General features: G+C 39.8%; 1 protein-coding gene and 1 non-coding gene across 3 annotated transcripts; one reads left to right on the forward strand and one right to left on the reverse strand.

Annotated features, from left to right (window-relative positions):
* Positions 1-2,519: 2,519 nt before the first annotated feature.
* Positions 2,520-55,984, reverse strand: LOC126458279 (phospholipid phosphatase 5). 2 transcript variants are annotated; one of them, XM_050095214.1, is made up of 7 exons: positions 55,787-55,984; positions 31,299-31,404; positions 31,071-31,218; positions 30,805-30,933; positions 21,946-22,116; positions 7,020-7,242; positions 2,520-2,969 (listed from the first exon to the last, which is right to left on the reverse strand). In XM_050095214.1, the coding sequence occupies exons 1-6, from the start codon at positions 55,861-55,863 to the stop codon at positions 7,058-7,060; spliced, it is 816 nt and encodes a 271-aa protein (XP_049951171.1). In that variant the 5' UTR covers positions 55,864-55,984; the 3' UTR covers positions 2,520-2,969; positions 7,020-7,057. The 2 variants fall into 2 exon arrangements, with proteins under 2 accessions (XP_049951171.1, XP_049951180.1); XM_050095223.1 differs by having other exon boundaries at positions 55,816-55,965.
* Trnat-ugu (transfer RNA threonine (anticodon UGU)) lies at positions 27,010-27,083 on the forward strand. The gene has a single exon. It is a non-coding gene; the product is annotated as a tRNA-Thr (tRNA).
* Positions 55,985-72,089: the final 16,105 nt, after the last annotated feature.

Below are 72,089 nucleotides of genomic sequence, written 5' to 3' on the forward strand. Positions count from 1 at the left end.
AGTGTTGAAGAACTCTGCTAACAATTCAACATTCTAACAAGGCTGCTAGAAACTGATTGCACCTGGCAGAATGTGGAAATGATATGATTCTTTAGTTTCTCCTGCTGTAATAGTAGAAGCAAATGATGGAAAAGGAGAGTAAAATTATCTGCTGAAATACATCGAAAAGTATTCTTATTCTCTAAAATAAACATTTATATTATTTAAATTATTATAAATATTTCTGTAATATCATATACATCATTTACACCACACAAAATCACAAATGGAAATTAATACAGAACTCAATACAAAAGTAAACAAAAAGCTACACAAATTGATATCATAGGTGCATTACCTCTCATTTACCTGACAGTCAGACTTATACAAAACATGGCATAGAGATTCATGGACTCTTATCAAGATATGTAACAATCAGTTACTAAGCTTCTTATTCAACAGATCACTGTACAGTATAACACTGCAGAACTCAAACTGTGTGACGCTCTACACATGCCTGTACACAATTCCAGTTTGTACAAGCTTAGTAGATCTATCGTGTATCAACAATTACAGTTTTACCCAAACAATTGATGTTACATTTCAGCTCTAAGTGGTTTTAACTTCCTCTTCCTGTCTTCAGCACATGTTTTTGTTGCATCCTTTGTGTATCAGGCACCTGAAGAAAGGGGCCTTGGTTGCCAAAACTGATCACTGTATAAATCTCTATCTATTACAATCTTCACTTTTGTGACTAAATCAGGTCTAAACTAAATGTTCCAGATTTTTATCCTTTGATATGTGGCCCTGTTTAAAAATTCAATATCAACTTCATTTAACAGCAAGCAATTCAGACTTTTTAAACCAAAGATTGTCTTTTTAGAGACTACACCATGAAACATACCACGTGAAGACATGTCAACAATATATTTTATTCACCGTATTGCTCATAATGAGCTATGGTTGCTTGGTGGATGAAGTATAGCTTAAGCTAGCTTTTCAATCTGATCTCTGTCAAAAACTGTATAGCATCCCTTCCAGCACAACCAAGAAAAAGTTTATAGGTTCATATGCTTCTAATTGCCCTTAGGTATGCAGTACAGTTTCAGACATTCTCAAGTTTCATCCTTCATACAAATGTTTAATTAGAACACAAGCAAAACAGAAATTTTCACAACTGTGAAAAAAAGACTGAAAGAAGGTAAAATACAGAATATGCAGATTATTGCTAAATAATATCTCAAAAAGACAATTTTCATCTCTGCGAGGGCATAATCTCTTACAACGTTTGTATCCTTCCTTACATGTAGTGAAATATGAAAACTAGTTCCTCCGTATCTTTGCCTCCCATTTTATCATGTATCTGACAGAATATTTCACTAATATACAGAATATTTCACTAATATACGAGTAAAATGATGGTCATCATGTCGTAAATATTATTTTTTTTTCGTATTCTTTGCACTATTTGAACAGAGAAACACTTCTGTAATGAAAGGCATATTTCATTTTTCTGTCCCTCCCTCTACAAATTTCATTACTGCAGGACTAGGGTGCCAAGATAAAGAATGCTGCAGAAAGACTGACATATCCACAGATTCAAGGTTGTTAATGGATGACATATTTTACTTCTGGTTAAGTGTTTGCTGTGTTCATCATACCTGAAATATTAGCAAGGGAGCATCTGCAGAGTTTGAAATGGAAGAAGAGAGGCTGTGGGAGATTGAAGTAATGAGACAATCTGCAATGCATCCCTGGGTGGAGCCACTGAAAGAGGACTGCCCACAAAATATGTATGTAGATGATGAACCTGTTTCAAGATTCCAACTGAGATACAGTCCTAACAAACCAAAAATCTTGGATTACATTTCACCAAAGTGCAAGATTATATGACAACACTAATAACAGCAAAAAGAAAATTTCATTGAGAAAACAGAACAATTACCCTCTGAAAAAGATATTGTCTGCAGTTTCACAATCATCATTACTCGTGACAAGTGTTTGTCATTTCTAAACAATCCAGCTATGTAACTGGAAATTTTATCTCCTTGTAAAGAAGTTAATACAGTTGAAAGCTGAGTAGAAAGACGATCGCTTTTCCCATGTTACTTCATCCTATATTCACAAGAGATCATATAATATGAAGGATTCAGCAATGTTTCATTTTAAACAGTGCTCCTTTACTTGTGTGTTTTAAGGTTAGAAACATTCTGAAAATTACCTCACAACATAATTCAAATCTAGCCACGACTGGACAGGAATCAACAGTGACAGTGAAAACTGTCCTTCTTTTGGAGGATTCAGAGAAGTTAATGAAACTCGAATCAAGACACGTAAGACAGGTATTTAATATAATTATAAAAACAACTTTTGGTCAACCAGCTAAACTGCATTTTATATCTGAAACCCTAACTGTTGCATTTTCTGTTGTGTGCTGCCTCAATGATGGTGCAATCTTTCATCTTGATACATTTGGTTTTTCAGTCCGTTGTCCCCCCCCCCCCCCCCCCCCCCGCCCCCGCTACCTCCACCACCATCTTAATTTACTCTAGTCCATCAACTTTCATTTTATTCCCAATCCAATCCAATCTTAACTTTCAGTACCTTTTCTTCCTGAAGCTACAAGAAAAGAAAATATATATATATATAAATTGAAGAAACAAAGGAAATAAGAACTTTAATATTAGAATAAAGGAATTCTATGAGAAAACAACTTCCAGCGCACATTCAAGAGAATAAAAGGTGAATATGTCACTAAATATTGATTCATGATTAAAGATTGTCATTGCTGAGATTTGTATAAATTCTTCCACTGCAACACAAGCCTGATGTTTTGCTGAATTTCACACAGAATCTATTTCTATTACTTTGTTAGAATTGCTTCTTCATCCAAATCCCATGAGTGGTTCAGCCTCCTAATACTTTCAGGTGTCAATTTCAAACTTTCTGGGATAAATGCAGAACTTTGTCTCGCAAAAACATATGAGAACCTGTAAAGACAGAAGAAAGGTTAAAAACTGCAAAATGATTTACAAACTGAAACTGTTTCCTTTTTATCCCGCCTATATATACTCAATAATACGTAACCCACTTCCAAACTATAACAAAAAAAAAGTTCCGCTTTCAACACTACCGCTGCAATAAAATCCACCGTTTCTAGTTCACAAACAGTTCCTTTCACCTATTAAACAACCATTTCGGCTAGTTCTAATAACTTTCGCTTTATTTCCATTTCCGTTTTTCCCACATCGTTGATCATTTTTAGCCACTTCCAACAGGTTTTAACGTCACTATTTCTTCGTCAGACAATTGTTAGCCTTATCCTCATAATCTGCCACCACAAAACCACTCCTTTTAATACATTTACACGTAGTTTTTTCGAAATTTTCCCGAATTTCTCCACCCTTTAACATGTTTTGGCGGCAACACAACCACCTAACCTTTATGCACATCGTTGTCTACCAAGCCAAGTTCACCACAGGATCAACACAGCCCAGCTTTAACCAACACTTTTTCGCCTTTTTTCACACCATATCTCCAGTAGCTTTCTAGTTCACATTTATCTCTCCCCATATATTTTTATTTTCATTTTCATTTCAGCCTCATGTTACACTTTCCACCTTCTAATACCATGTCACCCTCACAACACCCCCACAACGACCCCATTAAGTTTTATTTACATTCCCTCCGCAAACATGCCATCGCCCTAGCCAGATTACGCTCCCATATTTTATTTTCTCAGGCTTGTCTGACATTTGGCATTACGCCCAAAGGCCTCACACTTACAGTTCCCATCTCTGGCTGCAACCCTTCTTTCCATCAGTCCCTATACCAGTTCCAAACTGAACAATCAATTGCCCTCACCCACCTAATCCTTCACCTACTCATCAATTCAGCCAATGAGCACACCCGTCAACTCCTATCCTTAATAAAAGTCCTCAATCTTTCCTCTCCCACATCCACACCGGCTGTTCAGAGCATCCTCCTACAGGCCAACCGCAAATTAGAACAGCATGCCACCCTCCACCTCAAAAAACTATCCAATCTCCTGGTTTCCCACCTCCGGAAAGGCAACTCACTCACCCTTCACAACCTTTCCAGCAAACCTCAACCTCCTCTCATTGCACACAAACCCAGTCTCTCCCATCTACTCAATCTTCCACTTCCAGCTCCACTCCCTCCAAAACCTCAAAATTCCAATCAACACAATCTGGAACCACAACACCCCAATTCAGTAGTTAACCTTTCCTCCAAACCTCTCTCCCAATCCGAAACCTCTGTCCTATCCAAAGGCCTCACCTTCAGCCCCACTCCCAGATTCAACCAAACAGCCCTCGTCAAAGATTTACTGTCCTACACTCGTACTCTCTGCTGGAAATATCACTTTGCCACGAAGAAAAATGATCCTAATCCTACTCCTAATGATCCAACTCCCCAAGACACTATCCAAATTGAACCCCGCCTGGAACAGTTCCGTCCTCCGTCACAGTGAGACCCACCTCCTCTTCCTCAAAATCACCCTCTCCAAACCTTCCAGGAATTTCTGACTTCCAACCTTGCTTCTCAATCCTTCTTAAAAAAACCTTAATCCTACTCCCAACATCACCACTGCTGAAGCCCAAGCTATCCGTGATCTGAAGGCTGACCGATCCATTGTCATTCTTCCGGCGGACAAGGGTTCCACGACCGTGGTACTTGATCGTCGGGAGTATGTGGCTGAGGGACTGCGTAAGCTTTCAGACAACACCACATACAAAGTTTGCCAAGGTAATCCCATTCCTGATGTCCAGGCGGAGCTTCAAGGAATCCTCAGAACCTTAGGCCCCCTACAAAACCTTTCACCTGACTCCATCAACCTCCTAACCCCACCGACACCCTGCACCCCTACCTTCTACCTTCTTCCTAAAATTCACAAACCCAATCATCCCGGCCACCCCATTGCAGCTGGTTACCAAGCCCCCACAGAACGTATCTCTGCATACGTAGATCAACACCTTCAACCCATTACATGCAGTCTCCCATCCTTCATCAAAAGACACCAACCACTTTCTCGAACGCCTGGAATCCTTACCCAATCTGTTACCCCCAGAAACCATCCTTGTAACCATTGATGCCACTTCCTTACACACAAATATTCCGCACGTCCAGGGCCTCGCTGCGATGGAGCACTTCCTGTCACGCCGATCACCTGCCACCCTACCTAAAACCTCTTTCCTCATTACCTTAGCCAGCTTCATCCTGACCCACAACTTTTTCACTTTTGAAGGCCAGACATACCAACAATTAAAGGGAACAGCCATGGGTACCAGGATGGCCCCCTCGTACGCCAACCTATTCATGGGTCGCTTAGAGGAAGCCTTCTTGGTTACCCAGGCCTGCCAACCCAAAGTTTGGTACAGATTTATTGATGACATCTTCATGATCTGGACTCACAGTGAAGAAGAACTCCAGAATTTCCTCTCCAACCTCAACTCCTTTGGTTCCATCAGATTCATCTGGTCCTACTCCAAGTCCCATGCCACTTTCCTTGCCGTTGACCTCCATCTGTCCAATGGCCAGCTTCACACGTCCATCCACATCAAACCCACCAACAAGCAACAGTACCTCCATTATGACAGCTGCCACCCATTCCACATCAAACGGTCCCTTCCCTACAGCCTAGGTCTTCGTGGTAAACGAATCTGCTCCAGTCCGGAATCCCTGAACCATTACACCAACAACCTGAAAACAGCTGTTGCATCCCGCAACTACCCTCCCGACCTGGTACAGAAGCAAATAACCAGAGCCACTTCCTCATCCCCTCAAACCCAGAACCTCCCACAGAAGAACCACAAAAGTGCCCCACTTGTGACAGGATACTTTCCGGGACTGGATCAGACTCTGAATGTGGCTCTCCAGCAGGGATACAACTTCCTCAAATCCTGCCCTGAAATGAGATCCATCCTTCATGAAATCCTCCCCTCTCCACCAAGAGTGTCTTTCCGCCGTCCACCTAACCTTCGTAACCTCTTAGTTCATCCCTATGAAATCCCCAAACCACCTTCCCTACCCTCTGGCTCCTACCCTTGTAACCGCCCCCGGTGTAAAACCTGTCCCATGCACCCTCCCACCACCACCTACTCCAGTCCTGTACCCCAGAAAGTGTACACGATCAAAGGCAGAACCACGTGTGAAAGCACCCACATGATTTACCAACTGACCAGCCTACACTGTGAAGCTTTCTATGTGGGAATGACCAGCAACAAACTGTCCATTCGCATGAATGGACACAGGCAGACAGTGTTTGTTGGTAATGAGGATCACCCTGTGGCTAAACATGCCTTGGTGCACGGCCAGCACATCTTGGCACAGTGTTACACCGTCCGGGTTATCTGGATACTTCCCACTAACACCAACCTGTCAGAACTCCGGAGATGGGAACTTGCCCTTCAGTATATCCTCTCTTCTCGTTATCCGCAAGGCCTCAACCTCCGCTAATTTCAAGTTGCCGCCGCTCATACCTCACCTGTCTTTCAACAACATCTTTGCCTCTGTACTTCTGCCTCGACTGACATCTCTGCCGAATCTCTTTGCCTTTACAAATGTCTGCTAGTGTCTGTGTATGTGTGGTTGGATATGGGTGTGTGTGCGAGTGTATATCTGTCCTTTTTTCCACCTAAGGTAAGTCTTTCCGCTCCCGGGATTGAAATGACTCCTTACCCTCTCCCTTAAAACCCACATCCTTTCGTCTTTCTCTCTCCTTCCCTCTTTCCTGATGAAGCAACCGTTGGTTGTGAAAGCTAGAATTTTTTGTGTATGATTGTGTTTGTTTGTGTGTCTATCGACCTGCCAGGGTTTTTGTATGGTAAGTCACATCATCTTTGTTTTTAGATATATGTTTCCTCAGTAACAAATACAAAAGTTAAAACAACAATTTAAATAATGATATAACAATTTAAATAATGATATAACACTCAAATACTTGACATATTATAAAGGGCATATTTCTTCAGTACAAAATTCCTAATTTTTTTTACCACAAAAACTGTTAGTTGCATTACCTTGCACTTTAAATCCATATGTGAAGAAGATTTCAAGTTTATATCCATTTGACTTGTTCCTCAGGAGGACGTGGCTGCCCTGTACTGCGAACAGCATCAAGCTCCAAGTATGGAATAATACCAACGTAAGGTCTGTGGGCATGGAGTGAGTCTAAACTTGGGTAATACTGTCGATAGCAAAGGTATGATATTGACAGACCCAAGAGAGAGCCACACAACACATCTGTAAAAAAAAAAAAAAAACCATAGTTAACTCCAGATACTTCCTTCTATTGCACCAGTTTAGAAACAGAAACCTACAAATAATCATAAATAGCTGTATTTTACTAACAAGGGAACCTCCCCATCGCACCCCCCCCCCCCCCCCATCATATTTAGTTATAAGTTGGCACAGTGGATAGGCCTTGAAAAACTGAACACAGATCAATCGAGAAAACAAGAAGAAGTTGTGTGCAACTATGAAAAAAGTAAGCAAAATATACAAACTGAGTAGTCCATGTGGAAGATACGCAACATCAAGGACTGTCTAAGCTTAGAAGCGCCGTGGTCCCGTGGTTAGCATGCCCCGCTGCAGAAGTAGAGGTCCTTGGTTCAAGTCTTCCCTGGTGTGAAAATTTTACGTTCTTTATTTTCACAAAGTTATGATATGTCCGTTTGTTCACTGACGTCTCTGTTCACTGTAATAAGTTTAGCGCCTGTGTTTTGCGACCGAACCGCAAAACCGTGCGATTGTTATTGAAGTCGCGAGCTATATTTGCTGGATTCATATTGCCCAAGGAATACATCTCACGTATTTAATGCACTCTCGTCCAAAGTAGTGAACAGTCAACTGTCAGCCAGGGAGCCTCGTTAGCAGGAATACTCTCTCTTCCGTGCGCTGTAGTCGACTGACATCATGTGTTTCGATGTTTGTTTAGGTGTGGCATCCCCATACTACGGCGCAGTTACCTCGCATCGGACGGACGGACGGACGGACGGATAATAATTGTCTGAAAATAAAAAATTAAACTTTTCAGTCGATGGACGACTTGAACCAAGGACCTCTCGTTCCGCAGCCACTGACGCTAACCACGGGACCACGGCGCTCATGAGGTCACGATGCCCTTGAAGTTGCCTATGTTGCAAATTGACTACTCAGTTTGTATATTTTGCTTATTTTTTCATAGTTCCACACAACTTCTTCCTGTTTTCTCGATTGATCTGCATTCAGTTTTTCAAGGCCTATCCACTGTGCCAACTTAAAACTAAATCTGAGGGGGGTGCGATGGGGAGGTTCCCTTGTAAGCACTTGCAGTAAAACCAAAAATTTTTCTCAAAATTATAAACATATACAGGATTATTCTAATGATGGCAAAATTTTGTATTTATTCAAGTACAAATCCAAAAATGAACAAGCTTTACACCAATGAAAAGAGGAAGTTTCAAAGTTTTTTTCCCTTAATGTTTGATATCCATTTAATAAATTTGATAATTTGTAATTAATTAGTTTTTGTAATTATTTAATAATTAGAAATGTGATAAATGTTATAAATGTTCAATGTGGCCACCATTGGCTGCACAGCAAACATCGACACAGTAACCAAACTCGTCCCACACATGCGAAAGCGTATATGCTGTTACTGAGTGGACAGCAGCAGTGATCTGTTTCCACATATCGTTCAGAGTGATTGGTAGCGGTGAGATGTAAACAACTTCCTTCGCATAACCCCATAAGAAATAGTCGCAGGGTGTGAGATCAAGGGATCTTGGTGGTCAGAAGTGCACAGCCAGTTCCTCAAGTCCCCTGCAACCAACCCAGCGCTGAGGAAAGGAGTCATTCAAAAGCCTGATGCATCATGGTGCCAATGGGGTGGAGCTACACCTCATTGGAAAATGAAGTCCTGGGAATCTTCCATAACTTGAAGGAACGGCCATTGTTCCAACATGTCCAGGTATGTGATTAGCATTACTGATCTTTCAGCAAAGAAAAATGGTCCATAAACCTTTGTACAGGATATGGCACAGAACACGCTGATCTTCGGTGAGTCTCCTTTGTGTTGCAATGGTGACTGTGGTTGGTTGGTTTGTGGGATTAAAGGGACCAGACTGCTACGGTCATCGGTCCCTTTTTCCAAAAACTAAAAACACCCACAGAGAATAAAAAACGAACAACAGAAAAGACGGCAGACGACACAGGACAAGAGAGACACAGATCAGACAAAACGAATTAAAATCACACAGTGCGACGGTGGTTGGCCGACTATAGAGAAAAAAAAAAAAGCCAACAACCGAGAAATATATTAAAAACTCAGTCTAAAACCGTAGGCCAAAGGCCAGAATCAACACTAAATAAAGATAAACACTTAGAGCAAATGATAAAAGCCCCCTGCCCGAATAAAACGCAAAACTAAACCTGCCATAGCAGAGTCATCAGTTAAAAGGACAGGGAGCGTATCAGGCAGCACAAACATCTGCCGGAGCATAGTTAAAAGTGGTCAGGACAACAAAATGTGGACCACCGTCAAAGCCGACCCGAATCGACAGAGAGGCGGGTCCTCATGCCGCAGTAAATGGCTGTGTGTCAAGCAGGTGTGGCCAACGCGGAGCCGCCAAAGAACTACTGAGTCCCTGCGAGCCACTCGCAGGGATGACCGCCACACACCCGTCATCTCCCTGACGGCATGGAGTTTGTTAGGGGTGGTCAGACCGCACCATTCAGCGTCCCATAGCGCGAAAACTTTGCGGCATAAGACCGCTCGCAAATCAGTCTCCGGGAGGCTAATGTCCAGGGTTGGTTCACCGGTGGCCTGTTTGACCAGGCGGTCAACATGTTCATTGCCCGGGATACCGACATGACCATGGGCCCACACAAAGACCACAGAGCAGCCGCAATGGGCAAGAGTATGCAGGGACTCCTGGATAGCCATCAACAGACGAGAGCGAGGGAAACACTGGTCGATAGCTCGTAAACTGCTCAGGGAGTCGCTACAGATAACGAAGGACTCACCTGAGCAGGAACGGATATACTCTAGGGCACGAAAGATGGCGACCAGCTCAGCAGTAAAAACGCTGCAGCCAGCCGGCAAGGATTGTTGTTCGTAATGGTCCCCTAGAGTTAGAGCATAACCGACCCAACCAGCAACCATCGAACCGTCAGTGTATACAATGCCAGAGCCATGGTACGTGGCTAGGATGGAATAAAAGTGGCGGCGGCAGGCCTCCGGAGGGACTGAGTCCTTCGGACCCTGTGCCAAGTCGAGCCGAAGGCAAGGGCGAGGAACACACCAGGGGGTGTACGCAAAGGGGCTCGGAAAGGAGGTGGAACAGGGAAAATCCCAAGAACGGAGAGAAGCTCTTTGATGCGGACCGCGATCGTACAACCTGACCGGGGCCGACGTTCTGGCAGATGGACGACCGATTGCGGGAACAGAAGACGATAATTTGATGCCCGGGCAAGCTAAAACATGGGCAGCATAAGCGGCCATTAAACGGTGGCGCCGTAACTGCAGTGGAGGGATACCTGCCTCCACAAGTAAGCTGTTCACAGGGCTGGTCCGGAAAGCACCAGTGACAAGGCATATCCCGCTGTGAAGGATTGGGTCCAGCACCCGCAACGCCTAAGGGGATGCTGAACCATAAGCCAGGCTCCCATAATCCAGACGAGACTGGATTAATGCCTGTTAGAGCCGTAAGAGGGTAGATCGGTTGGCGCCCCAGCTGGTGTGGCTCAAGCATCGCAGAGCATTTAGATGCCACCAACACATCTGCTTAAGCTTCCGAATATGACGCAGCCAAGTCAACCGGGCATCAAAAACCACACCCAGAAATCTATGTGACTCCACACACAGCAAGAAGTTTGCCATAAAGATAAACCCACGGCTCTGGGTGAACAGTGCGTCACCGGCAGAAATGCAGAACGCAGGTCTTGGCTGCCGAAAACTGGAAGCCATGCGCTACAGCCCAAGACCGAGCCTTGCAGATAGCGCCCTGCAGCTGACGTTCAGCAGCTGCAATGCCAATAGAGCTATAGTAAAGGCAGGAGTCGTCAGCATACAAGGACGATGAGACAGACGTTCCCACTGCCGCAGCGAGCCTGTTAATTGCTATTAAAAACAGGCAGACACTTAAAACAGATCCCTGTGGCACCCCATTCTCCTGAACTCGGGAGGAACTAAAAGGGGCTCCGACTTGCACACGGAAGGTACGATGCGACAGAAAATTGCGTATGAAAATCGGCAGTGGACCCCGAAGACCCCAATCATGAAGTGTAGAAAGGATGTGATGGCGCCACGTCGTATTGTACGCCTTCCGCATGTCAAAGAAGACAGCGACGAGGTGCTGACGGTGGGCAAAGTCCGTACGGATGGCGGACTCCAGGCTCACCAGATTGTCGGCGGCAGAGAGGCCTTTTTTGAACCCACCCTGAGACGGAGCTGGGAGGCCCCGAGACTCGAGTACCCAACTCAATCGCCGGCTCACCATCCGATCGAGCAGCTTGCAAAGAACGTTGATGAGGCTAATGAGGCGGTAGCTGTCCACCTCCAAAGGGTTCTTGCCAGGTTTCAAAACGGGGGTGACAATGCTTTCCCGCCATTGCAACGGAAACACACCCTTGACCCAAATATGGTTGTAAAGGTCGAGGAGGCATCGCTTGCAGTCCACTGAAAGGTGTTCCAGCATCTGACAGTGGATGCGATCTGGCCCAGGAGCGGTATCAGGGCAAGCGGCTAGGGCACTGTGAAATACCCACTCACTGAATGGAACATTGTAGGTTTCAGGATGGTGGGTGCAAAAAGAAAGGCTCCGACGTTCCATCTGCGCTTTAATGGAGCAGAAGGTCAGTGGGTAATTCGCAGAAGCGGAACTCAGAGCAAAATGCTCTGCCAAGTGGTTGGCAATGACATTGGAGTCAGTACAAACTGCTCCATTCAGTGAGAGCGCAGGGACGCTGACAGGGTTCCGATAGCCATAGAGGCATCGAATCTTGGCCCAGACCTGCGATGGAGAGACATGGAGGCCAATGGTGGACACATACCGCTCCCAGCACTCCTGCTTGTGTTGGTGAATGATGCAGCGGGCTCGCGCACAGAGCCGTTTAAAGGCGACGAGGTTTTCTGAAGATGGGTGCCGCTTGTGATGCTGGAGCGCCTGCCGGCAATCTTTAATCACCTCAGCAATCTCAGGTGACCACCAAGGCACAGTCTGCCGCCGAGGGCAGTAACGATGCCGGTGGTGACGGAGTGCACCACCGCATCAATGGTGTTATTAGAAAGAGGATCAATAGCGGCAATGGAGGAGAACAAATCCCAGTCAGCCTTATTCATAGCCCATCTGCAAGGGCGCCCAGAAGAGTGACACTGTGGCAGTGACAGAAAGATCAGAAAGTGGTCACTACCACATAGGTCGTCATGCACACTCCTTTGGACAGAAGGTAAGAGGCTAGGGCTGCAGATCAGAAGGTAAGAGGCTAGGGCTGCAGATCAGAAGGTCAATGGCGGAGTATGTGCCATGCGCCACACTGAAATGTGTGAAGGCACCATCGTTTAAAAGGGAAAGGTCGAGCAGTGCCAATACATTCTCAACGATGGCACCTCGACCTGTTGCCACTGACCCACCCCACAGATGGGGTGTTGAAGTCGCCCAGTAACAAGAAAGGTGGCGGCAATTGGGCGATCAGCGCAGCCAGGACGTGCTGTGGGACATCACCATCTGGTGGAAGATACAGACTGCAGACAGTAACAGTCTGTGGCGTCCACACCCGAACAACAACAGCCTCTAAAGGTGTTTGTAGAGGGACAGACTTGCTGTGAAGAGAGTGAAGGACATAGATGCAGACGCCACAAGACACCCTTTCATAAGCTTCCCGGTTCTAATAATAACCCCGATAGCCACGGAGGGCACGGGTTCGCATCGCTGGAAACCAATTTTCATGAAGAGCAATGCAGAAGAAAGGGTGAAGGCTGATAAGTTGTCAGAGCTCAGCTAGATGATGGAAGAAATCTCTGCAGTTCCACTGGAGGATGATATTGTCCATGACTCAGAAAGGCGTGAAGGGACTGGGAAGGCAGATTACGCCGCTGGGTCACCTGCTGTCTCCGATTGAGCACCTATGCCAGTGCTATCCATGGTGTCTGAGGGACCAGCGAGATCGAGGTCCTCAGCGCACGCCAGAAACTCTACCTCGTCCTCAGATGCAGAGCTGGAAGGTTTAGAGCTTTTCTTCTTGGATTTCTCACGCTGCTCCTTGGGTTTCACTGGCTGGGAGGGCTTCACCGATTCAGTCCCCGGGACGGAGGAGGATCGCGAAGCCCTACAACCAGCTGATTGTGGGCACTTACGCCACTGTCGGTCGTCAGCCTTCCCGCTTGTGGAAACCTGGGAAGGGAGGGACCCAAGGGACCCCTTGTGAGCGTAAGAAGTCGAAGAAGTTGGACACTTCTGCAGCTTAGAAGCGGGGACGGATGTCCTCGATGTGTGGGGGGATGTTGCTCCCGAGGTAGGTGGTGCAGGTGCAACAGGGGGGATAATGCCCCCGATGGGCAAGGGGGCATGTGGAGTTGTATGGCCCTGTGATTGGGCTGGAATGTGCTGAACTGATGGGGCTAACACGGCTGTTGTTGCAGCAGCATAGGAGGCAGTCATTCGTACTGGATGTAGTCGTTCATATTTCCACTTGGCCTCAGTATAGGTCAGTTGGTCCAGGGTCTTATATTCCATGATTTTGTGCTCTTTCTGTAAGATCCAGCAGTCTGGTGAGCAAGGAGAACGGTGCTCTCTGCAGTTGACACAGAAGGGAGGCAGAGCGCATGGAGTATCGGGATGTGATGGGCGTCCGCAATCTCGACATGTGAGGCTGGAAGTGCAGCGGGAAGACATGTGGCCGAACTTCCAGCATAAGGCTTGACGTCACATCGGTAGACCATCACCTTGATCTTCTCTGGTAATGTATCACCCTCAAAGGCCAAGATGAAGGCACCGGTTGCTACCCGATTGTCCCTCGGACCCCGATGAATGTGCCGGATGAAATGGACACCTCGACGCTCTAAGTTGGCGCGCAGCTCGTCATCAGACTGCAAAAGTAGGTCCCTATGGAAAATAACACCCTGGACCATATTTAAACTCTTATGTGGTGTCACCTGTGTGACTGGGCAGAGGATGCCGTTTTTATCAAAACTGACCCAGAGCGCATTTTGGACAAGCCACCTCCCCAAACTTGTCCTCTAAATGCTCTACAAAGAACTGAGGCTTCATGGATACAAAGGATTCCCCATCAGACGAGATACCTGGGCGAATACGTCTCACTTTCATTCATTGCCTTTCGTTCCTCCCACGGTGTGGCCAGGGGGGGGAACGATTTGGGGTCATAAACGTTAGCTTTAAAATGAGCCCTCGAATGCTTAAAGACGGCTGGTGGCTGGCCACCAGCAATAGAAGATCCGCCACATTTCATTGCGTGTCATCCACCCTGATGCCACCTACTCCGACCAAGGGGCCTCCCCATGGGCGCCACCCAGCCACAGCAAGGGCCACCTGGCAGGATGGCCATTGCCGGGAGTTCTGATGCCCCAGGGAGATGGGCATCTACTCCTTGGCATTCATGGGGAGTAAACGGCGCAGGCATCAGCAGAGCGATCCCTGTGTTGTCAGGGGGCTACAACCAACAGGGTACATGGCGGCCCCACCACAACGGACTGGCTACCGTGCTGGATATTAGGTGCAATAAAGTCCATGGTAGTCGCCTCCGCAAAAGGCAACACTGTGCAATGCATAATGGAAATTGCATCCAGGAATGCATTCTCACCCAAGAGATGGAGAATGAGCGGGACGGCAATGCGACGACAGTAAAGCTGGCTAGAGGTCTCAATGCACGATGGACAAAATGCACCATGTAAGGCGCCCTTCCCCAATCGGCTCGCTCTTCGGAAGAATTTTGAGATATGGAGGTCAAACCCGACAGGGGACCATCACATAAGGCCGAAACGTTTGAGACTCCTTTTAGTCGCCTTTTATGACGGGCAGGAATACCGCAGGCCTATTCTTACCCCCGAACCCGCAGGGGGGGCAATGGTGACTGGATTTTTCCAAATCCCAAATGTGAACATTGTGTCTGTTGACTTTTCCACTACGGTGGAACGTCACTTCATCGCTAAAAATTACACACTGTATAAATGCGTCATCCTCCATCTTTACTAGCACATAACCACAAAATGCAATACGCTCCTCTTTGTCAGTGGGGTTGAGAGCCTGCGCAAGTTATAATCGGTAGAGCTTGTACAGCAAATGCCATTCAGAATTTTCCATACAGTTGGCTGGGGTCTTCCAAGTTCTCGCCTGGCTCTATTGGTAGACATACTGGGACTACACACAAAACTTTCTTGAATCCGCCAGACATCATTTTCTGACCCACACGGTCAGCCTGTGCTATTTTCTTTTGCACACAATCCCAGTCTGTTTAAATTGCTTATACCAACAGCTAATTATTTTGTGAGTTGGTAGTTGAATACCAAAGTTGGTACAAAACGCCTACTGCACTGAAATTTGCAACTCACTTTTCACGAACTCAAGAACGCAGAAAACCCTGAAGAAGTAAAATTGCTACAAAAAGGAAAGGATCTGAATTGAAAAATCTAAAAAATACAAGACAGAAATGCAATTTAAAGACATGTCAAATATAAAAAACAGGTTAAGCTAACAAATTGTATTGCAACAAGGACAACAGATTTTGCCATTGAAGATAGAAAAGACAAAGAAAAAGTATATAAAGAAAGCAGTGATAATGTAGATAATCTTAGGAATATGGCAGGTGATTAAATATTTAATGATCTAGAACTGCTTCATTTTGCAAGAAATTAACCGTCTGCAGGTGATCGTATTTTAGTAACATTTTTTTAAATAAACGGAACTAATGAATAGCATGTGAAAATTTTTCAGCGAAGATGACTGCAGGAATGAGTACAAGATGCAATTTCATGTTTTATCAGAAATTCCCATACATTTGTAGCCATTTTACGTCAAGCTTATGATATGAATGAGAAGAACACCCCTCTCCAATTACCAAAAGCAGCACTTTCTTTAGCTGCTACTAGTATATTTCAACAATTGTGTTTTCCTGTGGATTTTTGTATTTATAATGCGAAGTAGCATATTAAACCCTTGTTACAGTAAAAATGAATTATCTATCATAAATACTTATCCATGTTAATGACAATACAATGGCAGAAGAAAACACAACACCAAGTAATGGTGTATGACAAAGAAAGTTGGTAGGCATGTTTCTGAAAGATTCTCTCTCTTCAAATTTTATGCCAGTCACGTAAAAGTGGCACTGATAGTGCTACTATGGAAGTAAATCAGATCTGCTTTAAATAAGTGCTGTAATGGTAGTGAGTATTAGTTACCTTTGAGATTGGAGATGGTGAGTTGATGTTAGTCAAGAATGCCTTTAAGGCGACAAAGGCAACAAATGGTTCAAATGGCTCTGAGCACTATGGGACTTAACTTCTGAGGTCATCAGTCCTCTAGAACTTAGAACTACTTAAACCTAACTAACCTAATGACATGACACACATCCATGCCCGAGGCAAGATTCGAACCTGCAACCGTAGCAGTCGTGCGGTCCCAGACTGTAGCGCCTAGAACAGCTCGGCCACTCCGGCCGCCTCATTATCAACACCTCACCGAGTTCCAATGAGGTTGTGTAATAGGGCTATGAGAAACTGGCTATTCCTTCTGCTATACTGCAGAAAGACTTGGCAGGAATGTAGCCACTGTACATGATTTCTGGCAGTGGTGATCACAGGAATGTACAGCCACAAGAAGACCGGGCACCAGACAGCTGCATGGCACTACCGAGAGTATTCGGCGTATGGCTCTGACGCATCATACTGCATCTGCGGCAGCAATTTGAGCAGCAGTTGGCACCCTGGTGACACAACAAACTGTTAAAAGTCTGTTACTTCAACAACAGCTCTGAACCAGATGCCCTACAGCACACATTCCACTGACCCCAAACCACAGTGATCTGTGAATTCAGTGGTGAAAAGCAACAACTCATTGGAGAGCACAGTGAAGGTCTGCAGTGTTTTCTGATGAAAGCAGGTTCTACCTTGGTGCCAGTGATGGCCATAGGTTGTCAAGGAGGCGGCCAGTTGAGGGCCTGCAAGCAACCTGCCAGTGTGCAATGCAGGAACATTCTCGTGGTATGCAAACAGACTACAAATTTGTATGTCAATCCGGTGATTTGACCTCTTGTGCTGCCATTCATGAACAGCATTCCAGAGTGTGTTTTCGCCCACATACCACTGTTGTAACCCAACATGCTGTACAGAGTGTCGACATGTTGCCTTGGACTGCTTGACCACCAGATGTCTCCAATCGAGCACGTATAAGACATCATCGGATGACAACTCCTCCAGCATAATCCACAAATGGCTTTAGCTGCCCCTGTATTGACCTACCAAGTGCAACAGGCATGGAACTCCATCCCACAAACTGACATCTGGCACCAATACAACGCAATGCATGCATGTTAGCATGCTTGCATTCAACATTCTGATGGTTATATTGGTTATTAATGCACCAGCATTTCACATTCGCAACCACTTATCTCGTGTTTACATTAACCTGTGATCATGCAATGTTAATCACTCAAATATGTTATCTAGACAAATGTATTCCGGAAATTTCATTACTCTATATTAATTATTTTTTGGTATTGTGATTTTTTTCCTCATCACTGTATATTATGGTAGTTCACTACAAATAAAACATTCTGTAATATTTATTTCTGTTTGTTCTTGCATTTTGTAAGTGATTCCAAGTACATTATGCATGCTTCAAGATAAAAGATACAAGATGCTGTGACTGAGGATTCAACAGTGTCATGTAAGATTCCTTACTAGTGTGCAGTTAAAAAAATATTCAAAACTATTTAAGAAATAATAATATTTTATTTACAGTTTTCTAATTATTTTTGAGTGTATCAAATCAACTGCCTTAACTACAACCATTTATATGTTGACCAATGCGACAGGAATTGAAAATTGAGATTTCATGGAGATTTTGCAGCTTTTTGTCCTCAACAACCAAATAAATCACAGTAGCCGTCCATTTAAAACAAGACAAAGATCCTATGTGTACATTACAAAAGCTGCAAACTGGACATTCTAGAGGACCAACAAATCTTCATACACAAAATAACGCAAGCACAGCATTTGCTTAATGAAATAAAATACACTGGAGTTCTCAATACTTCCAGCAAACTTCTGTTTCAAGAATCCTACCCACTGCAAGCTCCTATTTCATCATCTTTCATTACTTCAAAAATCAATTCATCTCTCTCTCTCTCTCTCTCTCTCTCTCTCTCTCTCTGTCTAAACAGGATCATAAAGTGATAGTGGGAGAGGCTCAGAATAGTCTTGGTAGTGATTGGGCATATGATATAGGTGGTGACTTGGGCAGGACTATTAGTCAAGCTTGGGCCACTGATGATCAATGTGTACAGCTGTTCCAGCATTACAATCAACCCCATCTTGACAGTGTTGTGAGGTGAGTTCATATGGGACCTGATAGGGTGCTGATGACTGTTGACAAGGCACACATTTTGGTGATGATAGTCAGGCTATACTGGACACTAGTCTGGGAAGGGGTGGTCAGTGATGCTAACAAGTGACAACACAGCAGGTGGATCTGTCTTGTTCAGGCCAAATTTCAGTGATAATGCGCAGATGAGCTAGACATTTTTAGGACAAAATCAGGTACAACGCATCCCTGCTTGAGGACATTAAAAATGGAAGTTTGTTCATTAAATGAGAAATGCAGATCAGTAGGTGCTGCAAGTTTATTTTATCAAAATATTACATGAATTAAAGGTAAAATATGTGAATTGCTAATAGATCTTAACTCGTTACTTATTTGTATACCAGAACATCATTTACATGGTGAAGAAATATAAAGCCTTTCTTTGGAGAGGTACATCTTATTTGATTTCCATGCTAGCAGTTCACTGCGGAAGGGAGGGATGGCCATTTATCCCGAGTGGAATGTTTTCTTCAAAAGAGTTGACATATCAAAACACTGTAAACATCAAATATTTGAATAGTATGCAGAAGAGTTTAACTTTCAAACAAAAAACCCTTTAATTATCGGCCTCAGAGGATCCTCCAGTGCTGACTTCAGGGTTTCCCTCTCCAAACTTGTCTCTGTAAGAAACATACAAAGTTGATTACAGTAACTGTAGGAGGAGCTGCCTTAAGTTGCATAGGGAGTTTAATCTATTTTGGCCTAGCTTACGGGGTCACTGCAGGACCCCCTTAGTATCAGTTAATGTTTTGAAATTCACCACAGACAGTATACCTCCCAACTAGAGTTCAGAGACAGCAGAATGAACACAAACAATATCTTTACAAATTGTTCTCTAGTTGAAGGATACAGTGTGAGAAAAATTAGTAATGGAATGTCAGATCATGACGTGCAGGCAGTAATACTGAAAGGAATGAAGGCAGAATCATATTCCAAATAAGTGAATCTCACTTGCAAGAGATCTCACATGCAACACAAACACTTAAAACCAATCTCGAAGGGGAACTTGGCAAGAGGTATACAACACAGGCAACTTGAATGACAAACATTCTTACTTTCTTTGTTAGCTCTTTGCTATTGAAATCTTGCAGGCAGATATGTAGTAAAGAGTCCCATAATGGAATTTCACTACCGACAACACTACAAAGTAATGTGGGATATCATCAGACAGGTTAAAATAATGCACTCCACCAAAATAATAGAAAGCTCTCAGAACAAAATTAAATATATATTTTTTCAACTGTGGAAAAAGGCATCAGGACAGAAATTGGGTGTTTAACATATTATACCTTTCTTATGCAAGAATGAAACTGTTAGAGATCCAGCAGAGTTGCACAAAATAACTAATGAACACTGTGTCAATAGTACATTGGTTAAATCAAAATTTTACTGGTACAGGTAACTACGTAGAACTCCTGAAAGCTGGTGTTCTGAGTCAACTACATCACAAGCAGCTACACGAAACAAGCAAAGATGAGGGTGAATCAATTATTAGATTAGGAGATGGTAAAATTTCAAGTAGTATTATGAAAATCACTGTAACATAACCTAATTCTGTAGTCAGTTACTTACCTGTGCATTGTGTCTTTCAGGTATGGTCAATTTCCTAACAGACTGAAATACTCTTTGGTGAAACCACTTTATAAAAACAGTAAAAGAGAGAACATAGACAACTACTGGTTAATAGCTTAGTTTCAGGAAAGCAGTATCCACAGAAAATTGAATTTATTATTTTGTGTGTGACACACTGTCAGGGCTAAAATGATAGGTTGAGGCTACTCAGTATTTTTTATTTTAACAAAAGCATTTGACTGCACAAATTATGTGTTACTTTTCAAAAGGTGAAACTTTATATGATTAGCAAAAAAGTTTAACAATGGTTCAACTCATATGTGGAAAGCAAGAAGCAGAACTTTGCCCTTCAGTGAAAAAAAATGGGAAGATGTTTCAATCTGACTGGGGTCATATAAAGTGGGGGGAATGAGGAATTTGGGGGGGGGGGGAGTGCCATAGGGTTCTAGCCTGGGTAGATCACTTTTCTTCGTAGATATCAACAATCTTTCGTTAAACAGGATAGGTGAATCAAAAATTTCTCTCTTTGTGGTCTACAGGTAAAAAACATAGAATGTGATATAAACGATGTAGCTACTAGGTTGGTCAGTAAAATCAGATCAGAATGCAGCTTTCAGAGAACAAATTAATTCTTAACTACAACAAATCTAATGGATACAGTTTCTATCACAGAACTCTTATAAAAAAGAGAATTTTTTTCCTCCAAAGGTGGTCAGTCAGTGAAGTTGACCATTTCAAGCACAGAGGACTGAAGGTAGATGTAAGAAACTAAATGCACCTATCTTCACTATAACAATGACATCTACTATCTTTGACACTGAAACATGAAGGTTGTTTACTTTTTTTTAGTTTCACTCTCTTACCTCATATGGCGTTTTATTTTAGGAAAACTTTGTCTACTCACACTGTGTTGGTGGTGGTGGTGGGGAGATAGATGGTCAGAAACTGAAAGATATAGAAAATACAGAAAACAGAAAAGGAGTGAAGAAAGTTAGCCAGTATACACCCTCTGCCTATGCCCATTTATTCTAACTGATAACTTGGCGATAGTCATAACAATTAAATTAACCAAACAGCCTCCACATTTACCACATACAAGCACTTAGTTTCCCACTCTTATTAACTCATACATGATATTTGTCAGTGATCTCTGTCTTGCATATTACCTACCTCCCACCTTTAAACTCTCAGGTTTTCAAATCTCTTCTGCTGCATTTCCCAGCAACCAGTCTTTCATTCTCATCCTGTCCATAAGTCTCCCCTGACCCACGGTTCTGGAAGACTTTTCTGAACTCTCCCCATTTCCTGAACCTCACCAGTGCTTTCCCTTCACCCCTTCACCTTCTCATTTCAACCCTCCTGCCAGGAGGAGCCATTGGCTCTTAAAGCTTGCAAATTTCAATATCTTTATTTGCGTTTTCTATTGCCACTGTACAGTGTGGATTAGGATCACATAGTCTACAAAATACTGAATTTAATTCACAGCCTTTAAATTTACATTCTCTATTGCAGGCAGTGAAAATTTCACTATTTTTGCTAATGAGCAGCTCTGTATATCATAGTAATTACTTGGCAGAACTACTTAAAGCTTAAACCCCACCGACCATGAAATTAATTAAATCTGAGTACTCCTGAATTAAAAATTGAGACCAAAAAGCATCAATAATGTTAGCAATGGTAACCAAAATCTTTGCGTCTGTGAAAGATTCATCAAAAGTAAAAGAACAGGAACCATAAGCGTAATAAGTAATGAGAAGACATATGAAACTGAATATCACTGTGCTTGTATACACACCTTGCCAATGATGATGATAATCACATGTCCGGCTCAGGGCCACACAGGTTGCTACAGTAAGGGGTGCAAGAAATATGCACAGGCGCCAAGATCTTCCTCTTCCAAATGGTGTAAAAACATGAAGCTTCCCAGCCAAGTAGAAAGCAACAAACCCCATACTTGCAAATGAAACTGAAAATATTCAGAAGCAATGGTCCAACTTATGAACTCAAATTCCAAACATTAAAGGGATACTCACATTACCTATTTTGAAACACTGATGTAAACATAGTAACACAATTCTATAACAGAAGATATTATACCTAAATTAATACATATGCTTAAAGATTAAAAACAGTCTTGATCACAACTTTTTATTTTTATTTTTATTGGAGTGACCGGTTTCAATTCTATTTAAGAACCGTCTTCAGGCTCTGAAAAAACATATTACCAGATAGATTTCAGAGTCTGAAGATGGTTCTTAAATAGATTCGAAACTGGTCACTCCAATAAAAATAAAAAGTTGTGATCAAGACTGTTTTTAATCTTTAAATTTTAATTTAAGTATCGCTGATAATGTTTTCAAAAATTTTATTTTAATACATTTTAATACATATGCACTCTGAAAAAAGTTATACCAATAATCTGTACAAGATGTATGTATATCAACATTCTTCCAAGTTGAAGTTTGAATAGCTGTTTTCTTTGCTTACTACATAACTAACTAATCTTTGGTTTTCATTTAGAGTTCAATTTTTCGGATGATCAGATCATAGGCCTGGTATCAGAAAGATGGTTATTTGGTTTTGACTGATACATCTCACTTCTTTTCAATTTACTCTGCTTTCTATTCCAAACTAATGTCTGTGGAACTCTTTTTCTACTGTCTAGAGGTTGATAATGGCCATGCTAGTTAGAGAATATACTTTCAGGTGTGTGCAGTGAAAGAAATTAATGAAAAATTCCACTTTGGCCATTGTACAGGCAGTTCTTTATTTACTCTTTTTTTCTCTATCTGCAGAAAATTAGAAGTCTTATAAAAATCTAAACTGATTTTCTTGACACAGAAATTTTCATCTAAAACCACTGTTGTACTGCAACTTATTTTTTCCTTAAGCAATCTTATCTGCACCAGTAATTCAGTTATAATGTGATTCCATACTACAGCTTCAGCAGTGAAGCAGCAGAAGCCTTGCATTGCAAATGTATAGTATATGATCTCTGAGCTGCAGTTTGCATTAAGTCCTTAATTGCAGTTTGGGATACAAGAACAGAAAATGTGGAATCTTTTCTGCACACACTATCTAGTCTCAATACTGTACTTATTCAAAACTCCATAAGCTTTCATTTTAAGATTCTTTTAAACTCATTTAATCTTTGGTGTCCTCTTTCCTGTTGTTCACACAGTTGTAATGCTCTTTTCCATTTGTGCTTCAATGACTGTCCCTACTCAGCAAGGGCAGAACAGGAGACGGGGCAGGAGAGGGGGGGGGGGGGGGGACTGGAAGTTAGAAAGGAACCTGAATTTCATTTTTGTGGCAGTACAGATTTTTCTGTGGTGACTACACAAATAAGATTCCCAGGTAATACTAATAAATAATATTTTATTACAAAAAACACAGAAAATGAAGTTATTCACAAACTATATCCTCGTGTACACAATTCCATTAAGTCTGAACACACAAATTGTAATCTTCTTGATTTGGTTTTACAAAAGAAATAAGTCTCAGAGGATACGAGTCCAATGGTGATAACTGTCAATATTGAAATTTTTCAAAGTACAGTTGGACACCTATCACTGATGACAGTTATTACGTGCTATCATTGAATTGAATTGAAGCCATCGAGCGTATACCATCCCAGAAGCACAGTGTCTGACTTAGACTGAGGTCAGGGAGGTGGTGATTCCGGCTGCAACTGCTGGCAGCTTTCTGCAGTACAGCTGTGTTGATCCTCCTTGGCTGTTGCTGCCATTGGAACTGGTTGCTCTGTGGCCTTATGGGCACTTGGGTACAAGTGATCCTGCAGTCATGTTATCAGCACATGCAAGTAGTCCAGCCCATGCAACACTGCCTGCGGCAATTCAATGGTCATGGGTGATGAAAATGGCCCCACCCGTTTCCGTGGTGTCCATCAGAATCTAGAGTTTATGCCAGTGGTGCCAGTTTGCTGCAACATCCTGATTGCTGCTTTTTCTGTCAGCAGGGCACCCTTGTGTGATGCAGTGCACCACACTGCGTAGAACGGGTCACTCAGAATTAACTTGGTAATAGGATTAGCATGAATGGGAAACAGGATGACTGCTTAAGCAGATTCCAAGTCTGTATCAAAATATTCCTCTGGCACCATATCAAGAGTCGCATTCTGACCTGCCAGAAGATGGGAGAGAACATCCATGTTCATGGTTTGCGTCGTAGAGCGGTACTGAATACCATATGCCTACATTGACAAAAATATGGCTCACCCCTGGATACACTGTGTTGTTTTTTGTGGACTACCAGCTTCCATATGAAAAAGGGGCAGCAGCAGCTTGTGGTCAGTCAAGAGCGTAACCCATTGGCTGTTGACTAATCACAGAATGTTTTGAGCATAGAAATGATTGCCAGGGCATCTTTCTCTATCTGGGTGTAGATGCATTACGCCATCATCAGAGTTTTGAAGTAAAGACACTAGGGCGTTCCATGCAGTTTATCTTGTGGGATAGAGCCTCTCCAAGCCCATAATCAGAGGCGTCTGCAGCCACTATTAACAATTTCCGAGGATCATACACTATCAGATAGACTGGATGGAGGAAAGTCTGCTTGAGGTCTAAGAAGGTTTTTTGACAGATGGGTGATCACTGACGCTTTACGTCTTTTCATATAAGGTGTGCAAGGGCTCCTCAATGGATGCGGTGTGGGGAGTAAATTTCCAATAATAGTTTTATTGCCCAAGAACCGACTAATTGTTTGGTATCAGTGGCGCTGAGACTTCTTGTACGGCCTCTACATGTCGAGGTGTTGAGAAGATCCCTGAAGTGCTAAAAATGTGTCTGAGGTATCCTACCTTTTGGGCAAAAAACCCACATTTCTCTTTGTTGCATTTCAAGGTTGGCTTGAAACAGTGACTCCAGATTCTGCAAAAGATCCCTTGAATCCTTTCCCAGGGCAATAATGTCATCTAAATAACTCACAGGTTCAAGGACATCACGTGTCAGCTGCTCCATAGAGCAATGGAAAATAGTGGATGCACTTGAAATCCCAAATGCCAATTGTTTATACTGGAATAAGCCAAACGGATTACTGATCACTAGACCTCGAATTTTAGGTAAAAACCTAGTTTGTTCCTCATTAAATAAAGGCAATAAAAGTTGTACATACACAAATTATGCCAATTTATGATCGAAAATGCTAGTTTTATAGCACCTAATATATCTAATTTCAGGTTAGTACCTGATTGTACCTAAATTTTAAAAATCCAATTAAATAAATTTTTTTATGACTAACATTCTCTCATGGTCTTCCCAGCTAAGAATTACGCAAATATTTTATCGAAAATTGTAATTTTATAGTACCTAAAATACCTAATTTCATGTTAGAACCTGACTGTACCTCATTTTTAAAAATCCTAAAAATACCTAATTTCATGTTAGAACCTGACTGTACCTAATTTCTAAAAAATCCAATCAAATAAAATTTGTATGACTAAAACTACTCTTCTGGTCTTCCTGGCTACTTAGAAAACAGTAATTGAATGATAACTGCTTGCATACGTGAACGCCAATTAGTAGTCACACAACGACAGCATACGCCAGGCTGTTCCAGCCCGCCCTGCTCTGCAGAGCGTTGTCGCTCGCTGTGAACCGTTAAATGAGCCAGGAGGGCAAGGAGGAGACTTGTGATCCGCCTCTGGCACCTTCCTACCCTGTCAGACCAGCCTGTTTAAAACACCTGCACTGTCTTCATTCAGTTGGTCAGTGTGCTGCTTGGATGTGGTGAAATATTTCACAGTGACAGTGTATTTGTGGAAAGTCAAGCGTGCCGAAAGTAGCCAGCTACAAATCTTCTCTGATTCATCAGGGTCAATCCAAATGAAGAGGTCCAATAAAAATTAAATTGGTTGCTTGACCATTTCTAAATACTTTAATTTTTTTGTGTGTGATTACCCTATAATTGAGAAGTCCAAACAGTTTTTTAAAAAATTTTACCTTTCACCTTTACTGAATGGTGGCCATTTTCATTTGTAAGCACGCGACAATCTTTCAGTTTACAGATATTAGCAAAAATATGAATATCTCTGCACTGGGTTAAGTTACAACACTGCAATTTACATGATTGCTTTTAGAAAAGTGTCCTCTACAACACTGTCTATTACACAAAATACCCTAAATTCAAAAATAACCAGTCAAAATGACCTCCAAAGTTCGGTATCTAAATTTTTAAAAATCCACTTTTTAGGCCCAAAAATAACAAACAAGGAGTGATTTATGAGAGTCTATTTTTTTCCTATAATTAAATATCATACACTACTAGCCTCATATACAGCAAGAACACTTATATATGTTTCCTTAATTTTATATGAAGGTAGTATCTGTTCCCGAAAGAACAGATACTATTGATGACCGTGCAGCTTCTCTAGAATGAAATGATTGTTAAATCAACACCCTAGCTGCAAACAGGCATTGTATACATCATTGGGGACATGTTGAAAATGTGTGCCCTGACCGGGACTCGAACCGGGGTCTCCTGCTTATATGGTAGACGCTCTACCCATCTGAGCCACCGAGGGCACAGGGGATAGTGCACCTGCAGGGACTTATCCCTTGCACGTTCCCCGTGAGACCCACATTCTCAACATGTCCAAACCAGATACTACTTCATATACAGTTAAAATATGGCTACCCGGCCACTGACCTTCTGGTGAAAATGCACACAATATGCCCCAACTCGTACGGGACTTGATAGATTAAGCTGCAACGAGTAATGAGTGTGATGGGCAAACATCTATTAGGCACACTACGAATGCAGTGGTGTGGACATGTTGGGAATGTGGGTCTCACGGGGAGATTGCAAGGGATAAGTCCCTGCAGATGCACTATCCTCTGTGCCCTTGGTGGCTCAGATGGATAGAGTGCCTGCCATGTAAGCAGGAGATCCCGGGTTCGAGTCCCGGTCAGGGAACGCATTTTCACCATGTCCCCAACGATGTATATCAATGCCTGTTTGCAGCTAGGGTGTCAATTTAATTACCATTTTGTTTCCTTATTTTTTATGAATTTTCGAAATTTGAAAATTTTCATTTTTTGTAAAGTTTGGGGTTAGTTATATCAGGTGGGACTCAATATAAAAATACGATTTTTGAACAGTTTTTACACCTATATAATAGCAATGTACTGTAAAGATTTCAACATTGATATCTGACTGTGAACAAAGATATTAATTTTTGAAAACAAGGAGATAATTCACATTACTCTACAACTGATCTTATGGCTGTTGCCTATTCATGTGTGATAGTGGCAGGATATAATCAACTATTATTGAAGTAAGGTACTGAATTATATACAAAAAGTGGAAACATGACTGAAATAACGTTTATATTATTCTGACATACTTAAAATAAATATTTTCAATTAACATCCTTCAAGATGCGACTGTTCCTAAACCTGGTGATGAATGTTAAGAACACTTATTTGTTCTGACAGCTTCTGTGATATAGAATAAGACCTCCCAGTTGCTGTGGTAAGTTCAAGCACTGAAAGTCTCCTTAAAACATTTTCCATTGGTGTCCAAACTTTGTCACTATTAGATTTCTTGAATGATGTTCTTGGGCCAGCAGGGTGGTAAAAATGCACATAAACATCATTGTTTTCCAAACTTATTCTTTCAACCTCTGCAAGCCACCACTGTCCAACATACACACATGCCACTATGTCATTCAATATTAAAGATAGAGATGTAATTTTACTGACACAATGATCCTCATAAATTTCAGTTTCTGATGTTACATAGCACTGAACTACGTTTTCTGCAGTGCCAAGGAATTTGAGGAAATGCCTTGTTCCTTTTATTGCTATACAGTTTTCAAATCTGGTTTGAAGTGTTGTTTTCATATGCAGAACCACTTCTTCTTTCTTGATCAGAAAATAGGTAATGCCTTTAATATTATCCTTGCAAAAGACATACATGTCCTGTACTGTGAGAATTTGGTCTGTGGTTAGTCTTTGTACGCTGACTTTACTTACTTCACGTTTTGTTGTACCTCCTGCCCCATCAAATGCATTTTTACTATGACAAGATGCAAAAAAGTGCCATTCAGCCTCCAACCCAAAGTCTACTTTGTGGTTGCACAGATTTGAAAAATTATTTTTGTTGTTATACTGACTACCACTTCCATCTGGAAAGTATATCAGCTTCTCAACCTTGGGAAAATTTTTGTTTATGTTTCTTGTTGCATACTTTTGAAACAATGATATGAATATAATAGAGGGAAACATTACACATGGGAAAATATATATAAAAAAACAAAGATGCTGTGACTTACCACATGAGAAAGCGCTGGTAGATAGACACAATAAAAAACACACACACAAATTTCAAGCTTTCACAACCCAAGGTTGCTTCATCAGGAAAGAGGGAAGGAGAGGGAAAGACTAAAGGATGTGGGTTTTAAGGGAGAGGATAAGGAGTCATTCCAATCCCGGGAGCAGAAAGACTTACCTTAGGGGGAAAAAAAGGACAGGCACACACACACACACACACACACACACACACACACACACACACACACACACACACATATACAGACACAGCATTTACACATGTCTGCCAGAATCTAATTTGATAACAGATCAGCATGTTTTGGTCAGCCACTGTGTTGATATAAAATCCAGCCTGTTTTCTGAAGCCAGTACGGAACCTGAGATATGGCAAACCACCAGCCATGTCCATATTATGTGCAGGCAGAATTGTAGGAGGCAGTATTTTCCAACAGCAATATCAAATTATCTTTTGCTATGACCATTTTTAATCATTCTCATTTTTCTGATTTTATGCTTCTGCCACTTCAAATCTGTCTGTGACATGTTTTACACAGTGGAATAGAAAATACCATCATTATTGATCCTCTGAAAGTTTCTTCTTTATGATTCAATAATATCTTTTAGTTTTGGTTCCCAAGAAACATGTAGCAAAACAAGTACTTTATTCGACACTATTTCTCCAGTGGCCCGAGCTTTTTCTATTTCTTGTTTTGTTTTGTCCTCTTACCTTTCAATTCTTGAAGAACATTTTTTCTTCTCCTCTTCATTTACCATTTGTTTTCCAGACAGTTCCATTTGCCGTATCAAACAGTGTTTCCACCATCCTGTTTCAATAATACGCCGCTGTGATATCCAGGCATATAGGAAGGTGATTGCAGACAGTATTCCTTTGGGGTTTGGACAATAGTGAATCAAGTAACTAAATGTGTGATAAAAAATAAAATACTATACCATTACCCTATAAATTATCAATTTTGTTATAAAGTATGATAACAGTACACTGTATGTAACAAAGTTGTGAAAACTACCATAAAAACTTATCCATATGGGAGCCACAAAAATGAGAAGTTTCCTATTATTTGGTTTCTACGCAGTTAAGCTGCAGAACTTTTACAAATAAGAAAAGAAGAAATAAAACTAGGATTACTTAAAGTCCAGCTGACAGTGAGGCCAATAGAGAGCAGAACACAAAGAAGGATTGGACAAGGAAATTGGATGTGTCCTTGCCAAAGAAACCATCATAGAATTTGCCTTAACTGATTTAGTGAAACCACAGAAAATCTAAATCTAGACAGCAAGACATATATCAAACCCTACTCCTCCCAAATGTGCCTTAATGATTATAGAACTTTGCACATTTATTCAGAATTATGGAAGAATGACGATTCCATTTATTGTTTCAAATTTGTCACCTGATGGAATGTAACATTAGAATACAATGTTACACAGACAAGAAAATTACACGCAAATTTCAATCGAACTGCAGTACCACAATGAACTCATTTTTGTCTCCCCTTAGGTACATCAGCCTAAATCTCTTGTGCAGCTAAGATCAGCAAACAATTTATCCCTTGTTACGATCCTAAAACAGATAAGTCACATGCCATGCATGCAAGAGGTGTGAACATTTAAGGCCATGTCTTAGCTAAGACTAATCCATAAGCTTCGAGTAAAGAAAATGTATGCAAGAGAATTTGCAGATGCTGGTAATGGTCAAGATTTGTGCTGAATAACTGAAGTTTTATTACTGTTCTCTGCATGTTCAGGAACACATCTTATCTACAACACATGGAGACTAGCAAGACAAGCAATGAAACATCACAAGCCATCACTGCTTACAATGACTGTGAAATACATATGCTTCAGAAGAGCTGACATTTACAAGATCTTGACTAATTACAATTTCGAGTGCTAGCACACAGTAAAAATGGGAAAAACCATTTAAAATGTATGTATGGTTATGTGGCTATGATGTGCAGACTGATTCACAGCATTATACGTTGTGATTTTAAGCTGTTTACTCAAGAGTCCACAATGTATAACAAAGCCTGTCAAGAATATTGATTTATGTGAAGAAAATTGTTATGGAATTAATGCAGTCTTTCATTGGAAATTAAGTATATTCTGCATAACAATAATTAAATATAAATACTGCAAATGAGTCGGGTGTAGGCTAATAATCAAGACAATTAACATAGATGTTCACAATGGAAACTGTAGTTAAGTAACTATTGAAGACTAATAGCAAAATTTTAGAACCGACAGTGACTTTCCAAATCAAATTAATGTATGTGTACTTCAGGGTTTATTGAAGTAAAAGTTTCATTCTAATTCTAGGATCTTCACAAGCAATGATTACTTACAAGATGAATGCCCACTAGGAAAACTTTTACGTCCCTCCCAGACTACACTCTCATCTCCTGTGCACTCTAGATCAGGGTTAACTTCTCCATCTGGAAAGCAGCGCCAGAAAAAGTCAGGTCGCGGTCGTCCTAAAATATACAAATTGGTGTAGCATTTTTACCAAATCATTTTATTTTAGTAGTACAATAAGGTAAAAAAACAGGTTGAGTGAAAAACTTTGAGCCGTTTAAGTGTTCTCATTAAAATCTATTGTGAAATTACTTACCAACAATTAGTTTTATCATGTTAGTGAGTGCACCATTTAGGGAAAGCCCTAAAGTCAAACTCAGAACTGCCTGACAAACATCAATTTTGTCCCTCTGCAGTAGGAACATGGCAAATATGACAGCTGCTGGTGTAATGAAAACCAGGGGCTGTAAGAAGATTGATTCTTGAGCACCACATTACAGAAGAGATGAGCTGATTTAAAGTGCATACAGACAATAGTGCTTACCCATAACATAACAACAGGAACATAGCTCTCACTTCTGGGATTTTTATACAACCATAATTCATCAGGGTGTATTTTCCTTGAAAAGGGTTTTGCACCTTCCAGTTCACTGTAAAGCAGAGGAAAATAATTTCTTCCTTTCTCTCTTTGTATAACACTACAAAAAAACATTAGTTTGTGTATATATATATATATATATATATATATATATATATATATATATATATATATATATATATATATATATATATATAAGAGTATATATAAGATATATATAAGAGTATATATAAGATATATATATATATATAAGAGTATATATAAGAGTATAAGAAATGGTTCGATGACCTCCAGATTAGTGTACTGCATGGCCTGGCAGCAGCCCCAACCTCAAGCCCATTTTAGAAGTTGTGGTCAAGGCTTAAAATCAGGGTTTTACGACGAAATCCCAGTAAAAAGAGGGAGCTCCTTCAGGCCATCGTCAGTCCTTGGTGCAGAGTGATCAAACCAGATCTCCGACATCTGGTGCACTCGATGCTGCGCAGAGTTGACGCAGGGATTACATCAGAATGACATCCCACATTTTATTTATTGATTTTATTTATCGAATGGCGTTTAAGTACATTTCAGTACTGGATCACGTTATTATACATTACATAACATTACATGTATTCACAGACAAACATCTAGTCCTTGTATATATTCAATGGATTTTTGGGATGCCATCAGGAGTTCTTCGAAGACCGCACTGAACGCTTTGGCACAGCTGGCGAAGACAGCAGGCCCCATTTGAAAAGTGAGTCAACACATCTTCCATGCCCAGTTCTTAGTCGGTTCAGAGTTGACCAGACCTTGCGGGGCTCATCAAACCCAGGAACTGCATCAGTAATACAACGCATTAGGTGGCAAGTTGTTTGGGCATTCTGGAGCCATTCCTTTCTCCAAGAGTTGATGTCAGCCGCAATCAGGCTGTAGAGAGCAAGAGGAGGATGTCTTGAACGAAGCCTCTTGATACTCAGGTCAGCTATATCGATGTGTACCGGTAGTTCAGGGTTTGCTTCGATCTTGTTGTATTCCCTGACCGAGGGAATATATATATATATATATATATATATATATATATATATATCACACACAAAATAACTGCAGTTCATCCACATCCTTATGTAATACCCTCACAAACATGTCAAAAATAAAATATACTAATGTGAGCAGTATTTATTAGTGACAAAGAGATTCTAGAAGATATACTCCACAATTACTCACCTTTACAAGAACTATTATTTCAAGAGAGGTGTGGTATGAGGGTCATTCAGTAAATAATGCCTCAGTTCTTTTTATAGCCATTAATATCTATAGGCATATGAACTATAAAGTGCTTCAAATTTGATGTTTCTTCAAATGATTCCATCAGATGGCAAAGCCGTAGTAAACCATCAAATTGATATTTACACAGGACGCTCATCACAACGAATGAGCTGCAGTTGAATTTTTGGTTGTGGAAATAGAAAGTGTGGTGAACATCCACAAACATTTTTGTTCAGTGCGTGGTAATGATATAGTTGATAGAAGTGCTGTTGGGTCAGGATGTATAGATATTGCAATTCATAATCGGCCACATTTGTGACATACTATCAAAGCCACCGCATCCAAAACGGTGAACCATGCAGATACCATTATTTGCGCTGAGCAGCACACTAAAACTTAACAATTTGCTCTACAGTTTGTGGTGATACTTGGCTGACATAAGCCTATAGAATGTGATGGGGACTACATAGAAAATTAGTGTGTAGACTATATTGATACCAAATTCTAACTCTTAATATGACTAGAGAAAAAACTGTGGGGCATTATTTATTGAATGAACCTTGTCTACATTTCAAGTATCAGTGGAGGCAATGTGAATTTAGAAAACTGGTATGGAAAACACACACTTTTTTGCCATCTGTTTTATTAATTATTTATTTTTATGATCAAGGTTTCAGGTTATTAGCCAATGTCTAGCGTAAATGACAATGACGATGATGTGCATAATTGTACAGCAAAGAATTCACCATCCTAAAATAAATTATATGTAATACCAAATATACAAAAATGATACTTTCATAATCATAGGACATTAAAATAAATAAATAACTGGCACATTGATTTATAATTAGGCATAATTTTACAAAATTTGATTGAGTCACATGTAGCAATATCAAGAAGTGCAAAGTAACTGAAGTCTGTTTGCTCATTCAGTAGCTATTCAGGACGATTCTGGACATAAACATGTGTTTGGTTTTCAATGGAGCAAGGTCATAACCATTGCAATGCAAATAACTTATTGAAGAAATGAACAAGTATAAAACACTCTACAGCTTACAACAGTTTAAAATAAATTGGCAAAAATCTCACCACCAATTCCAATATAAGTTTCATTTCTCTTCACAGATTTCCCTTAGCAATTCTGATAGTGGCTAGGTGTATTTATATGAAGATAACACAGTTCAACATGTGAGTGACTAATTCATCTCCATTTAATTTATCTCTAAAGACTTTGTTTCTCAAACAACCTTGCAGATAAAAGTCCGATGGAGTAAGGTGTAGAAACCTCCGCGGACCAACAAACATGGCCTGTGTGACCAATCTACCAACCAGTAAGTCAGAAAGTTATCTATGGTGCATATGATATGAAGTGTGCAACATTTTCAACAATACATAGTATGAATAGGACTAACCCCTTCAACAACATCCCATTCATCAAGCATCATCACCAGTGTGAAAGTGTTGTACCTACTGAAGATACAAACTGTAGAACAAGTCACATTGATGTAAAGTACATAATCTTTTTGTAACACATACTGAAATTATTTGTGTGCTTGTAATAAGACTAAATTCAACTGACTGAAGAATAGGTTCTACGTTATCTGCAATTTTTCCAATGCCACATGTAGAAGAAATATGTCACACAGAACTGTATCAGTGTCAACGATTGTTGAAAATACAAATAAACTTCATTAAATTCAGGAATCTGTAGTTGGAAAACCATCTAAGGTATTCTTCACAAGCGGCAGTCAAGTTTCCATTACAAAATCTGTAAGAAAATATCAAGCTGATGTGAGCAGCAAATTATACATTTGTGCTGCAATGTTGTTTATACTTACAAGGCGTGATCAAAAAGCAATGGAAATTTTTCAATTTAGCAAGCTTTATACATCCGATTTCAATCTTTCTTTCCTTTTTTTTTTTTTTACACAGTGTCCTGATGTATGTTTGCTTTTCAGCTGTATTGAATATTTAGGAATATTTAATTTATTGTTAACACTCGAAAAGGTTATATGTGTTTTTGAGTGCTCTGTGACTTTTTACTTTAGAAAATGGTCGGTCAAAGAATTTGCATTAACTTTTGCTTGAAAAATAGAATAAAGTGCAGCATCGCATTCAAAATGTTGACCGTGGCATCTGGCAAATCTATCGTGAGTAAGATAAGAGTTTATAAATAGTATAAACATTTCAAACAGTTCGAGAATAAATTGAAGATGACAACTGCACTAGACACCCTGGAACATCAATTACTGATGACAATGTGGAACAATTAAAGAAATTGTTGTGGAAATCGCCGAATGACCATTTTTTTTTTTGGGGGGGGGGGGGGGGGGGGCGGGGGGCATGAAATGTTTAGCAGCAAACTTTTTTCCAAAACTGTTGAATTTTGACCAAAAATGACATTGCGTAGACATCGCTCAGGAATAGGAATTGCCAAATGAAGACAACAACAATGTAGAACTTCTAAAGAAGGTTATAACAGGTGATGAAGCGTCAGTGCTTGAGTATGATGTTGAAACAAAGGCCCAATCATCCAAATGAAAACTGCCTCAAGAGACAAGACCAGAAAGATTCGACAAATTCCACCACATATGAAGGTTCTCCTCACTCATTCCTTTGATTACACTGGGATAGTGCATCTTGAGTTCCTGCCTTATAGTCATGCTGTCAGTATGGAATATTACCTGGAAAGTAAGAGCCATTTGCATGAAGCAGTCCAAAGAAAAGTACCAGAACTGTGGCAAAACCACTTGTGGAAATTGCATCATGATAATGCCCCCACTCACACCTCAATGCTCATTCACAATTTTTTTGATAAAAAACAAAACCTTTATGTAGCCTAAGCCACCATATTCATCGGACATGGCCCCTCGCGACTTCTTTCTATTCCCATGAAAGGGTGTTGCTTTGCCACCATTGATAAGATAAAAACAGACTCAATGATGGTGCTGAACACCATAATGAAAAGTAAGTTCCAGAAGCGCTTCAAAGACTGGAAAAAGTGCAGGCACAAGTGTATTATATCTGAAGGAGATTACTTTAAAGTGACAAAGGTGGTGGTGATGAATAAATCGAGATTCTTTCAGAGAAACAAAAAGTTTTGTTAATTTTTGATCACACCTCACATATTAAAAAAAGACAATAAGCTTTAAACAACATCCTCAGTTAGTTCGGACAAAACAGTTGTAAAGAGTTAGTCAACTGTCTTACAACTGTGCATAGTGTTCAGAACCGTATGCATTAAATTTCTATCCACTCAAAACTTATCACTTGAAATATTCACCATTACTTTCATCTACAAACATACTTTGCAAGTCACCGAATACTATAGCGCATAGTGTATGGTATCTTGTACCAACCACTACACATTAAATCCTTTCCTGTTCCATTGCTTCCATATGAGCCGTAATTTCTCTTACTTTTGTGGTCCTTAAGCGAAATGTACACTGGCGGTAATAGAATCATTCTGCAGTCAGCTTCAACAGCCAGTTCTCTAAATTTTTCAACAGTGTTCCTCAAAAAGAGCATCAGCTTCCCTGCAGGTATTCCCATTTTGAGTTTCCAAACCATCTCTGTAAAACTTGCATGTTGAATGAACCTATCATTTATAGATCTAGCAGTCCACCTCTAAACTACTTGAATGCCTTCCTTTAATCAGACCTGGTGCAGATCCCAAACACTCTAGCAGTACTCAAGAATGGATTGCACTAGTGATCTACATGCAGAAGAAGAAATTTTGCCTAAGTCATCTTCTATCCTTACAGTCACTCAACGATGACACCTTCCTGTAAAGCACAGCACCATTAGCAAGTGGATGCAGATGGCTGCTCATCTTGTCAGCAAGACCATTTATATATACAGAGAATAATAATAGTCCTATCATACTTCCCTGGGACATTCCCGACAATATCCTTGTCTCTGATGAACACTCCCCGTCATGAACAATGAACTGGGTTCTATTACTTAAGAAGTCTTTGAGTGAATCACATATCAGGGAACCTACTCCATATGCTCGTAACATTATTAACAGCCTACTTCCCAAAAATCTACGAATAGGAGTCTGCTTGTTGCCAATGTTAAGGGTACAGGTCTGTGATTTTGTGGGTCTGTTCTTTTACCCTTCTTATATACCAAGAGTCACCTGCATTTTTCCTAGTCACTTCATAATTTGCACTGGGCATGAGATTTGAAATAAATGCAAGCTAAGAAGGAACCAATGCAGAAGAGTAATCTTTGTAGAACTAAACTGGGATTCCATTCAGACCTGGCAACTTACTAGTTTTCAACTCGCAGTTGCTTCTCTGCACCAGGAACACCTATTCCTGTTGTTGTTGTTGTTGTTGTTGTTGTTGTTGCTGTTGTGGTCTTCAGTCCTGAGACTGGTTTGATGCAGCTCTCCATGCCACTCTATCCTGTGCAAGCTTCTTCATCTCCCAGTACGTACTGCAACCTACATCCTCCTGAATCTGCTTAGTGTATTCATCTCCTGGTCTCCCTCTACGATTTTTACCCTCCACGCTGCCCTCCAATACTAAATTGGTGATCCCTTGATGCCTCAGAACATGTCCTCCCAACCGATCCCTTCTTCTAGTCAAGTTGTGCCACAAACTCCTCTTCTCCCCAATCCTGTTCGGTACCTCCTCATTAGTTATGTGATCTACCCATCTAATCTTTAGCATTCTTCTGTAGCACCATATTTCGAAAGCTTCTATTCTCTTCTTGTCCAAACTATTTATCGTCCATGTTTCACTTCCATACATAGCTACACTCCATACAAATACTTTCAGAAACGACTTCCTGACACTTAAATCTATACTCGATGTTAACAACTTTCTCTTCTTCAGAAACACTTTCTTTGCCATTGCCAGTCTACATTTTATATCCTCTCTACTTTGACCATCATCAGTTATTTTGCTCCCCAAATAGCAATACTTCTTTACTACTTTAAGTGTCTCATTTCCTAATCTAACTCCCTCAGCATCACCAGACTTAATTCAACTACATTCCATTATCCTGGTTTTGCTTTAGTTGATGTTCATCTTATATCTTCCTTTCAAGACACTGTCCATTCCGTTCAATTGCTCTTCCAAGTCCTTTGCTGTCTCCCTTTCATGCCCCTCGACTCTTAGAACTGCCATCTGCTTTCTGTACAAATTGTAAATAGCCTTTCACGCCCTGTATTTGACGCCTGCCACCTTCAGAATTTGAAAGTCCACATTGTCAAAAGCTTTCTCTAAGTCTTCAAATGCTAGAAAATGTAAATTTGCCTTTTCTTAATCTAGCTTCTAAAATAAGTCGTAGGGTCAGTATTGCCTCACGTGTTCCCATATTTCTACGGACTCCAAACTGATCTTCCCCGAGGTCGGCTTCTACCAGTTTTTCCATTCGTCTGTAAAGAATTCGCGTTAGTATTTTGCAGCCGTGACTTATTAAACTGATAGTTCAGTAATTCTCACATCTGTCAACGCCTGCTTTCTTTGGGATTGGAATTATTATATTCTTCTTGAAGTCTGAGGGTATTTCCCCTGTCTCATACATTTTGTTCACCAGATGGTAGAGTTTTGTCGGGACTGGCTCTCCTAAGGCTGTCAGTAGTTCTAATGGAATGTTGTCTACTCCCGGCGCCTTGTTTCGACTTAAGTCTTTCAGTGCTCTGTCAAACTCTTCACGCAGTATCATATCTTCCATTTCATCTTCATCTACATTCTCTTTCATTTCTATAACATTGCCCTCAAGTACATCGCCCTTGTATAGACACTCTATATACTCATTCCAACTTTCTGCTTTCCCTTCTATGCTCAGAACTGGGTTTCCGTCTGAGCTCTTGATATTCATACAAGTGGTTCTCTTTTCTCCAAAGGTCTCTTTAATTTTCCTGAAGGCAGTATCTATCTTACCCCTAGTGAGATAAGCCTCTACATCCTTACATTTGTCCTCTAGCCATGCCTGCTTAGCCATTTTGCACTTCCTGTCGATCTCATTTTTGAGACGTTTGTATTCCTTTTTGTCGGCTTCATTAACTGCATTTTTATATTTTCTCCTTTCGTCAATTAAATTCAATATTTCTTCTGTCACCCAAGGATTTCTACTAGCCCTCGTCTTCTTACCTATTTGATCCTCTGCTGCTTTCACTACTTCATCCCTCAAAGCTACCCATTCTTCTTCTACTGTATTTCCTTCCCCCATTCTTGTCAATTGTTCCCTTATGCTCTCCCTGAAACTCTGTACAACCTCTGGTTTAGTCAGTTTATCCAGGTCCCATCTCCTTTTTGCAGTTTCTTCAGATTTAATCTACAGTTCATAACCAATAGAGATTGTGGTCAGAGTCCACATCTGCCCCTGGAAATGTCTTACAATTTAAAACCTGGTTCCTAAATCTCTGTCTTATCATTATATAATCTATCTGAAACCTGTCTGTATCTCCAGGCTTCTTCCATGTATACAACCTTCTTTTATGATTCTTGAACCAAGTGTTAGCTATGATTAAGTTGTGCTCTGTGCAAAATTCCACCAGGCAGCTTCCTCTTTCATTTCTTACCCCCAATCCACATTCACCTACTAAGTTTCCTTCTCTTCCTTTTCCTACTATCGAATTCCAGTCACCCGTGACTAATAAATTTTCGTCTCTCTTCACTATCTGAATAATTTCTTTTATCTCATCATACATTTCTTCAATTTCTTCGTCATCTGCAGAGCTAGTTGGCACATAGACTTTTACTACTGTCGTAGGCGTGGGCTTCGTGTGTATCTTGGCCACAACAATGCGTTCACTGTGCTGTTTGTAGTAGCTTACCCACATTCCTATTGTTTTATTCATTATTAAACCTACTCTTGCATTACATCTATTTGATTTTGTATTTATAACCCTGTATTCACCTGACCAAAAGTCTTGTTCCTCCTGCCACCGAACTTCACTAATTCCCACTATATCTAACTTTAACCTATCCATTTCCCTTTTTAAATTTTCTAACCTACCTGCCCGATTAAGGGATCTGACATTCCACACTCCGATCCATAGAACACCAGTTTTCTTTCTCCTCCTACGTCCTCCATATGGGATTCTGTGTGATGGTCAAATGATGGTATGTTTGTATGATCTTGCTGTGTGAATTATTTCCTGAATGCAAAAATTAAGACTTCAGCTTTCCTTTTGCCATCTTCTACTACTGTACCAGACCGGTAAATGAGCGACTTATTGCTTCCTCAGCACTGTCCAAATTTTGTCTTTAAACCATGGAGGGCCTTTTCCATCTTTAATCCACTTACTTGACACATACTTCTTCACACCGCAATTTACTACCCATTTAAATTTTGCCCATCATTCCTCTATGTCCTTCATACTGGAACTAAATTATGTCCACATGGATTGTTAACATCTGCTGATTTGTTCTTTCTAGCAAAAATGGTCTCTTAGCCTTCTTGAGTGATTTAATAACTTTAGTAAGCAGTGTCAGTATGATGACATCATGATAACTAATCCCTATCTCTGTACTGACACCACTGATACGTTCAGGCCTGTTTGCAGCTACATACCTCCATTGCATGTGGGTTCTCTAACAATCTGTTCAAGACAGTTTTCTGAAAATACGTTTAAAAGTATTTCACAAAACTACCTGTCCATACCACCTGCAATGAATCCATAGATATCTTAGTCTATACTCAGTAAGTTAAAGTCATCTCCAACTAATACTGCGTGATCCAAGTATTTTCACACTACTGAGAGTAGACTTTCTTTGAACGACAAACTATTACAATGGAATCGGGTGGCCAGTAAAAAGTCCAACAATTAACTAAATTTCACGCAGATCTTTTTATATATGACCATATAACTTCACAATCACACTCAAATTTGACCCCAATAGAGAGAATATTTTTGTCAACTGGAATGAACGCTCCTCCTCCTACAGCCTCAATCCATCTTTCTAATATATGTTCCATGACTCGCTAAATATTTCAGAGCATTCTCCTTTGAGTTTCAGCCTGCTCGTAGTCCCAAGAGTAATATGTTTGTGACAAGTTTCGTGGAGGGCAGTAAATTTGGGAACTTGGTTAAGACTATTTCAACAATTTACTGATACAATTTTGACAGCTATCTGCATTACGACTGGCTAGTGTTCATCAGAGTACCTCAAACTAGAAAAACAAAAACCACACCAGTTCACTCTACAACCACTCTGCTACCCGAGTAACACCTTCTTTTTAGTAGTACACCACAGACCTACCTATCAAGACAAGTCCTGCAATTCTCCAAGCCATAACACTGGTGCAGACGTCTGCATCCAAGACTGACAAAGAGTCGATGGAGACTTTGGTTGAGACCCTCCTCTGAGCTCTAAACCAAAGAACCTCGCTCAACTCTGGGAAAAATGCTGCAAATTGTGAGCCCTTGTTGCAACCTGCCACTTCTGTCAGATAATTTTATGAACTGAGGGTGGCCTCAGAACACCAGCAACATCCCTCATTGGTGCCGGCTTAAGTCAAAACTTGCAGATGACTGCAACCTGCATAGTCAATAGCTGCAAGCAGAGTCTCCTCCACATCTTAGATCAGGGCCCCTGGCAGACACACCAAGTCCACATTGGCTTTCTTTCTGGCCCTCAAACCCCTCTCTCTACATGTCTCCTCAAACCCTGCTGAAGCAGTGGCCACCTGTCCACTCACGGGGCAAATGGGCGATGCTAGGTGACCAGACTACACACCAACCCTCCAACTCGAACTTTACCACCCACCATTCACCATGCACTGAGGGTGAATCAACAGGGTCAGGTACAATAGGAGGAGCCTCAGCAGCAGCGCTCATGGCCAAAATAAGCAACACCTGCAGTGTTCTGTGAGACATTCCAAATTCTCCACCACCACTACACCTCAAGGCAGCAGCCTAACAATGACTGACTGTAGCCAAAAGGGAGTTTATTTGTTCGCAAATTGCAACCAGCTCCTGCTGTGGCTGCACACAGCATTCACACGTCCTACCCATCCTAGGATGACAACCACAGAAGCACAGAGAGAAATCTAAATATGCTACTTGCTACCTTCCTCATGTGTCACCAATGGAAGCTGACTTCCACTGAGCTGTGTATAGCTACAGACCGTATGAATCTCTACTTTACAGTTACAAAAATGCAAGATTACACCCCCTTAACTAGAAAAACATGCACAGAATTTAAGAATTAAACTACAAAGAAAACACAGAAAAAGATAAGTATGTAACTTGCTGTCCTTCTGGTGCGCAACAGGCGAGAGCTGGAGCCTGATGTCACCCTGTATAATAACCATATGCCTGTGTGGTCACTGACTAAAGATAAACTTGCACAAAAAGATTATTTTTCCCTAAATGTTTCATTTTTGAACATTCTGAGCTCTCATGAATACTGTGCCTACAATGGAAACACCAATCTTCAGTGTATGTTTAAACACTGCTCAATATAGTAATTAACGGTAATTTAAGACTCTAAGGGATACAAAAATATACATTTCACAGTTTTCTACTCTTAATGAATCACGTATTTTGGCATTTGTAATATTAAATTAAGATTATTGCCTCATGTTCTTTGGGCATTTGTGTTGCATAGTAATTGGTCTAGTCTCTCTGTTACTGGAATGAAACAGAACTAATACCACACTATTAGCAGAGGGCAAAAAAACAACAACATAATCCATAACTCTTAAAATGAATAGTATGAAAGTGTCGTTACAGAACACTGCTTGTTCTGCAATGGCAATAATCTTCTATTTAAGAGGGGTAATACTCATTTGTAGCATCCTGACTCTCGTTGTGACTGTTAAAGATGAGCGCTCTCATTCCGTACCTCCCCAAAGCGTGAAATGCACACTGTCATACACCACCTGAATGCCAAGGGTATGAACACTGCTGTGATTCACTGCAAAATCGTGTCAGCGTATCCCGAGGAGGTTATCTCATTGCAACATATGACAAAATGGGTACAGAATCTCATTTTTGGAATAAAACAGGAATTCATGATGAAGAGAGAAGTGGATGCCCGTCTGTGATGACTGATGAACTGGTGCAAAAACCTCACTAGCATATTCGTTCTCATTGCCGTGTGACCACTGCTGACCAGGACAAACGGTCCCGAAGTTTCCCAAACCGTTCTTCACGAAATCATGAGCGATCAACTAGGATATCTCTAGCTATGTGTGCAATGGGTTCCATAGATGTGCACGAGACTTTCTTGATCTTTTTGCAAGTGATGAAGAGACTTTTCTTGGCCCCGAATTGACAGGGAATGAAACGTGAGTTTACCACCATCCAAGACAGATACTAAATGAACACCAGCTTTAGCAGCACTTGTTTCTGTATCTACTAATTCCACAGATGAATAAATTGAAAGAATGTATGAGGAGACAAAATAAATCACTGAGATAGTTAAGGGAGACAAAAATTTAATTGAGATATACATGTGGCTAGGGCCTTCCGTTGGATAGGCCATCCATCTTGTGTAAGTCTTTTTAGTTGATGGGTCATTCCATGTCAAGGGGACCAGGGGTTCCCACTCCACCATCTGCAAATCTAATGAAATTTTGTGTGAAGGTTTCATATGGCCTTTGACAGTTATATACCAAATTTCAGTCCAGTATCTTCAGTGGTCGAATGTTTAGGGGCTTTTAAAGAGAGGCTACTCCTCTACACATCACGTACGAAGGTGCAAATACGCGAAGTTGCTAGGCATTTTTACATGCTCCAGCAAACACTTCATCATTTGCTTCAACAGGGTGTATACGTGGACAAGGAAAAAAATTCCCGGATTTCCCGGTTAAAAATACACTTTCTCCCGGATGAAAATACACTTTTTCCATGTTAAGTGACAGTATATTCTTCCTCGGCACTGTAAAAGTCATCAATTTTTTGAATGTTTTTGGTTTTATATACCGACGTAGAATTTCCCGCCACTTTAGAAAACTAAACTCAGAGGGGGAAAACACGTTTTGAAAGACCTTTGATATGCACCAACATGTACGCTGCATATTTCCGTAATACGAAGGTATAAATTTGAATTCCACCATACACCGCATGTCACTTTCCGAAGCATTGAAATCGCGGTTGCGATGCACTTTCATAAGCCAGTCATAAGCTCATGTACACGTGATCTCGCCAGCTGATGACAGCATAGGATACGTGGTGTAGTCGGCCAATAGCAAGATCAATCTTAAGCAGCGCGAACACACAAATAAGAAAAGTTAATGGTTTAAATTAATATACATAGCATTCACATATAATATTGGTCTTGAAGATTAATAAGCTGGAAGAGACGCTAAGCTTCCACATACAATGTTGATCTTTTCCACGCATTACGCTTCAAGATACATCACACAAATGTGCAAGCAAAATTTTTAATAACTTCGTTTCAAATAAAGCAGAAAAGATTAATGAAAGCCAAACCTCTTTAGCAAACCGACAAAAATAATTTCATTGTTCTGCAAGGCGATTAATACTTGACTGACAGGAAGGTGGAGATAAAATCTAAAACTAATTGCATATTTTAGCCTTCCGTAATCATGCGAACGTATTTTAATTCATTTGATAACTCCCGGCCGCAAAAGTTCGTTTGTTATCATTTAACGTGAGAACAATAAACAAAAAGGAAACAACAAAATGACTGAACTTAAAACACAGTTCACGTGGATGCGATCCATCTCCCCACCACAACTCAGACTGCTCTGGACATCAGCGCCAGATTTACTAAATTTCCGAACCGGTGCAATATTAAGTAGTGGTGCCCAGCCATACTTCCGTAACCAGAAGCAAAAGAAGGTACTACTCATACGAGACTCAACTGCGCATTCGCTAGAGCCCGCCCGTTGTGACACGTCACGCTCATCGGAAGCAATTTGTTGTTGTGAAGCATTGCATAGTCTTCCTAAAGCCTTTGACACACTTTGCTGTTGGCAGATTCTTGTATGAGCACTGTGTTTTGTTGTTGTACACGGCACATTTACTTTGCAACTTAAGTTTTCTTCTTATTTTTTTTCGTTCATATTTTGTTGCTGCAGTATTATTCTGCAGTAGCGGGATACAGTAATATCCTTTGTTTGAGCATTGGTTCTTACCAGTCAAAATCAGAAAAATTTAACTGAAAGCTAAAACAATGAAATATTCCCGGAATTCTAAACAATTCCCGAGTTTTTCCCGGTTTTCTCCCGGATGAAAAAATTCCCGGGTTTTTCTCGGATCTCCCGTTTGTCCCGGGTCGTATACACCCTGTTCAATATCCATAGATGTCTTTTTATCCTGAATCACACCACAGCAAAAATTTGGGATTCTGCCATGCCTAAATATTATTAAAAGTCTCTCAAGTGGCTGAAAAATTCATTGCACTATTCTGACGGCCAAGATTTGACTGACCACTGCGACTTTTCATATGAACCAATCACACCAATACTTTAGAGGGTTATTCCTACCAAAGATGTATATACATGGATCAAATTTAATTGCCATTGGATGTCAAGATGAAAAGATATGCATCTGCAAAGTTGACCAAAATTTTCTACATCCTTGGCCATTTTTCTCCCCCCCCCCCCCCCCCCCCCCCTTGACGCAGCTGGAAAGTGCATGCTTTAAGCTTTCAAAGCTATATTGTTTAATTTCTGAATCTTGCATTTTGATGAGTAAGAAGATGTTTCAAAAGTTATTATTTTAGTACTTCGAGAAGACTGAAAAGTGAAATATTTTGCTCATTAAGTTCACAACTAACTTTTATTCGAGTATATAAATCAGCTTCAAACATTAATTTAACATGTCATAAAAACAAATAATACACAACACGGCATATTTGCCAAACAATAATATTAAACAGTTTTACAATTTTGTCAAGGAGAGATTGTGGATGATTCCTTATGTTTATGTTGAAGGTGCTTCTAGTTATGAAAATATGTTGCTTAGGAATCCAGCAAGTGTCTTTAGCAGTTGGCCATGGAAGGAATAATCAGAACCATTTGGATGCATAAAGATGATGAGGACAAGGTTATTCAAATGAAACTTTACAAATTTCCAATGCACCAAAAATTGTCATACATACATACATACATGCAACACATTGTACTGGTTGTAAAACTTGCAATCAACATTGCTGGAATTCCTTCATCTGCTTTGAAGGCATTAACTGTGAATGTTGCAGCATCATTGGAAAATCTGCTTACTCTGAGCTAATTACAATTAATTGGCTTAAATTGATGATTTCATCTTGTTTTTAGAAATGGTATGTTCCTCGGCAAACCTCATTTCTTGATCGGGCTAACTTTTTTTCAATTTCTTCTTTTGGTACATAAAAAAATTTGTGTGTGGAATACTACCATGACCGAATTTGAACAAATCATATGGAGCCAATATTTGGTTATACAAGGGCCCCTGCAGACTAGCACAGGCTGCTAGTCTTTTCGCTGCTCGCCAATGCCATCACAGGATGATTTACCATGGCTTGTTCCCAAAAAATTCGATTCAGCAGTGATGCCAAATCCTTTTTGTGCAAAAATAAATTGATGAAATTTTTGAAATTATTATACTGAGCAGCTGAACCATCACAAGTAATAGATGTTCTTAATGTTTTCAATATTTGTCTTTAAATATGCTATTTATTTCATTTGATAGGCATGGACTGCAATGGTATCATGATGTAGACAGTTGCTAATCATATAAATACCAATACTCTGACCACCTTTGCCACCAAAATAGACAACAAATGGATTTAATGTGGCCTGACTATTCTACCATTTAAATCTTTGCACAGCATCTTTAACAACAAAGGAATAATTCATGGCAAAATCTGTCCATATAATTAATTCATTTTCTGCAAGAGTTCCCTTTAGCTGCTTAAAGTATAAACTTTGGTTTTTTGACACAAAGTGATGGCTTTGTAAATCGGTAATTTTCAAAACCTGTACCTCCATGAAATCATGTGACATGTCTCCAACGTGTCTGGGTCAATATGGATCCATTGCTTGTATTCCATTGTTTCTTCAGGATCACAGTCTTTATAAGTGTCTTCAAGAAAATCCTCACAACATTGCAGTATACAATCTTCCGATTCTAAACTGCAGACAATTTTTTCATCAAATCCTTGTAGTCGTCTTAGATGGAGGCTGCTGAAGTCAACAATAATTTGACTTTTTGATGAATTGCACATACATATACAGAATGTGATCCAGAAGCACCAACTACAGTATATCATTTTGGCCTGAAACAACATTTTTTTTTTTTTTTTTTTTATTTCATTATTGCTTACAACAAGCAATGAACTTTTTTTCCCCCAGGTTACAGAGGAGCAGGTGTTTCTGTCTGTGAAGCTTTCTCCTATTTATTCTTACTGCAACACAATCCTTTTCGCCTCGACATAAACGAGAAAACTCATCATCTTCAAAAAAAGTGAGGAAATTAGTTTTACTTCATCATTGACCTTTTTCCCTTTTCAGTTTGCAGGTGTCACCACAATCTTCCATCTTTCATTTCCTTGACTACTTCACCACTTTAGCCATTTTCATAATAGTCCAGCTATTGTGGCCACGGTCAAAATTTGAACTTTATTGCAATTGCTTGAAGCCTGAAGTCCATATCTGTACATTTTAACACACTTCCATTAATTTGTATTTGAGCAATACCTACTCGACTCATACTAGCAGCTGTGGCAATTACCTAAGTAATCCCGCCTTAGGCTTTCAGAACTTTGCACTTCATGTATCCCATTGAATCACTTTTGCTGATCCCGTGATGCTTTAATGGTGACTCTCCAAATGATGATAATGGAGCATTAGCAGTAGAGCAAGCATCAACAACATCCATGTCTTCAGTGGAGGGTGATTCTGTCTGGTCCACTTCAGGTCTACATTTGGTACAAATTTTCTTGCCAGGTTTAAAAACTTCATTAGTTAGTACTTCAACCTATCAGACATTACAATGATTACTGGTATTAAAGCCTTCTTGGTTACACGTTTTTCTTTACCAAATGGGCTGCAGCAAGTTTTCTGGACGAATTGAAATTTTGTCATCAACATGGCATTATGGTATGGACAAATTTGAGCATCTTCAGTAAAATCAAGCCCAAACTTATGTTGTAGAAGCTCCTTGTCCACTGGTGACATTTCCTTAGCTGATTGTAGTTGACTTTTACCATAATAGAAGGGTGATAACTTATGACAATCAGCTCCCTCTGATCTGCCGAAGTAGAAGGGTGCAAAGATCTCTTGGTTCATTTTACACAATAGTTTATTAACCTATAACAACCAATTTTGAAAGCTCATTAACATCCTGGTTTGAAGCATTATGTAAGATGCTGTTACACATGGTGATGCATATGAATCATTTACTTAAAATTCCACAGTTTCTGTAATTTATTCAGATAAAAGATTCAGTCTTGATTGTACATAAAATACACAAATTAGGCTACCAAAACATATCATTTTAGTGCTTATCATCAGCTACAGCAATGATTATTGATAATTCAAACACTTGCTAGTCGACACTACGATTTTACAATGTCAACACCAAAGATAACACCGCACAGAAGACCAACACTGAAAATTCCCAATAATGGAAGCAACAACTGAAAGCGGTGATTCTGCAATGCACTGCTGTGCTGACAGAGCATTAAAAAACTACTGCTGCTTTATAATGCTGATGGAAACTGAGTGATAACGCATATATGCACCACCACGAATTGTAGAGTTGAAACGTTCTAAAGCAACATAGCATTCCATTATGATCTTCTACATCTGTACTCTGCAAACATCTTGAGGTGCAACTACGTAGGCTTTCCCGGCGTAATAAGTCTTGAAAGTCTTTTCGGGTTTGCTGCCGGATCCTAAAATCAACTTGACTCGATATTTCGGCGATCCAACTGTTCGCCATCTTCAGGAAATGCTGCTTCTGCTGATGAGTCCCGCTGAGAACTGACGCAAGATTGCAATTCGACGTCCTATCTAGGCCACCGTTCAGTACACGGCGCATGCGCCGCCCATCACGGTTTCTGACTTCCAAAACAGGGAGGTGGCGCCGCCCTTAGTGAAACACTGCTGGCAACGATATATCGCAATCAAGGCCGCATCGAAGAACGTTCAGTTTTGATGCGAGATAATACAGGATTCCACGTTTTGCTAAGAGGAAACCCATTGTCCCTGTTGATTAAATTATCAGCCAACCTAATTTCGATCGCCTCTTTATACACACTATTCCAAAAACCGGAAATGTTGGCAATTACAACAGTTTCCTCAAATTTCATTTTATGTCTCTCATTCAGGCAGTGTTCTGCTACGGCTGATTTTTCCGGCTGTTGTAGCCTCGTGTGATGGCGATGTTCCACACACCTGTCATTCACTGTGCGAATAGAACGGCCAACGTAAGCTTTCCCACATTGACAAAAATCCCGTGTCAATGTGGGAAAGCTTACGTTGGCCGTTCTATTCGCACAGTGAATGACAGGTGTGTGGAACATCGCCATCACACGAGGCTACAACAGCCGGAAAAATCGGCCGTAGCAGAACACTGCCTGAATGAGAGACATAAAATGAAATTTGAGGAAACTGTTGTAATTGCCAACATTTCCGGTTTTTGGAATAGTGTGTATAAAGCGGCGATCGAAATTAGGTTGGCTGATAATTTAATCAACAGGGACAATGGGTTTCCTCTTAGCAAAACGTGGAATCCTGTATTATCTCGCATCAAAACTGAACGTTCTTCGATGCGGCCTTGATTGCGATATATCGTTGCCAGCAGTGTTTCACTAAGGGCGGCGCCACCTCCCTGTTTTGGAAGTCAGAAACCGTGATGGGCGGCGCATGCGCCGTGTACTGAACGGTGGCCTATATAGGACGTCGAATTGCAATCTTGCGTCAGTTCTCAGCGGGACTCATCAGCAGAAGCAGCATTTCCTGAAGATGGCGAACAGTTGGATCGCCGAAATATCGAGCCAAGTTGATTTTAGGATCCGGCAGCAAACCCGAAAAGACTTTCAAAATCTTGAGGTGCATTGCAGAGGGTATGTCCCATTGTACCAGTTATTAGGGTTTCTTCCTGTTCCATTCACGCATGGAGTTGGGAAGATTGATTGTCTGAATGTCTCTGCGTGTGCGGTAATTATTCTAATCTTTTCCTCAGACTCCCTATGTGAGCAATATGTAGGAGGTTGTAGTATATTCCTACAGTAATCATTTAAAGCTGGTTCTTGAAACTTTATTAACAGGCTTTCTCAGGATAGTCTACATTATGTCTCTCTTCAAGAGTCATCCAGTTCAGTTCCTTCACGATCTCTGTTGACACTCTTCCATGGATTAAACAAACTTGTAACGATTTGTGCTGCCCTTCTATATATACATTCGATATCCTCTGTCAGTCCTATTTAGTATGGGTCCCACACACATGAGGAATTTTCTAGAAATGGTCGCAAGCATTAATTGTAAGCAATCTCCTTTGTAGACTGATTGCACTTTCCCAGTATTCTACCCATAAACCAAAGGCTACCACCTGCTTTACCCACAACTGAATCTATGTGATCACTCCATTTCATATCTCTACAAAGTGTTACACCCAGGTATTTGTATGAGTTGGTCGATTTCAACAGTAACTCACTGATATTATAGTCATATGATACTACATTTTTTTGTCTGTGAAGTGTAAAATTTTACATTTCTGAACATTTAGAGCAAGTTACCAATCTCTGCACCACATTGAAATCTTATCAAGATCTGACTGAATATTTATGCATCTCTTTCAGATAGTACTTCATTATAGATAACTGCATCATCTGCAAAAGGCCTGATTTTACTATTAATATTGTCTGCAAGGTATTAATACACAATATGAACAGCAAGGGTCCCAACACACTTCCCTGGGCCACACCCAAAGTTACTTCTCTAACTGACAATGGCTCTCCATCCAAAATACCATGCTGTGTCCTTCCAATCAAAAAAGTCATGAATCCAGTCACAAATTTCACTTGATACCCTATATGATCGTACTTTTGACAATAAGCGTATGTGTGGTACTGAGTCAAATGCTTTTCAGAAGTTAAGAAATACTACATCTACTTGGTTTTTATAATCTTAAGAGCATTTTATGAGGTTACATAATATTTACATTCTATACTGTGAAATAATGTAATAACACTTCTTATTAGCAGAGTTACATTCCCTAAACCACGGGCTAATCTTACACTACTAAAAGACACTACAATTACACATATTCTGATTTACAAATTCAAATTGTATTAAGTTTTTGTACTTATCGATAATCCATTTTCCCTACTTTTGATAGGTATTCTTACTCATCAAAATGCGAGATTCAGATATTAAACAATATTGCTTTGAAAGCTTAAAGCATGTTCTTTCCAGCTGCGACAAGGGAAAAAGATTAAACAGGGAACAGCTGATATATTGCCCGCCAAAAATACCCTAAAATTTGCTCGTAGAAAATTTTGGCCAACTTTGCAGATGCATATCTTTTCATCTAGGCATCCAATGTTAATTAAATTTAATCCATATGTAGACATCATAGGTAGCAATAAACCTCTGAAGTTTTGGTCTGATTGGTTCATATGAGAAGTAGCATTGGTTGGTCAAATCTTGGTTCTCGGAATAACGCGATGAATTTTTTAGCCAATTTAGAGGCTTGTATGTACACTTAGGTGTGGCTAAGTCCCTAATTTTTGCCATAGTGTGATTCAGCATAAAAAGTTGTCTATGGATATTAAAATAAATGACCAAATGTTTGCTAGAACTTATAAAAGGCCTAGCAAACTTGGCACATTTGCGCCTTCATGGGTGGTGTGAAGGTGAGTGGCCGCTCTTTAAAGGCCCCTAAAAATTCAACCACTGAAGATACTGGACTGAAATTTGGTATATAAACATCGAAGACAATACAGAACCTTCACAACAAATTTCATTAGATTTGGAGATGGTCACTCTTTAATATTGGTCCCTTTGACATGGAAAGACCCCGATGCCACTCTGGCATCTGGTGTGTCAAAATTATGATGAGGGACTGGAATTTAATATCAGAAAAAAGAAGAACAGGAAAAATAGTCTGAGAAAGTGGACTGGGGGGGTGAGGAATGAAAGTTAATTGTTGCAAATGCTTGTTTTAAGGTTGTACACATGGAAGAGACCTGGAAGCACCGCAAAGATTCATATAGATTACACAATCATAAGGCAAAGATTTCAAAATTGGGTTTTAGACCACAAAAGATTTCCAGGGGCAAATGTGGAGTCTGCCCTTAATCTATTGGTTATGAACTGCAGATTAAAATTGAAGAGCATGTAGAAAGGTAAAAAAAATTAGAGGATGGTATTTGGATAAACTGAACAAACCAAAAGCTATTGAGAGTTTGTAACAGAGCATTAGTAAACGATTGTCTGTTACAGGAGAAAGAAATAAAACAGAAGACAAATTGGAAACTCTGAGGGTGAAACAGCGTAACGGCAGAGGATCAAATAGGAAAAAAGACAAGGGACAGCAGAAATCCTTGGATAACACACAAGATATCAAATTTACCTGATGAAAGAATAACATACAAAAATGCAGCACATGATGCAAGTGAAAAAGAACACAGGCATCTAAAAGGTAAGAAGTAATACAAAATGGCATTGCCGTGCCACTTTGCCAGATCATGCTGCTAGAGGAGGCAAAACAAAATGATGGAACAAACTGATAAAGTGGAGATAGATTAGATGCAACTTTTGGTGCATGGATACACAGTGAGGAGATCCTCAAGAATCTGCAATATGCCATAAAACAAGGATGCATAACACATATTTACAAAAACAATAGAGATGCTAGTGTCCCTTTCACATACTCCAAACGAAATGATCTTCATGGATGTGGAGTAAGTAAAAAAATCTTGAACATAATTTCAGTTAAGAGGTAATAATAAAGATGTCTCATGAAATGTCATAAACTGAGGTAGGCCTACCTATGATAATTCTTAGATTATTGCAGTCACACAATATCAAAGAGAAAATCAGTTTGGAACACTTATTTACATAATCATATTGCAAAAACAATGTGTGTTGGTCAGATTATACGTACCATTCACGTTATTTGATATTATTAATCTATATTCTTATGTAAGGACAACATATTCTTTAATGTTGTTACCAAAAAATCTTAAAAAGGTGTTGACTGATTTCCTTCAAATGTTTACATGTTAATATAACAAACATTTGAATGGACATAGTCTACAGCACAGAAGATGGATGTGTGGAATGTAACTGTCTGTGTGTGAGAAGCAACATCCTGTTTCCAACTGCAAAAAACATGCCTCCAACTGAAATCCATAGAAGAATGTAAGCTGTGTATGGTGATGAAGACTGTATCAACATCATTAACATGTGACATTGGGTTGTTTGTGCTCGTGATGAAATAAATTGTGGAGCTATCCTCAAGGACTGTGGATGACTGTATACAGCAACCAATCAGACTCAATGGACTCAGGTAGATGAACCATTTTGCAGAACCTCCTGCTACACCACAAAATTCTAATTTACTTAAAAGGATATTTTGACTGACACAGTTAAATGCTTTTGACAGATAATTTACTTTGGATGCTCTATCAGTGTGCTATGGTACTGTGGGGATTTTAATTTATACTAGAATTGCAAATATGAACCAGAAGAATAAACACACTTTTATAAGGTAACTTTATCATTACCCCTTGCAAAAACATACATAGGTATGGGAAAAATTCATGCTGCCCATGGGAAAATTAAAGAGACCTTTGGAGGAATAAAAAGCAACTGTACGAGTATTAACAGATGGCTAGTCACTACAAAACAAAGACTCAAAGAATGAAAGTTGGAATGAATATAAATATGGGCTTTGCAAAGGACACAACTTAACTCCAAACAAGGTCCTTGGAGTACATGACATTACCTCAAAATTATCTAAATCATTGGGAGAACAAAAGCACAAGCAAAGCTCCACCTTTTGGCCCAGATGGGCTAATTGCGACCACTGTCATCCTCTTCCAATGGTGTCACTTGGATGTAGTATGCAGGGGCATGGGATCAATGCATCACTCTTATGGATACTGTTGAGTTTCTTCACTTTGGCACTTCGGTGCCACTACTTCTCAATCAGGTAGCTTCTCAACTGGCATCACATGGCTGAGTGCACTACACTCCAGTCCTCCCACCAGCATAAAAATCCCTGGCAGTACTGGGAACTGAACCTTGGTCTTACGCATAGCTGTCAGACATGCTACGGAGGCAGACTTCAGGAGGACATGCCAGTACAAAATTTATTCAATTTTGATGCAAGATGTATGAGATATAAATAAGACCGTCACACTTCAGGGAGTATTTAATAATTCCATCTCCAAAGAAAGCAAGTACTGGCAGCTGTGAATATTACCAAACCATATGTTTAATACATTATGGTTACAAAATATTGGCAAACATTATCTACACAAAAAGGAAACAGTGGTAGAAGCCAAACTCAGGGACAAAAAGTTTGGTTTCTGGAGAATATGTGATGCAATGCTATGGCTTCGTAGAAGGCTGACTGAAGAAAGGTAAAGCTAAGTTTATGGCGTCCACAGATTTAGAGAAAGTTTTTGACAACATTGAATGGAATACACACTCTGAAATTCTGATTGATAGTGGCAATAAAATATAGGGCTCAAAAGGTTATTTACAACTTGTACAAAAACCACACTGTAGTTATAAGCATGTAAGGACAATAACATGGGGGGGGGGGGGGGGGGGGGGGGGGAAATGGAGCAAGACAGGGTTGTAATCTACAAACTTTGCAACCTTTCAATGACACTAATTCTGTCACAGATGGTAAAGAACTTGAAAGAGGAGTAGAACAGTATGGGTAGTTTGTTTAAAAGAAATAAAACAAGGATTATGAAATCAAATTAAATCAGGTAACATTGTGTTAATTAGATAAGGAAATGATACACTGAAAATAGTGATGAATTTTGCTTTGTACAGCAAAATAACTGGTGATGGCTGAAGTCGGAAGAATATGAACTGCAGATTGGCAAAAGGAAGAAAAATATTTCTGAAAATGAAAAAAATACTTCAACTCACTTCTTGGAAACACATCATCTATTGCCTGCTCTTTCATTGTGTACACACACCAAGGTGACAAAAGTCAAGGAATAGCAATACGCATGTATATCAATTGTGATAGCATCACATGCACAAGGTATAAAAAGGCAGTGCACTGACCCGATATCCACATAATCAACTGTCTGCGCCAAGATTTCTGGCATCGTCTCTCCCCATATACAACACAGTGGCCGATGGCCTTCACTTAACAAATGAGAGCGGACAAGTTTGTGTAGAGTTGTCAGTGTTTACAGCGACACTGTGTGAAGTAAATGCAGAACCCAACATGGGTTACGATGAACGTAACCGTTAAGGCAGTGTGGTGTAATTTGGCATTATTGGAAAGCTGATCTGGTCAGATAGGTCCTGATTTCGGCTGGCAAGAGCTGATGGATGGTTTGAGTGAGACGCTGAGCCGCGCGGTCCGAGGCATCTTGTCACGGTTTGCACAGCTCCTCCGTCGGAGGGTCGAGTCCTCCCTCGGGCATGGGTGTACGTGTGTTGTCCTTAGCGTAAGTTAGTTTATGTAAGATAAAGTAGTGCATAAGCTTAGGGACCGATGACCTCAGCAGTTTGGTCCCATAAGACATGATCACAAATTTTCAAATTTGTGACGTAGACACCATGAAGCCATGGACCCAAATTTTTCACAAGGTAATTTGCAAGTCAGTGATAGCTCCATAATGGCGTGGGCTGTGTTTACATGGAATGTTCTGGGTCCTGTGCTTCAACTGAACCGATCATTAACTGGAAATCGTTGTTTGGCTACTTGGAGATCATCTGCAGCTATTAATGGACTTCACATTCCCAAAACAATGATTCATTTTTTATAGATGTCAATGTGTCATGTCACCGGGCCAGAATTAGATTGCTAAAGTGTCATGCTAAGATATTTCTTTTAACTCCGATAAATATATTGTGTATGTAGTTCTTCCCTACTACTATTGTAACCAGTATAACGACATATTGAAATTCTATACCAAACATTTAAATGTTAACAACCTTCTACCACGGGTAAAATCCTCGCTACTTTCGACTACAGCTTACATCAACATTGTCCTTTTGTGTTAAAAGGAAAGTTAATCTCAGTTTCCGCATGAGAACAAGGAACATTTGTTAGTCACACTCACATAAATATCAGTGCCAACACGACTCTTACGATAACTTCCACAAACAAGTTGCTTGAGTTTTCCCGTGAGTCTGCCATCTTTTAACTATCTATTTAACATATCTGCTTATGAGGATTTTCAGTGCTGTATTCTTCATACGACAGCCAGCATAACAGTCACACCACGCGTACATTTAAAACACTGTCACAACAACGCCAGAGATAATATGAACACAAATAGGTGAAAATAACAAAAACATAGCGTTGAGGATGTAAACATGTTTGTGACGTTGGATTGCTTTCTTGTGCTGCTCTCGTAAAACATATTTGCAAGCGAGTTTCTCGTTAACGTCTCTATCCACACTGGTAGCAGTGCATCCACGTCGTCTGCAACGCTATCTCTATGTATATGGAGAAATAATGGTCCTATCACGCTTCTCTGAGGCCCTCCTGGGGCTACCCTAATCTCTCATGAATGCTCACCGTCGAGGATACCATACTGGATTCTATAACTTAACAAGTCTTCGAGCCACTCACATATCTGTGAACCTATTCTTTATACGCGTACCTTTTTTAACAGCCTGCAAAGGGGCACCATGTCAGCCGCTTTCCGGAAATCTGGAGATTTTAAATCTGCCTGTTATTCTTCATCCGTAGTTTTCAGCATATCACGAGAGAAAAGGACAAGCTAAATTTCACACGAGCGATGCTTTCTAAAACCATGCTGATTCGCAGACATAAGCTTCTCGATCTCAAGAAAATTTATTGTATTCGAACAGAGAATATGTACAAGGATGCTGCAAATCGACTTTAGGGATATTAGTCTGTAATTCTGGATGCTTGACTGATCTGGCCTTGTAACACTAACCAAAACGGCCTTGCTGTGCTGGTACTGCGAACGGCTGAAAGCAAGGGGAAACTACAGCCGTAATTTTTCCCGAGGGCATGCAGCTGTACTGTATGGTTAAATGATGATGGTGTCGTCTTGGGTAATATATTCCAGAGGTAAAATAGTCCCCCATTCGGATCTTTGGGTGAGGACTACTCAAGAGGACGTCGTTATCAGAAGAAAGAAAACTGGCGTTGTACGGATCGGAGCGTGGAATGTTAGATCCCTTAATCGGGCAGGTAGGTTAGAAAATTTAAAAAGGGAAATGGATAGGTTAAAGTTAGATACAGAGGGAATTAGCGAAGTTCGTTGGCAAGAGGAACAAGACTCTTGGGCAGGCGAATGCAGGGTTATAAATACAACATCTAATTGGGGTAATGCAGGAGTAGGTTTAATAATGAATGAAAAAAAATAGGAGTGCGGGTAAGCTACTACAAACAGCATAGTGAACGCATTATTGTGCCCAAGATAGACACGAAGCCCATGCCTACCACAGTAGTACAAGTTTATATGCCAACTAGCTCTGCAGATGACGAAGAAATTGAAGAAATGTATGATGAGATAAAATAAATTATTCAGATAGTGAAGGGCGACGAAAATTTAATAGTCATGGGTGACTGGAATTCGATAGTAGGAAAAGGAACAGAAGGAAACGTAGTGGGTGAATATGGATTGGGGGGAAGAAATAAAAGAGGAAGCTGCCTGGTAGAATTTTGCACAGAACATAACTTAATCATAGCTAACACCTGGTTCAAGAATCATGAAAGAAGGTTGTATACATGGAAGAAGCCTGGAGATACTGACAGGTTTCAGATAGATTATATAATGGTAAGACAGAGATTTAGGAACCAGGTTTTAAATTGTAAGACATTTCCAGGGACAGATGTGGACTCTGACCACAATCTATTGCTTATGAGCTGTAGATTAAAACTGAAGAAACTGCAAAAAGGTGGGAATTTAAGGAGATGGGACCTGGATAAACTGACTAAACCATAGGTTGTACAGAGTTTCAGGGAGAGCATAAGGGAACAACTGACAAGGATGGGGGAAAGAAATACAGTAGAAGAAGAATGGGTAGCTTTGAGGGATGAAGTAGTGAAGGCAGCAGAGGATCAAATAGGTAAGAAGATGAGGGCTAGTAGAAACCCTTGGGTGACAGAAGAAATATTGAATTTAATTGACGAAAGGAGAAAATATAAAAATGCAGTAAATGAAGCCGGCAAAAAGGAATACAAAAGTCTCAAAAATGAGATCGACAGGAAGTGCAAAATGGCTAAACAGGCATGGCTAGAGGATAAATGTAAGGATGTAGAAGCTTATCACACTAGGGGTAAGATAGATACAGCCTACAGGAAAATTAAAGAGACCTTTGGAGAAAAGAGAACCACTTACATGAATATCAAGAGCTCAGATGGAAACCCAGTTCAAAGCAAAGAAGGGAAAGCAGAATGGTGGAACGAGTATATAGAATGTCTATACAAGGGCGATGTACTTCAGGGCAATATTATGGAAATGGAAGAGGATGTAGATGAAGATGAAATGGGAGATATGATACTGCGTGAAGAGTTTGACAGAGCACTGAAAGACCTAAGTCGAAACAAGGCTCCGGGAATAGACAAGATTCCATTAGAACTGCTGAGAGCCTTGGGAGAGCCAGTCCTGACAAAATTCTACCATCTGGTGAGCAAAATGTATGAGACAGGTGAAATACTCTCAGACTTCAAGAAGAATATAATAATTGCAATGCCAAAGAAAGCAGGTGTTGACAGATGTGAAAATTACTGTACTATCAGTTTAATAAGCCATGGATGCAAAATACTAACGCGAATTCTTTACAGACGAATGGAAAAACTGGTAGAAGCCGACCTCGAGGAAGATCAGTTTGGATTCCATAGAAATATTGGAACACACGAGGCAATACTGACCCTACGACTTATCTTAGAAGCTAGATTAAGAAAATGCAAACCTACGTTTCTAGCATTTGTAGACTTAGAGAAAGCTTTTGACAATGTTGACTGGAATACTCTCTTTCAAATTCTGAAGGTGGCAGGGGTAAAATACAGGGAGGGAAATGCTATTTACAATTTGTACAGAAACCAGATGGCAGTTATAAGAGTGGAGGGGCACGAAAGGGAAGCAGTGGTTGGGAAGGGAGTGAGAAAAGTTGTACCCCCTCCTCGATGTTATTCAATCTGTATATTGAGCAAGCAGTAAAGGAAACAAAAGAAAAATTCGGAGTAGGTATTAAAATCCATGGAGAAGAAATAAAAACTTTGATGTTCGCCGATGATATTGTAATTCTGTTAGAGACAGCAAAGGACTTGGAAGAGCAGTTGAACAGAATGGATAGTGTCTTGAAGGGAGGATATAAGATGAACATCAACAAAAGCAAAACGAGGATAATGGAATGTAGTCGAATTAAGTCGGGTGACGCTGAGGGAATTACATTAGGAAATGAGACACTTAAAGTAGTAAAGAAGTATTGCTATTTGGGGAGCAAAATAACTGATGATGGTCGAAGTAGAGAGAATATAAAATGTAGACTGGCAATGGCAAGGAAAGCGTTTCTGAAGAAGAGAAATTTGTTAACATCGAGTGTAGATTTAAGTATCAGGACGTCGTTTCTGAAAGTATTTGTATGGAGTATAGCCATGTATGGAAGTGAAACATGGACGGTAAATAGTTTGGACAAGAAGAGAATAGAAGCTTTCGAAATATGGTGCTACAGAAGAATGCTAAAGATTAGATGGGTAGATCACATAACTAATGAGGAGGTACCGAACAGGATTGGGGAGAAGAGGAGTTTGTGGCACAACTTGACTAGAAGGAGGGATCGGTTGGTAGGACATGTTCTGAGGCATCAAGGGATCACCAATTTAGTATTGGAGGGCAGCGTGGAGGGTAAAAATCGTAGACCAAGAGATGAATACACTAAGCAGATTCAGAGGGATGTAGGCTGCAGTATGTACTGGGAGATGAAGCAGCTGGCACAGGATAGAGTAGCATGGAGAGCTGCATCAAACCAGTCTCAGGACTGAAGACCACAACAACAACAACAATTATCTGCACTTTTTTCCAGTCGCTTGGGACTTTGCTCTGGGCTAGAGATTCACAACAAATGCAAGCTAAGCAAAGGGACCAATGCCGGAGAGTACTCTTTGAAAAACCGGATTGGGATTTCATTCAGATCCGATGACTTATTTGTTTTCAATTCCTTCAGTTATTACCATGTCGTCCACATGGAAGTCTTTTCGATGTTCAAACGAAGGTATGTTTGTACGATTCCCCTGCGTGAACGATTTCTTCAACGTGAAATTTAAAACTCTGGCTTTCGTTTTGCTATCTTCAGCTGCCACACCAGCCACAACAGTTTCATGATAGACGCTATCACAGACTGACATATTTCCCACAAAGTTGCTGGTATTGTTAGCGATAATATTGCACATATCTGCTGTCAAACATGGTGAGCTGTGGTCAATACCATGTTTCACCCTCTCTCTAAATCTTGCTGTACAAGAAGCTACGGAAGAGAAATCCGAGCCTCATGAGATTAGCTGAGGAGTATAAGGCGCTGCAGTCATGGACTGTATGGCTGGTCCCGGCGGAGGTTCGAGTCCTCCCTCGGGCTTGGGTGTATGTGTTTATCCTTAAGATAATTTAGGTTAAGTATTGTGTACGCTTAGGGACTGACGACTGTGGCAGTTAAGTCCCATAAGATTTCAATACACATATGAACATTTTTGAGATATCTGACATTTTAGCAAAAGTTGTAAATATTGTCACGTTTTTAAATCTTATAACATAAGGACATAAAAACTGATTGCTTCACAACAGAAAATGAATTTAACTGTCCTCAAGCACAAATGGATCTCCAGACTCCCTGAAATTCTATTTTTGACATGCTGCAGCGAATAGTGAGATAAAGGATGCGATTACTGCTACGTTAGCACTTCTGCACTTTGACCAAGCTGTAAGAGAAGGGGAACTGGGAGATAATAGAGGGAGTTTTGCTCTTACTTAGTCCACTCTATGAAATTACAATGGAAATAAGTTCCGAAAAAATATGACTTTGACAGAAGTTAGTGTGTTTTGTAACTTACTTAACAATAAAAAAGTCACAGTGCAATCAGTGTTGAAGAAAGGCAATGAAGACCGTTTTCAAGATGTAAAGAATAACATTCCATATGCTGGGTGTACCACTCTGAACCCTGATAGAGAGGATTTAGAAACCAAACAGCTTATGAAACTGCAATACAACACCTCAGAAATAAAACCAGCGAAGTGGAATTGCTTCAGAGGGAGAATCAATAAATTTCAGTGACTGGTCCTTTTCCTATTGACTCATCTGCGCCTAGTATAGTAGCAGTAGTAATGAAAATAAAAATGATTCTATATGGGACTAGGAAGTTCAAGAAATTAAAAAAAGTTACTAGACCAGATACGGCTAGTATTCGTGAACTGAATGAATACCTGAATGAAGAGTATTTAGATCGCAAAAAGACCCACTTAAACGGTGGCATGAGAGTTGTCATTTATATCCTCATGTTTATATATGTATGTGTTAAAGAGATTTTGCATAGCAGTGACATCAGTACCGTGGAAGAGAGTTTTTTTTGCAACAGGACAAATTCTTAATGAATGAAGAACACTGTTATCTACAAAAAAAGTTTCCAAAATAATATTTTTACATGATAATATGTAAATTTTTGTGATATTCAACTTGATACTTAGAAGACTAATTATATTCAAAGAATGATAATTTAAAGTACAAAAAATATACTTTACAATCCGATCTCACTCAGGGTCATGGCTATTTTTTCTGTGTATAATTGTTAAGTAACAAATTCACAAGTGTTTCTTTTGTTAATAACATAGGTGTTATTGGTTGTGACATATGGTATGTAGCGTGTACCTAATAGCAGAAGTATTTTTTGTTGATTATTTCCAAAATTTTATAAAAATTAAAAAGTCGGTTATTTATAAAAGGTATTCTATACACCAAAATAAACACATTTAGCATATTCTGTAATTAATATTTCCTCAGTGAACTAATAAATAAATTAATAAATAATTAAACACATCCATTTAAAAATTATAATACCATGAGTACACTGTAAGTAAAGCAGTTGAATGCCCCATTTTATCTATTTGTATAAATAACTGTTTTTTTCCCCTTTTGATGTCTAATCACCCAAAATGTGGATAATAACACAGTCGTTGACAATACTGATCAGTATAAAAAAACTGCCATAACAAGTAAAAGAATATCAGCAGTAGCAGTGGCAAAGTGAACTAACGATCTGTCTTTCTGGAATTCGAGATGGAATGAACTAAAAGAAGGACCTAGTTCGTGACAGAGCTGTGAACTAAACTGAGCACTCCCAGTCACGAACTATTGTGCACAAGACTGCAAACTAAGGACACAGATGAAAATATATAAGGCTACCCACCCTGTTACACTAAGATATAAGATAACTAGAGTCCTGAACAAGATACTTAAATAGATACATTTTTAGTAATAACTCTTTGGCCTGTAAAAGTAGGTTTAAGGTTCTGATCAAGGAAATTAAGGAGAAAATGGTTACTCACTCTTCCCACTTCGTTTAATTTGATATTAAAAATTTTCCACCAATGCTCTCATTAAAAAAAACGACTGGACTAACAAAAAACATTTCCTTAAATACATTCAAATTTTCAAATACGAACCAATACGATTCATGGAACTATTGTAGATGATATTTCACTTTCAACTACTAGTTTTATATACAACTTAATAGTTTGCCATAGGTTCTAGTATAGGCACTATAGTTGCCATTTTTATAATGACTTGGAGGATGATCTTATGACCACAAAATGTGAAAAATTGTCTGTTGTAAATGGTGTCTAGGCAAAACGCATTTACTTATTGTTGGTACTAAAGAAGAAATAGAGACACTGAGGTTAACGACTGCCAAAGGAAAATTGAGTAGACTGTTGAGCATGAAACTGATGGCAGGTTAGAATTTCTCGATTTTAACATTAAAAAGCTATGTAGTAAGTATGCATTTAGGGCTTATAGGAAACTGTCAGAAACTGAAGCTGTAATTTCTAATGAATCGTATAATCCAAGGGCTTATAAAAAGGCTGTTTTTCAGAATTTGTTCACAGCAAGGAATGTCTCACGCCAGTAAAACGCATAACTACACTAACGTTTCAGAGCGGAAATTGACATCATTTGCAAACTAATGATGTGCTTATCTAGGAATTTTGAAAGATCTTTGCATGAATAAATGAAGAAACTTAATATGTAATTTAAAAAACGAGTCATATAAACTTTGTGACTTCTGAGACCAAGCACTGTATAAATTATGGATTACATGTGGGAAGTAGCCCCACATGTGTGATGTGGCAGTTGTTAAACAAAAAAATTAGTTATTCAAAATGCCTACATCTATGAATACACTAATATCCTAAAATCCTGGAAGAGTGGCATGTCTGCAGATTATATTTATTATAATTTCATGCTAGTGATTGGCTGGTTATTTTGCTACAGCAGACAGCATTTTCGTCTTCGAGTGCCATTTCTTTTATAAATGTGTTTGTGGCCCCTGATTTATCCCTGAGTGAGATCTATCTTCGGATTTAACGTGTGGTTTCTTCTTTCTTGTATTTAACTCTTGTCACAACGCTAATGACATACCTGCACATACGATCTCATTTGACACTATGTTGACAGCTGTGCAGATATGTAGTATTTGTGATGTCCTGTGTGAATGGTAGCTCACAGTGTCACTAAAGAAAGCGACAAGCTGAGGTGACACATTAGTTCCGTGTGTGGACTTGTCTTAAATAGAAAAATCGGCCTAACCAGCACAATGACATCACAAGCTACGACAGTGGCAGCTTGACAAGTCCGACCCCTAGGGGGTCGAGTACGTTCCACATTACTTTCTGAAGGAACTGACGTAATCATGATGTAGTGGCGCCGCTGGAGACCAGAACCGAGGCTATCGATTTGTCGAACGCTATAGAGCTGAGTTGATGTCTATGGATTGAGTGATAGGAGAATCTCATTTGCAGTGAGAACTTTATGGGTATATGTTTGTGGTTGCTTAATGTGCGAAATATTTGTGACAAGGAAGAACATGAGCGTTATTGCTCATCATCTCACAGCATTTTAAGCAGCCCTCAGGTTCCTACCTAACCACACACTCGGAAATCATTACATATTCGGACATAAACAGCGAAATATTTGTTTAATCTTTCGTTCCCTACTCACACAGAAATGTTAAATAATATCGAATACTGCAGAACACACTTGTATTGCATTCATAACAAAGTCCCAGAATGTGTTAACAGCGCTAATAGAAAAATATATTAGAATGTAGCGGGATGCAAACCTACAATCTGTAACTCAGGAAACCATGACATTATCCATTATGCTACAGCTTTGTTATTATTATTATTATTATTACATGAATTTATTGAGAAACTATTATTATTATTAAATGAATTTATTGAGCAACAGGTATCACAAAGCTTTTACTCTGACTTTAATACAACATTTAAATAAGTTGTATAAATAGTAAGAACTTTTCTCTTTTCGATTTAGTGTTAAGAATATCTTGTTCTTCATTCTTCAGGTGTTGTTTCAGGCCATACATAGACTCTCCTTCCTTGTTGAAGATGTAGTTTATAAAACAATACATGAACCACATGCATGTTCTTGTCTTGGATGTGGGAGTTGCCTTGACATCCATATAAATAATTTCCTTGCTGTTCAGTTTTGTTAACAGGTGTTGATGAAAAACTTATTGCTGATTTAAATTTTATATATTTCCATAGTCCTGCAGTTCTGGAGCAACCTACTATTGGTGTGTGGCCATGTCGCCTATTCCACAATAGAATCAGTGCAGGATGCACTGGCCGATGCTCAGTGACCAGTTTTTGTCCAAAGCACTGTGCAAGTTCATTCGTTTGTTCAGAAGGGATGCCGAAATTGTCTGGCACCTTTCGGTTGGTCGGCGATGACGTAATCGAGGCGCACGCCCTGCGGTCCTTCTCAAACGATTTTGCACGAACTATTCGGTAAAAATTTTCATTTTTGCTTTTCTTTTAGCCTTATATGTCAGGTTCATTACGATGTACCCGTCATTGCGTTAATGATCATGATCCTTGTGAGAGTTACATGGAATAAGACACCGCATGAAATTCGAAAATATTTGCAATAAAAAGTAGGGATAGGTATGATTTTGCGTTTGGTGCATATTACATAATATTTTGCTGTGTACAAAATTTAGCCATCATATTGTATTTTTCTTTAGACGCGGTTGCAGGTCTCTATCTGACGTAGCACACGCATTTACGATCGCGACGCGCAATAAAGCCAGAGTGAAATATCCATCACATTTCTCATATTTCTTAAACGGTTTAAGATATCGAAGTGAGATTTTGGCAAATGACAGGATGCAAAGAGGAAAATATTTTGCTATATACTTATTACGCAAAACTTCATTATCTGTCATGTTATTCCACTAAGTACAGACTTTTTTGATGAAACAATTAATTTTTAAGGGTCACCAATAGCTACTGAAATGGGAAATGCTATAGGTTTTGGAACAGTATAAGACAGGCATTACGCGTTTGTATTATACTGAGGATGTGCTTTTTCATAAGATACTGACCTTACTTTTCCTCAGTACCTTGTGTAGTAAACCTAACAAATCACTGTTTAAGAATTCTCTCACAACGACGCCTGCACAACATGTTAGTTAGGTGAGACTTTGTAAATACCACTGTGTTTTGGAGAAAGAAGCAAATTTTAACATGGCAATAAGAGAAATGTGTAGGGACATTTCTCTGAATAATGATTAACAAGCCAGGCGAAAATAAATCACTGTATTTTCGGCGCTATTCTTTTTGGATACTAATCAAAGAAGAGGTAACAGATCTTTTTCAATGGTCACCATGCAAGTGCGAGTGTGGAGGGGCCCACCTATTATTTACAAAAAATGTGAGTGTAGGCTCCAGTTTAGAATGGCATTTCCCCTACAGTGCCTGCCCGCAGCCTCCACTACTACTGCTCTCACAACATGTGGCCTGCAGTCTGCGCATCTACCATACACAGTATTTTGCACAGACTCTACTGGCAGCATGGATGATTAGTTAGTTTTACGCTGTGGCGTCAAGCAGCTGTTGGGATCAAATCATTTATAAACACGTGAGTTGCAGATTGTAACCTTGAACTTAAGGATCTGTATGCAAAGTTTGACCAGGTCGTCTTGTCTTCCAGTTTAAGTATTTGTGTTTCATCTGGTTTGCTGGGGATCATGGAGCTTTTTCCTAATGGTTTCGATTATTATCTTACATTTGGAGTCTTCTGTAAAACATATGTTGGAGTTTGCACTGAAACATGTCTATTGGGAGTTTGTTATTTGCATTTCTGGAATTTCTTTTTCCATTGCCGCTTGGCAGTGAGGAGCATGATAGTTCTGTCACGAGGATAGTAGTGAGACAGTTACCGAGCAGAGGACTCGTGGCAATGTAGAAGTAAAGTTAAGTGCATCTGAGTTTAAGTAAAACTATTTTTGATTGAACATTGTGAAACAGAGGGTAAGGATTTGGTAAGTTATTTAGAATGAAAAGAGAATGAAGAGGTTTGAAGGAAGTATTTTAATTTACTGGAAGTAGTTAGGATTCATTGTTGAATGAGACATCCACATCAGGGAACTTTAGATTTTTCATTAAAGGTTGAGTAATTTTCATTATAAGGTATTTTTTGTGTTCATTAACGGTTTTTCTAACTTTTGTGAGAGTAAGAGTTTGGTATCAGAGTTGGCCTTTTTCAATGTCAATGAGTGTTGTAACATGAATTTCATACAATTAATAATACATCAGGTAGTTCCAAAACAGTTCGTTAAAAGACTATTTCACCTAAGAACATTGTCCACGTCCTCAATCCAAGTTTGTGTTCACCCAATAATGTGTATAAAATAGTTTATTTGTTGTCTGGACCATTGCACTAAGCTCTCAGCAACAGTAGTTAGAAATTTGCAGCTGGTGCACAGAGAGCAGCAAGTACTGCATTTCCAAGCAATAACATTACAAGGTAAGATATTTTCATTTCAGGATCAGTTTGCTACGAAGATTATCAACACACAGGAACCATTACATGAACAGCATTATTAGGCAGATCATTAACTCACAGGGACCACTTTGTTTAATTGAAGAGATCAATAGTAAAGTTCAAGATTTAATCAGCTTGTACATTTTTTAGAAAGATTATAAAACAGAGCCAAATTCATGTTGTATTCTCACAGGCAGATATATTTGGCTTCTCTCACAGTTGTAAATGCAGTCACTAAAAGCTAAACAACAGCAAAGTTACAACCAACCAAAGACAGCACGAGTTCAGAGAAACAAATGAAAAGAATTATTAAAGGAATCTTTCAGCATGGCATAAAGTATGTTTGCAGGCATCCTTCTGTTATCTCTATTTTCTGTCTTGTTACGTCGCCCAGCCTTTAGTACGTCCAACCAACTGGGTATTAATTTGAGGGTGTGTATGAAATTTTTCACTATAAGGGCTGAACATTTGGCTCACAGTCTGTTACAAGTAGGACGCCTTTATTAAATGGTGTCATTATTTGACCCCTGGCTACCTGAAACAACATACCTTTCCAAATAAACCAGCCTATGTACTTTTTGATTTGTATGATACATTTCCTATTGATGGCTATGATTTGTGCGCCATACCATATTTTGTATAGGGCCAGTATATTTACACATTCAATCCTCTGAATGATATTTAATTTCCTTGTACTATTCCCTATCAGGGCACCTCTTACTTTTTCTGTCACTCTTTTGGAACTGGCGTCTGTTTACGTTTTTCCTTGGTTTCAGTCCTAGCACTTCCATTTCAAAACATTCAGTGGAAGGGTGTGATATGGGATGAGCACTTCATTTATCCATGGTGGGTGTGTTTTATCGTTGTTTATAGTTGCCCCTGCAGCTTCTTTACAGTCATCCATTATCACATATACTTTTGCAGCTCTGTAATTATAATGGTAACATCATCGGGCGTTTATAGTGAATTGTCGTGCACCAGCATGTAAACCTTGTATGGATTAATGACTCTAAAGAGATGACCAACCGTATCATTGGCAAGGAACAATTCTGTCGGACAGAACATTGTTTTGGAATGCTTCTGTGAACTATTATTTGACTTACATCTTGGAAAACATTTGATATTGGTCTGGTAGCAGAAAATACATGGTTGATTGTGGAAATCTGAAATGCTCTAGCACACTCCTAACGTATTAATGGCGAACTTTATGGAAGGCTTTCTCTAAATCGATTTTCAGTAGGCCTAGTGTTCGTTCCTGACATTTCCATGAGTAGAATGTCGTATCTCTTAGGGTGAAAATTCCATGTACAAGGTATAATATTTTTGTTAGGTACGCTACAAGTCTGTTCTGTCACGAGGATGTCTGGAATGGTTTGCTTTAAGCTTGATTTTAGGCCACAAGAGATTATTTTCGAGTTTGTGCACGAGAAAGTTATTCGCCTGAAATCCTTTGTTCTTGATGGAATAGGTTTCTTGGGAACGAGTACGATATTTCCGGATTTTTTTCTGGAGTATAGTTGTTGGCACTGCTGTTTCCCTGTCGCTACTTCCATGAATTCCTTCTTAATTATTGATCAGAATGATTATTAAAATTCATAGGAAATACGGTCTTCTCCTGTGCTCCTCCATTTTGGAAAACTTTTGACAGCATCTTCAATTTCTTCCTTCCTGAGATATTGGTTCTGGAAACATAGTGATACCTTCATTTGTTAGATGTGATGTATAATTTTGAAGTAGCTCTGTTGTTTTTGGAATATCAGATAGCTGTTGTCTATACGGACTTTGGAAATGCTCTTTGATCCCTTTCAGACTAATATTTTTGCTCGCATCTGAAGACTGTAAGTTACTTACATATTTCTGTTGGCACTTTTCTTGTTCACCTGTGAGGTGACAAATGCTCCACTTTTTACCTGGTATATGCCTATAATCCTTGCAGGTGAAATTTTTCCTTCTGAATAGCTTTTATCAGTTTTAAAATTTTCTTTTTGAATTTTTAAAATAACTTGCTAGATCTTCCCCATTCTCTGTTTTTGCTTGCAGTTCACGAATGATAGGATAGTCATACTCGATATTATTTCTCCTGGTTTCATAAATGCTGTAGGTGAAATTTGTAAATAATTTTCGAAAACTGGGTTTTATAAGGTTCCCTCATCATACGGGACTTCATCGCTGAAAAACTTTCCCCTTGCAGCTCTGTCATTCGACCTGGATGGACCATAGAGATTTAAAAATGTTACCCCATTCAGAAAGCCTATGACAATGTGTCTTTCTGGTTCTTTTTCTATCTCCTGCAATTCCAGTGAATTTCTGGTTAAAGTACAGGAACCTTTTTCACCACAGCGTACATTGTTATATACATTTTATGTCTGAAACAAATCAACCTCTTTGCAGACAACTTCTTGCAAGAAGGCGATATTACTACCATTTGTTCTAAGATATTTACCCAGATGTTTCTTTTATAATCCAAAAAATATTTAACGTTACAGATGTGAGCACTTTTCTATGTATTTTCCATGCAGCTAAGTTTTCCAACTTCTTGCTCGGTTCCACATTCAGTTTGTTCACTTTCTATGTCAGTCTTTCCTGTATCTTTGTGTTGTGTTTTCTCCTATTTCTTCGCCATTTTATGACGTTCCTTGGTTAAGTTTTTTTGGCGTTCATTTTTGATGATTTTGCAGCGCTTTGGTGTTCTAGTGACTTCTGACTGCTGGTAATTTTCTCCGTGTGCCTCCCTAGCAGTGCACTCAGCTGGTTCATCAGTGAAAATGAGAGTGTTTTTCAAAGCATGTTTCGCTTGCTTGTTGTTTTCATTTACAACTGATGAAGTCTACCATTGTTGCTCTGTAGCCTGTCGTGTTCCTTCATCTATCAATTGTTGTTTACTTTCTTGTGGCGTTATACCCAGGTGGTCTGCTACATCTGGTGTATGTGACTGAAATACTATAGCTTTCACTTGTTTTCCTACTTCCATCAAGTTCGCTCAGTAAATTCATTACTTTATTAGACTTTTGCTTTCTTGGTGTCTGTGATGGTTTCCCACCATCTTCTTCTTCTAAGTTAAAACCTCCCTTTTCCAGTGATCGCTTTTTGTTCTTGTGAGGTTCTTTTGAAGTGAGATGATTCTCCATTCTCGTTTCTGGAACACCACCGTTTCGATAAATTCCCGCCTTAACCGCTTTTTTGCTGTTTCTTTGTTTGGTAGTTACAGGATGGAATTGAGTACCCTTTCTGCTTACCTGTCCGTTCATTCAGAGATGCATTTCTTGTTTCTTTAATCAAATGGGGGTAGTCCTCAAATGACATCAGTTGTTGTTCTGTACATTCCGTTGGGGTGGCTTCACTACTAACCTGTATATTGACAAGTGTCATATCTTGTATTTGTTGTCTAGTACCCTGTTGTAGATTATACCTCAAAATAAACACCCATCGTTGCAAATTTTCGCGAAGGTGCGCTGTCTCGTTACACAAGTATTCTGCAATAAGTAGATAACATATGCCTTACTTCCACATACAGCTATGTTGGAGGAGATGTCAAGTTTTATGAACATCTGCACTGACTTTATGCTGTTATAAAACTGAATCTTGTACCTACTGGACTATCTTTCAAATTCTATCTTTTAAACCAGTCATATTTTGAAAGGAGCTGTACTAAATCATTATTTACTAGTTAAGGGGGAAGATTAAAAATTCTAACAGTTTTCAGTTCACAGGTGGTATTACAAATGTCAACCAAGCTAACAGAATCATCACGATGGCGAAATGCGAACTTTTCCTGAGTTTTCATTAAAATGTTGTCCAGAAAAACAACATTATACGATTTAACAAACACACAATACTTTTCACTATCAGTCTGGATGAATTTAGCTTTATCTCCGGAAATACCGAGGTTATCATATAACCCAACGTGGATTTCCATGCAGTATGTTAAACTTGACGCATATTCTTGTCAAACGAGAATCAAAATGTACGTTTCCTAAGAGATTCAGAGGTCATGGTGAATGTTTGGGAAGCAGAAAACTCACTTCTTCGACGAACACCAAGGAAGCTTTGTTACTAAGATTCAATACTTACAAGTCCGGAAAATTCGCAACAGATCCACTAAGAAAGCTGGATGACAGGTCCACAGAGTCTCACTGTAAAGCTCCTGGCGGGAGCAGGCCGGTCGTCGCTCGCAGCGCAAACGGCCGCTCAGCACGGTTGCTGCAACAACACGGAAATTATTTGTCTTTAGCTGCTTTGCCGAGACGTGTTTCATGTCAGACAACACAGTTTAGAGCCGAGCTGTTAATAATTAATCAATCTTTCTCAATATTTTCGAGAGCGATTGGAAAACAATGTTATTGTCGTCGTTCTCTAGAGGTTCTATCTATTATCTTAGTCCTAAAACTTTCTTCTCATGTTTTAGTTATCATTATATCTATTGAAACCTTATTTCATTGTATCTTTATTAACTGAAATTTAATGAGAAGGATGACGTGTTTGTGATACATTTTCAAAGCGCCATTGATTTGAAACTGCCTTCTGTGGCACACACAATGCAAAGGAAATGAATAATCGAAAAGCATACAGCTCATAAGTGGTCGTTCACATGAGCTTGAGTCTGTTCGACTCTACTAGAGGCAGCCATGTCTGACCCATTTAGAAAGACTCTGCCATTCTCCAAACAATGACACAAGTCTAGTAGGTCATAGTCTAGAAAATCACATAATCTTCAAAGGGTCTAGTTCCAGCTTTGCTCTTGTCTCACATTCAGAATGCCCTGATATGTTCTGGGGATAACGTTGGAATCTGCGAGAGTCAGTAAAACTCTATAGGTAAAGCTGGCCTATTCAGCTTTCCTTCCAGTCGCTGAACTGAACCAAGAGGTAGCCTAGAGCCCAGACAATAGGCATAGTCCATTCACCTGTGTACCACAATCTGCAGTTGGTTACATTCTTTTCCTTCAGTGTCTGCCTGAACAACTTCTTGAATATGGTATGTTGAACGGGGCCTACAGGCATAGATGCAGAGTGCACTAGATGATGCTTCCCATACCTTGCTGTAACTTCCGTAAAGGATACCCACTTTCCCCATATATACGAAGTCCCAGTAATTGACACATTTCTGTTGTTGTGCATTTGCTTCCCTATGAAACAGGAAGTATGTGTCCGGTTTTAATTGCAGCTGAAGACAGTGCCTCAGACTTTTTTGATAGGCTAGTGGGTGTAATACACTCTATTGTCCCTGGTTCTTGCCTTTATCCCTCGTCGTTGCCTCCCATGTACAGGGACACTAGACCTACCACTGAGACGCCATCCATAGTCAGATGGAGTGGTGAAAGAGCCTATACTT

Source organism: Schistocerca serialis, chromosome 1 (genome assembly GCF_023864345.2).
Source record: "Schistocerca serialis cubense isolate TAMUIC-IGC-003099 chromosome 1, iqSchSeri2.2, whole genome shotgun sequence".
Taxonomy (NCBI): domain Eukaryota; kingdom Metazoa; phylum Arthropoda; class Insecta; order Orthoptera; family Acrididae; genus Schistocerca; species Schistocerca serialis.

Excerpts from the sequence above, each read along its gene's own strand:
- LOC126458279 (XM_050095214.1), bottom strand. The coding sequence starts at position 55,863 with ATGGCAGACTCACGGGAAAACTCAAGCAACTTGTTTGTGGAAGTTATC. Across the intron at positions 31,405-55,786 it reads GTGTTGGCACTGATATTTAT|TGAACTGGAAGGTGCAAAAC; the intron begins GTGAGTGTGACT and ends TCTGCTTTACAG. Across the intron at positions 22,117-30,804 it reads TCCTAGTGGGCATTCATCTT|TTTCATTTGCAAGTATGGGG; the intron begins GTAAGTAATCAT and ends GAATATTTTCAG.